This window comes from Triticum urartu, chromosome 5A (assembly GCF_056163025.1).
Source record: "Triticum urartu cultivar PI428250 chromosome 5A, HENAU_Tu73, whole genome shotgun sequence".
Classification (NCBI taxonomy): Eukaryota; Viridiplantae; Streptophyta; class Magnoliopsida; order Poales; family Poaceae; genus Triticum; species Triticum urartu.
Window position 1 is genome coordinate 281,419,222 of NC_141877.1, and position 72,089 is coordinate 281,491,310.

Consider the following 72,089-nt stretch of genomic DNA (forward strand, 5'->3'; position numbering starts at 1 on the left):
GTATGAATGCCTCTCGGAGGTGGTTGAGACTGACGTCTTGGTGAAGTTACAAACCTAACTCGGTTTAGACCTTTGGACATCGGGCCGATAGGCTACACGGGCCAGAGTCAGGACAGTAATTTCCTACCACCAAACATTAGTCTCACGCGGTTTCGGGTGACCAGAGGTCTATTTGGCGCTTCATTCAATATTTGGGAGCAGAAGCATTAACGTTTTCGGTTCTCTTGAATTCAACATTCAGGATTTGTCAAACTTCACAAATTTGTACTCTTGAAAATCCTAAAGCTACGATTATTTTGGAATGGAGGTGGTACATTTGAATATACATTGTACACAAGTATATATTAAAAAATATGCAACTTACCTCAGTTCATGCATGGTTCCACATATAATCTCCTTGGTTGCAAAAAAAAGTTAGACATGTGTATGGATATATATAGCATGTTCAAACGCACAACAAAGATTGATGCCCCTTTTACATCTGATTTACAAATGCCATTATCTCGGGTTCAAATAGATGAATGCACTTCCTATGAATTCGAATCTTCGAAACCCTCTTTATGTTGAATTCGACATGTATTCTATTCCGTAGCTAGCAATTTGGAATGTATCCATGCAAGTGACAAATGTATAAAGTGCTTCACACTAACAACATGGAGTGCACTAATTAATGTTTATATATGAATTACAAAATCATCCATTGCCTGTATTTCAAACCGCTCTCACTCTATGGATCGATAATATGAAATAAACACATGCACATGCTAGAATTCAATAGAGTATGGGTGTCTGATAGACCGATTTTCGTCCATACGCAATTTGCAAAATTCATGATCTCATCCAAAAATAATAATGCCATTTATATTTTAATTTAATGCGTAGAACCGCCTTTTACACGTAGATGCACTATGCCTCGGCCCGTTCTCACAAACGCGCTATATATCTCTCTATCTAGTGCATAAGTGCACACACTTTATATGCATTGGAATTTCTCTTTCACACATGCTCACAATCTCTCTTGGGGTGTCGGGGAGTCTCACACACATGCTCTCTCTCTCTCTCTCTCTCTCTCTCTCTCTCTTTCTGACTACTATGTACCACTCTTTTCACTAATCTCAGTTGGAAAACACTATTTCTCTCACATGCATATATACACACGCGCGGTCTCTACTAGCCCTCTACACACACACACACACACATATATATATATGTGTGTGTGTGTGTGTGTGTGTGTGTGTGTGCGTGCCTACGTGTCTCCCGCACACACATTATCTTTAGGCCTCTCTCGCACACATTGCCCCCCAGACACACCTCTCTCTTAGTAGTTGGCAGATATGATTTCATCATATCATTCGGCAGGATATCCCTGACTGTTAGGCTGGATGGTAATACGAGGCAAAGTTTTACCCTAGTTCGGACCCTTGCAATTGAGCAAAAAGCCAACTCCTGGTACTGTATATTAGTGATAGGGGTGTGTACAAAGTACACGCGAATACTAGGCATCGTGCGTGTGTGTATACTATCGACGAACTAGCCCCCAAGCTTCTATAACATACTAGGGGCCTAGGGTTACAAATCATATATAGTCGGCTTATCACCAGTGGGGATAGAGTCCTCCGCGACTCTGGTATCTAGCTTTGTGTTGTACGCTGAGTCCTCCACATGGGTCTTCGTATAACGCGTCTCGATCCAACCTATGTGGTGTAGGATGGAACCGACCCATGAGTCCTCATGTCGACCCACTGAGGGAGTTCTGGGCTAAGGGGTCCTCAGGTGTCCGGCCTGTTATCCTTTGGGCCGGACTAATGGGCTGTGAAGACATGAAGGCTGAAGGTTGCACCGTGTCTAGATTGGACTCTACTTGGCGTGGACGGCAAGCTTGGCGACCGAAGATTCCTTCTGATGTAACTGACTCCATGTAAACCCTAGATCCCCTCGTTGTCTATATAAACCAATGGGGATATTACGGAAAGGACACCACATATACTCATTACCATACCCACATAGGCTAGACTTCTAGGGTTTAGCCATTACGATCTCGTGGTAGATCAACTCTTGTAACACTCATATTCATCAATATCAATCAAGCAGGATGTAGGGTATTACCTCCATAGAGAGGGCCTGAACCTGGGTAAACATCGTGTCCCCCGTCTCCTGTTACCATCGATCCTAGACGCACAGTTCGGGACCCCCTACCCGAGATCCACCGGTTTTGACACCGACATTGGTGCTTTCATTGAGAGTTCCGCTGCACCGTCGACAAAAGGTTTGATGGCCCCTTCAATCATCAATAATGACGCTTTCCAAAGAGGAACCTTCCTCCTCGGACAGATCTTCCTGTTCGGTGGCTTCGCACTACGGGCCAACTCACTTGGCCATCTGGAGTAGATCGATAGCTACGCCCCTGGATATCCATAAAGACTTGATCTTCGAGGGATTTGAACCCACGACGATCGCATCCCCTCATCCCGATGAACCTGACTTAAATCTGTCATCGAATCACACCCAGGAGATGGCCACTGCGGCTGCAACGACCTTAGAGCCGAAGCAGATCGAGCCATCCGAGGCCGCAGAGTCCGCGGTGTTGGAGCCGCACATGGACTCGATGCCCGGCAATATTTTCTTTAATGGAACTTCGTACTCATATCCGGGTATAAGTTTCGGATTGTGTACGCCCGCGGACACCGAGCTAGATCGGTTATCGATCTTCGAGTTCAGCGCCGCTGACACTTTCCAGCACTTGCCTTTGGGTGACGTGCTAAAATATTTAAAGAATTTGTCCTTGGAGAAGGACTCACAGCCGAACTATGCCCGGTTCGAGCTAGAGACGGATGATGAGGAATCTTGCTTCCCACCCGCCACCCACTTCATAGCCACCGTCGATGACTTAACCGACGTGCTTGACTATGGCTCCGAAGACATCGACAGCATGGACGACGATGCCGACAAGGAGCAAAGCTAAGTCCCGCCATTCACTGGACGTTGGACGACTACCTCTTCGAACGACGTGTACATGGTTGATACACCTAAAGGATCAGGCAACGACAAAGAAGAGCGAGATGCGAATAAAACCTCTGAGACACGGTCCAAGTGCCGGCGGCCCAAGCGCCGCCCCAAGCCCCACCGCTCAAAGGATGGCAACACTGGCACCGGAGAAAATAGTACTCCGGGCGACGCTGAAAACAATGAAGACCCCATCAGGGCTACATCCGAACAGGAACACGACAGCAGGCAAGACAACCCCGACGAACAGGCCATAGAAGATGACTCGGAGGATGATAGTTACCGTCCACCCTCCGAGGAGGAGACAAGCCTTGGCAACGAAGACTTCATCGTGCCTGAGGATCCCCTCGAGCAGGAATGCTTTAAGCTTCAGCTCATAGCCACTTTAAGGAGCCTGAAAAAGAAACAACAACAGCTTCAAGCTGAACAAGACCTGCTCGTCGACAGATGGACTGATGTCCTGACAGCCGAGGAATACGGCCTCAACCGCCCAGCCAAGAGCTACCCGAAACGCAGACTGCTACCTCAATTTGATGAGGAGGCGCTAGAGCACATATCTCCCTTGCGTAATGCGGATCGACCACCACGTGGTCGGGACAGGGCGGTGGAACGGCCACCCCGCGGTCGGGATAAAGTGGAAACTCAGGCCGAACAGCAGACCGCCCCACCACCCCGTCAAAATAGGGACGGAAGAGTCCCGAGTCACATGTACGACCTCTGACAGACGCTGGATAGTAGAGCAGGAAACACAAGATCGATCTATTTATCACGAGGACGTGCCTCGAGGCACGACGATGGCTACCTATTCGGACGTGACAATCCTAACCATGCTTGGGCCGAATGCCGTAGACGGACTCCTCCAGAGCTCCGCCACGATGTGGCCTGATATAGAGGCGCCGCACACCCGCTCTGCTTCATAGATGAAGTACTGGATCATGAATTCCCCGAGGGGTTCAAGGCCATCAATATCGAATCAAAGGACGGCACAACCGATCCTGCAGTATGGATCGAGGATTTCATCCTCCACATCCACATGGCCAGAGGAGACGACCTCCACGCCATCAAATACCTCCCATTAAAGCTCAAAGGACCAGCTCCACACTAGTTAAATAGCCTGCCCGAGAACTCCATCAGCAGATGGGAGGACTTGGAAGAGGCTTTCGTCGACAACTTCCAAGGAACTTATGTCCGGCCACCAGATGTCGATGACCTAAGCCACATAGTTCAACAACCCGGAGAATCAGCCAGAAAATTCTGGACTAGGTTCCTAACCAAAAAGAACCAGATCATTGACTATTCGGACGCCGAGGCCCTAGCAGCCTTCAAGCACAACATCTGTGATGAATGGCTAGCACGTCACCTCGGGCAAGAAAAGCCGAAGTCAATGGCAGCCCTTACGGCACTCATGACCCGCTTTTGCGCAGGCGAGGACAGCTGGCTGGCTCGTAGCAAAAACACAGCTAGCGAGGCAGGCCCCACCGAGGCCAAGATCAGCACTGGCAAGCTCCGGCGCAATAGACACAAAGGTCGAAGCAACGGTGACAACACCGAGGACAACACAGTCAACGCCGGATTCAGTGGCTCCAAGTCCGGCCAATGGAAGAAATCCTACAAAAGAAACAACGAAGGACCTTCCAGCCTGGACCGCATACTCGACCGTCCATGCCAAATTCACGGCACCCCAGATAAGCAAGCCAATCATACCAACATGGATTGTTGGGTCCTCAAGCAGGCTGCCAAGTTGAATGCCGAAAACAAAGAAAAGGGATCACAAAGTGAGGACGAGGATGAAAAGCCCCGGCAGCCAAACACCGAGGGACAGAAGACCCCCCCCCTAAGTCAAAACGGTGAACATGGTATACGCCACGCACATCCCCAGAAAGGAGCGCAAACGAGCACTCAGGGACGTCTACGCTGTAGAGCCAGTCGCCCCAAAGTTCAATCCATGGTCGTCATTTCTGATCACCTTCGATCGACGAGATCATCTGACTACTATCCGCCACGGCAGTTCGGCCGCACTGGTCCTTGCCCAATCATCGACAGATTCCACCTAACACGAGTCCTAATGGATGGTGGAAGCAGCCTCAACCTGTTGTACCAGGATACAGCACGGAAGATGGGCATTAATCCCTCACGAATCAAACCAACAAAGACTACCTTTAAAGGAGTCATACCAGGTGTAGAGGCCCGCTGTACGGGGTCAATCACGCTAAAGGTGGTTTTTGGTTCTCTGGACAACTACTGAAGCGAAGAGTTAATCTTTGATATCGTCCCCTTCCGCAGCGGCTACCACGCACTACTCAGACGAACTGCGTTTGCTAGATTCAACGCAGTGCCACACTATGCGTATATTAAGTTCAAGATGCCCGGTCCACATGGCGTCATAATAGTCAATGGCAATACGGAACGCTCCCTCCAAACAGAGGAGCAAACCGCCCACTAGAAGTAGAAGTATAGAGCGGCCTTCTCAAGCAGCATTATAATCCAGCTGTCGAGCCCCTGGACACCATCAAGAGGGTCCGGACTACACTGCAACAGGACATCGCAGCTCGGCAAGAGCTCGACTAGCAATTCAGCCACCGTCCCAGCCTAATGAGGTAGTGGCATTCGTACCACGCGTACACAATTACACACTCAAAATTCCATGGACGTCGACGGAGGAACGAGATAACTCGAGGTCTACAATTCGGCAAAACCGATCTTGGACACACATACTTTCACTTCTTTTTCTTGTTTCAGGCACCTTCTTTCCGCGAGCCTGATATCAAGTCCTTTAGAAGGACTGGAATACAACGGAGGCAAGCAACACAAGTGTGTAGGGTAACCTGTATACGTTCTTCTTGATGTTATTCATACTTATTACTCAGGACCCGCACGCTGCGCCCTATTGATTCCGACATGTTAAATGACCGGATACTTCTCGCACCATCTATACAAGATACGCCTTGATGTATCCATCCAGTTATAATAAAAATGGTTCATGGCCCAGTTTCTGTGGTTTTCGCTTCTTACTTCGTTTTATTTCGATCTGCTTATTTGCTGCATCGACACTCTTTTACGCTTCATATTTGCCAGGGGCTACCTGTCGCCCCACAATACGGCAACACAGTCCGAACACTTCTTATATATAAGTTCGGCACCCCGAATTTAGCATTATATGCATTGGCTCCGAATCATGTCTTTGGTCAATAGTTGGGTTGCCCGGCTCTTGTGCTTGCTACCCTACATTTCGCTCCATCGGCTAGGGTAGTAAAGGGAGAACTACTACGATTGTGCCCTGGCTTTGACCAGACGAGCACCTCAGTAGAGAAAGCCGAAAACTGACTGTCATGATGTGGCGAGAGCCGGCCAGCTACTCGAGGGTTACAAATTGTTGGATATTTTTTCCGTGTTACACGAGAGATCGGCACTTCCCGATCATATGCTGACAGTACTCTGGCTTAAACCAGGGGCTGCGCCCATGCTTTATTATAAAACTCCTATGGCTAAGTGAGGGCGTCAAAGCCATAAAGTCTGATTGCCTTGTTCGTTGCGCTAAACAACTCCTTCAAGCACCATGTAATTGGATCAAGATTGTTTAGATTCCACCCCGAACACCTCTATACTATCTACGTGAGGGCAGAAGCCGATGACTGGCCAACCCTCAGATTACACACAACACAGCCGTACAGGAGGAAACAATTCAAAGCATAATAAAATTACTTTACAAAAACTGGCTTTGTTCCCTTAACACAAGACAAAGGCAACATGAATACATTTATTCAAATCCAATGTCTAATGTACATTGCACCGCTACAAGTCGAGACCCTTCTACGACATCCTCGAAATATCGCTCGGGTGTGCGGTGCACCTTGCCCTCCGGCGGCCCGCTGGCGACTTCGACAACGTTCATCTTCGCCCACCACATCTTGGAGCGAGCGAAGGCCATATAGGCACCTTCAATACAGACGGAGCGCTTGATAACATCCAGCTGAGGACAGGCATTCACCATCCACCTCACATGTCCGAAGTAGCTGCTAGGCATAGCTTCGGCTGGCCACAGCCGGATTATCAAATCCTTAAAGTCTAGTTCGGCCATCCTATGCAGCTCCACCAGCTGTTTCAGCTGATCGGTGAAGGACACGGGATGCTCTGGTGCCGCATACTGCGACCAGAAGAGCCTCTCCGAAGAACCCCCTCCTTCGTCTCGATAAAACTCCACGGCGTCTGATACACTGCGTGGCAAGTCCGCAAAAGCCCCTGGGGAACTCCGAACCCGGGTTAGTAAAAGGTACTGCTTCTCTGCATACTTGCTTTGCATCTGAAATGCCTTACCCGCTGTGATCTTCTTGGCCACCTGGATCTCCTGGAGGGAGGCCTAGGCCTCATTCCATGCGGTCTCCATGCTCTGACGAGCCTTGGCGAGTTCGGTCCCTCGAACCGACGCATCATGCTCCAAGGCTTCACATTTTTTCACTGCATCCTGGAGCTCCTGGTAGACTTCTTTGACCCGGGCCTTTAGCTTCTTACGGGCGGCTTGCTGCTGGACAGCCTGCTCCTTGGCCTCGCCCAAGGCCTTCCTCAGGGCCTCGACCTTGGTCGCGGCTCCTGCACATATCACAATACCACTGTCAATATTCAGTGCTTATCCTTTCCCGAACATATAGAAAGTCGTTCCTCACCTTGCTTCTCCTGGAGCCGAACCTTAACCTCGCCGAGCTCGTTCTCGGTCCGCTCCAGCCTCCGCTTCAGCTTGGAGACCTCGACAACATGCAAGGTCGCAGCCAACAGGGACGCCTGCTTATCGACAAATATTCAGTCAACCTCTTATAATTAAGGATTGATCCCCTGTCCGGTTCTCCTCGCTGAACACCGGACAACGTCTCAGGGGATACGGACTATACAGGGTTTTTCTCTTTCTTACCTCGAAACCTGTTAACAGGATGCTGCAGGCTTCATTCAGTTCGCTCCTGGTGGACTGAACCTTCTCGATCACCGCACCCATAAGGATACGGTGCTCGTCCATGACGGAGGTGCTTCGTAGCGCCCCCATCAGGTCATCTGGCGCTCCTGGATGGACTGGAGGCACCGGTGGAGGCGACGCACCCCCTCCTTCAAAGGGGGTTGCTCGCCCGACTCCGGAGCCATATTGGTCTCCGGAATCGTATTCGGCTGAGGGCCGAACTGGATACGGCCCTCTTTGCCAGTCTCCATGGGGATTGACTCCCCCATGTGTCCGGGAGTGGAGGTCCCGCCTTGTGGCGCCTCCCGGACAACGTCCTGGGCTCCTCCCCTTAGAGCGGTCCTCCGGGGTAACACTTCGGTGTCGTCCCTGGCCCCGGGGGACTAAGCAGGCGGTGGCGACATGCTCGCCATCTCCGACGGAGCCAACGAACCTCTAGATGAGGATCGCTGGATAAGGTCACGGGCCGGACTACAACAGTGTGGATTAACCATGTTAGAATAATAAAAAGAAAGGCTTGGATGTGCGCATGAATACGCCATGTCACTTACGATGCGGCCTGGGGCCTAGTATGGGGCGACAATCCGGGCTACTGTCAACGTCCCACGCGATGTCGACCACCGGGGCGCCCTTCCCCCTTTTGGGCGTTTTCGCCTCCAGATGTGCCGAGGCCACCTTCTTCTTATTCTCCTCAGGAGGAGGGTTGTTTTCCTCCTCCTCCTCCTCTTCCTCATCGTTGTCCTCAGGGACAGAGGAATGGGCCTCATCGTCTTCGGATGTCGCATCCGAAGTGCCCTTGCGACGGGGGCCACTCTTGGCCGCCTTAGCTTTCTTCTTGGCCTTCTTCTCTGGCGCCGTATAGGGCGTCGGTTCCAGCATCTTCGCCAAGTGTGGGATGACTGGTTCTTCGGGCAACGGAGCCGGACACAGGATCCGCTTCGCCTTCTCCACCCAGTCCTGAGAGAGCAATACTAAGATCTCAGACATCATCCTCGAAACATTTAAGTTTGGAGTACGTCAAAAGTAACATACCTCGCTGGCGGGGCGGTTACAATTGTGACCACGGTCTGAGTCCGTGGCCGGTGGCTTCTCATTGCCCTTAAAGAGCAACTTCCAGGCCCCTTCGTGAGAAGTATCGAAGAGCCTTTTTAGGGTCTGGTGCTTCTTCGATTTGAACTCCCATAAAAGGCGGATTCGGCGCTGACACGGAAGAATCTGGCAGATTAGCATCACCTGGTTAACGTCAACAAGATTGATGTCCTTAGTCACCATGCTTTCAACGCGCGTCTGTAGCGCTATCAGCTCGATAGGTGAACACCAGTCCGAACTCTTTTCGACCCAGGAGGTGAGTCGCTTGGGAGCACTGGAGCGGAATTCGGCAGCTGCGGCCGAGGTGGTGCCGCGAGGTTCTGTAATGTAGAACCACTGGTTCTGCCATTTGTTTACTGTCTCCACAAAGGTGCCTTTGTGTCAGGAGACATTGGATAGCTTGCTCACCATGGCCCCTCCACACTCCGCGTGCTGGCCATCCACCACCTTTGGCTTCACGTTGAAGACTTTGAGCCATAGCCCGAAGTGGGGATGGATGCGGAGGAAGGCCTCGCACACGACGATAAACACCGAGATGTTGAGGAAGGAATTCGGGGACAGATCATGGAAATCTATCCCGTAGTAGTACATCAGCCCGCGGACGAAAGGGTTGAGTGGAAACCCTAGCCCGCGGAAGAAATGGGGGATGAATACCACCCTCTCTATGGGCTCCGGCGTGGGGACGACTTGTCCCTCGGCTGGTAGACGATGGGCGATCTCCTTCGCTAAATATCCGGCCGCCCGGAGCTTAGTAATGTCCTCCTCCTTGACGGAGGAGACCATCCACTTGCCCTGACCACCAGATCCGGACATGGTTGCTTGAGTGGAAAGGAGATGAGAACTTGGCCGCTGGAGCTTGAGATCGGAAAGGCGGAGACAGAGAGAGTGTGAGGAGAGGAAGAGGGAATCCTTATCCCCTTATAAAGGCAGCAAATAATAAACGCCTCCTCACTCGCCTTAGGATTCGCCTGTTCCCTAGGGATGTATAAACGGCACAGTTGAGTTACCCATGCCCACATTGATGAGAATCCCGCAATAAGGGGAGCACGATCTCTGTTTTGACAAGACGTGCCAATAGCAACCGCGTCCTGAAGCATGGGATGGCAGAAGAAAAACGGTTTGAAATTATAACCGGACAGACGTGATGACGTGTTGGAAAAAAAGGCCGTCAACAGATTAGATTCGTACAAATATTATATTCTCTCTGCAGTTATGTATGGTGTGCGTAACAGGTCTGGATACTATCATTGCATCCGAAGACTATCTTGGAATTCGGAGAAAAGGGGAACCCGCCTTGCAATTTCAAAGACAATCCGCACGCCAGAATCCTCGTCATTGAAAGCCAGGTTCAGGGGCTACTGAGGGAGTCCTAGACTAAGGGGTCCTCGGGCGTCTGGCCTATTATCCTTTGGGCCGGACTAATGGGCTGTGAAGACATGAAGGCCGAAGACTGCAGCATGTCCGGATTGGACTCTACTTGGCGTGGACGGCAAGCTTGGCGACCGAAGATTCCTTCTTATGTAACCGAATCCACGTAAACCCTAGATCCCCTCGGTGTCTATATAAACCGAAGGGGATAGTCCAGAAAGGACACCACATATACTCATTACCATACCCACATAGGCTAGACTTCTAGGGTTTAGCCATTACGATCTCATGGTAGATCAACTCTTGTAACAGTCATATTCATCAATATCAATCAAGAAGGACGTAGGGTATTACCTCCATAGAGAGGGCTTGAACCTGGGTAAACATCGTGTCCCCCGTCTCCTGTTACCATCGATCCTCGACGCATAGTTCGGGACCCCCTACCTGAGATCCGCCGGTTTTGACACCGACATTGGTGCTTTCATTGAGAGTTCCGCTGTGCCGTCGACAAAAGGTTCGATGGACCCTTCAATCATCAATAATGACATCGTCCAAGGAGGAACCATCCTTCATGGACAGATCTTCGTGTTCGGCAGCTTCGCACTACGGGCCAACTCGCTTGGCCATCTAAAGCAGATCGACAGCTACGCCCCTGGATATCCATAAAGACTTGATCTTCGAGGGATTTGAACCCACGGTGATTGCTTCCCCTCATCCCGATGAACGTGACTTAAATCTGTCATCGGATCACACCCAGGAGATGTCTCCTGCTGCTGCAACGACCTTAGAGCCGAAGCAGATCGAGCCATCCGAGACCGCAGAGTCCGTGACGTTGGAGCCGCACATGGACTCGACACCCTGCAATATTCGCTTTTACGGAACTTCAGACTCGTATCTGAGTATAAGTTCCGGATTGTGTATGCCCGTGGACACCGAGCTAGATCGGTTATTGATCTTCGAGTTCAGCACCGCTGCCGTTTTCCAGCACTCGCCTTTGGGTGATGTGCTAAAATCTTTAAAGAATTTGTCCTTGGACAAGGACTGATAGCCGAACTATGTTTGGTTCGAGCTAGAGACGGATGATGAGGAATCTTGCTTCCCACCCGCCACCCACTTCATAGCCACCATCGATGACTTAACCGACGTGCTTGACTATGGCTCCGAAGACATCGACGGCATGGACGATGATGCCGACAAGGAGCAAAGCCAATACCCTCCATTCACTGGACATTGGACGGCTACCTCTTCGTACGACATGTACATGGTTGATACACCTAAAGGATCTGGCAATGAGAAAGAAGAGCCAGATGCGAATAAAACCTCCGAGACATAGTCCAAGCGCCGCCCCAAGCCTCGCCGCTCAAAGGACGGCAACACTGGCACTGGAGAAAATAGTACTTCGGGCGACGCCAAAAACAATGAAGACCCCATCGGGGCTACATTCGAATAGGAACACGACAGCAGACAAGACAACCCCGACGAACATGCCATAGAAGATGACTCGGAGGATGAGAGTTACCGTCCACCCTCCGAGGAGGAGACAAGCCTTGGCAACGAAGACTTCATCGTGCCTGAGGATCCTCTTGAGAAGGAGGGCTCTAAGCTTCAGCTCATAGCCACTTCAAGGAGCCTGAAAAAAAACAACAACAGCTTCAAGCTGATCAAGACCTTCTCGTCGACAGATGGACTGATGTCCTGACAGCCGAGGAATACGGCCTCAACCGCCCAGCCAAGAGCTACCCGAAACGCAGACTGCTACCTCAATTCAATGAGGAGGCGCCGGAGCACATATCTCCCTCGCGTAATGCGGATCGACCACCACATGGTCAGGACAGGGCGGCGGAACGGCCACCCCGCGGTCGGGATAAAGCGGCAACTCAAGCCGAACAGCAGGCCGCCCGGAGCTTAGAAATGTCCTCTTCCTTGATGGAGGAGACCATCCACTTGCCCTGACAACCAGATCCGGACATGGTTGCTTGAGTGGAAAGGAGATGAGAACTTGGGCGCTGGAGCTTGAGATCGGAAAGGCAGAGACAGAGAGAGAGCGTGAGGAGAGGAAGAGGGAATCCTTATCCCCTTATAAAGGCAGCAAATATTAAACGCCTCCTCACTCGCCTTAGGATTCTCCTGTTCCCTAGGGCTGTATAAACGGCATGGTTGAGTTACCCATTCCCACATTGATGAGAATCCCACAATAAGGGGGGCACGATCTCTGTTTCGACAAGACGTGCCAATAGCAACCGCGTCCTGAAGCATGGGATGGTAGAAGAAAAATCGTTCGAAATTATAATCGGACATACATGATGTCGTGTTGGAAAAAAAGGCTGTCAACAGATTAGATTCATGCAAATATTATATTCTCTCTGCAGTTGTGTATTGTGTGCGTAAAAGGTCAGGATACTACCATTGCATCCGAAGACTATCTTGGAGTTCAGAGAAAAGGGGAACCCGCCTTGCAATTCCGAAGACAATCCGCACGCCGGACTCCTCGTCATTGAAAGCCGGGTTCAGGGGCTACTGAGGGAGTCCTGGACTAAGGGGTCCTCGGGCGTCCGGCCTGTTATCCTTTGGGCCGGACTAATGGGCTGTGAAGACATGAAGGCCGAAGACTGCACCGTGTACGGATTGGACTCTACTTGGCGTGGACGGCAAGCTTGGCGATCGAAGATTCCTTCTTATGTAACTGACTCCATGTAAACCCTAGATCCCCTCGGTGTCTATATAAACCGAAGGGGATATTCCGGAAAGGACACCACATATACTCATTACCATACCCACATAGGCTAGACTTCTAGGGTTTAGCCATTACGATCTCGTGGCAGATCAACTCTTGTAACACTCATATTCATCAATATCAATCAAGCAGGATGTAGGGTATTACCTCCATAGAGAGGGCCCGAACCTGGGTAAACATCGTGTCCCTCGTCTCCTGTTACCATCAATCCTAGACACACAATTCGGGACCCTCTACCCGAGATCCGCCGGTTTTGACACCGACACCCACCACAACTAGAAACGATGTGCCCACCACACCACACACGCAATCGGCCACTAAGAAAATAAGCATATACAATAGTACAATGTTATACATGAAATTTAATTGCATGGTGCATCCAAAAATATTTGTTCTGCATTGTGAATGCTTATATATTCTCCTAAAATATTAGTCACGGGAAAGCGAAACGAAGGGCATATCTCTCCTTGTCTCCACCGGACATCCCCTCTTTCTACACTGCTTTCACGTACGCACACATACTATCTCTCGTCCCTCTAAAAGTATGCATGCCCACCACACATTCACGCATGACGGTCACTGTATTTCAAGCTAAAGCACTATACGGTCACTGGAGTTTAGAATATGCTCATTACGGTCACCATATACATTCTCGTGGTGATCATATGGTATCTAGCTCACGATACGTCTCCGTATTTTCTTGATGACACTGATGGACTTTGCATTTGATGCGTGCTCCGTATTTTGTTCACGACACTTACGGTCATTGTATTTGAAGCGAAAGAATGATATGGTCACTGGACTTCAGAATAAGCTCATCACGGTCACCACATACATTATGTCGTGCTAACCAACATGTGGTTGGATGGTTAGGAGGGTAGTGGTTTCTCGAGCCCACCAGGGTTAAAGTCCCGGTGCTCGCATTTATCCTGGGTTAATTTTAGTATTTTTCGGCGATGTGCGTTCAGTGGGAGGAGACGTTCCACTCGACTACGAGGCACCTATGGTGACTTCGTAAAATATCAAGATCATATGTTGGCTCACTCTCTCGAAGGTGCTCATAGGGGTAGGGTGTGCGTGTGTGCGCTTATAGCGGTGAGTGCTTGCGCGTATATATGAGCCCTTGCGTCTATACCGTGTTAAAAAAATACATGTCATGATTATACGGTCACTGGCTCACCCGTACAACTCTGTATTTTGTTGATGACACAATCAATTGACCAGTCAAACGTTCCATGTGGCGCAACTAGTGTTGCACCATCGGGGCGCGTAACCATGGTGCCCACCTGTCAGCCCATATATGAAAGAAAGAAATGGTAGTTTGAGTCTGTACTTTGTTAATAAAATACATTTTAGGGTGATCATACGGTCACTGGCTCAACATACAGCTCCGTAATTTGTTGACGACACGATCAATTGACCAGTCAAATGGTCCACATTCAGCAGCGCACATTACCATAGGGCCCAGCCATCAGCGCGTATATGAAGGACATAAATGGTAATAAATTAGTCGTCGGTGGGTACTCGAAGTCGTGAGACCTCTGGTTGGCAGTCGCCGTCGGTGGGGGCGCGTTGATTGGGCGGTGGGGTGGGGATCGCCGGAGAAAAAGCTCGGCGCGCGGGGGGGGGGGGGGAGGCTAGAGGGATGGCCGGCGCGGCGGCGGACCGGCGGTGGGGAGTGGTATCGGGGCGGACGGGGCGGCGTCGCGGCGGGGGCCGGCCGCGGGCGGCTCAGGGGGGTGGAGTTTGATGATAAACTGTAGGCCCTTGATTTCGTATCCAACGGCTGGAAAATCTAATGACCAGAGATGAAAAAGTCAGTTGACTGACGTGTAGCCTCACCCCGCACGTACACATGCATGCACGCAAGACAAGCTCGCATGCAGGCGTGCAACACTGACACGTACACATAACGAACACACGCACGCATGCAGTCGTGCAACACTGACACGTACACATGCACTCACGAACACACGCACGTACGCACACATGCATGCAACACTGAAACGCACCCTTGCACGCACGCAACACTCGCATGCCTGCATGCACACATCACACGATGCAAGACACACGCTCAACCTATACGTGCATGCACCCTTTGTTAAGGACATGGATTGTTACGGGTAGTAATCAATCTTATCTGTGATAAGCAGAACATTGATGTTTGCAGCGGTCTTTATGAATCACAACATATCAAATGGTTTATCAACATAGTAGGCTTATCTACATGAAAAGGATGATGTCACACTCAATGAACAATCATTGGTTTATGAAATGCCTGCTTTTGATCGCCCTGGCCCACCAAAGGTTCCTCTGCTCTGCGCCGCCTGCGTTGGGTCACTAACATGCAGGCCATGTACCCAAAGATCCCACATGTAAGTGGAAGAATGGCGCGGTGTCCTACGTCAGAGTCGAGGGCGCCACTCGGTGCATGCCCGACTGAACACGCCTCCTTGCCGCATTCAAACGCCACCATGAAACCCGCCCGTGTGGAAGTCGAGAAACCCACTCTGGACACACGTCCGTTCATGACCGGGCCAGCAATAAACACAATGCCGGCCAAGCTCCTCCCGTCCAACCTCTATTTAATTTCCTATTTAAACGAGGCCAAACACCGGCCAAGAATCGCACACCTCCGTCGCTCCCCTATCTCCTCATTCACCATTTTGTCCACTCTTACAATGGCTTACAAAGAGTAGTTATTCCGCACAAGACATTCGTCTAGGTTTGTATCTCTCACACACACCCACGTAGGTGGGGGACGTGCACGAAGAGAAGAGGTGCACACATGGCCCACATACTCCCGTCTCTTTCCCAACCACACCCACACGGGTACACGGTGGAGCTCATTTTTATACGAAAAGGCAGCCCACGTGGTAATTTGACACGTGTACTGGTTCTCCACTTGGTGGAGGGAGGATCATCTACCACGGGTGAACAAACAAATTGCGACCTGACGTGTTATGTTAAAAAGGAGGCAAACCATGTGGGGCCTACCTTAGAGGTAAGGTTCTATACTCTGGAGCACTTTTGATGTGTCCTGTCAACTCGCAGAACGAGGAGAATCTTGCTTAGTATGCCGTCTCCCCCGCCCACGGGCGTGGTGGCTCGCAGGATGAGGTGAAGCTTGCTTACTAGTAGTAGTATTGTACGCCTTACGCCCGCTCCCTCGCCCACGCGCGCGGTGGCTCACCGAACGAGGAGAAAATGTTACTACTCCCTCCGTTTACTCCTCGTCCCTACTACCTTGGTTAGAGAGATTATCATATTGTTTGGAATATATATGTTCTTTAGTACTCCCTCCATTTACTTATACAAGGCCACTATAAAAAATACATTTTCCATCTATACAAGGCCACAAATAGTAATCGAGCAAAAGTTACTACTCCCTCCTTTCCAGTTTATGGCTCAATTTCAAAATCTCTCCAACCGAGGTAGACGGTGAGTGGTCGAATTAATTTCGTACTCCTAGTTTGCACAAGTAATTAGTACGCTCGTTTTTCTCAAGAAGTTATGTTTACCAAGGCATTAATTAGAACGAATGCATGAATGACCACTAAATTTCCATGAACTTCTACATGCATTGGTGAGTTTTCTCTTGATACTATTTGCATCGGGTGATCTAACGCACCTCGAAATCCAACATGTGATGGTACTACTAGTAGTAGTAGAATTGAGACTTATAAAACGGAAAAACGAATGTTTTTTAGATGAGCCCTATAAACCCTAGTGGGTACGTACTCCGTAAAATCAGATTTTCCCAAGACTAAGTTGCTCAACCTTTATTTGCTTGTTTCCCTTCCTGCCTCCTTGCCTCGAACAGACTATGCCGAACTCCCGTGCCTGCCACGCAGGAAAAGACCCACCCTCGCCTTTTTAGTCTGGGTTTGTATCGATGGATCGCGCGAAGCAGCAAAAACACAAGCCATGTCTTGTACTCCTCCGTCGATGCTCGCTTTCATGAATTATGTACTTCCTTTCGCCAACATGTGGGACATATAGCAACCTGGTCGACGTGTCAAGCACCAAATAACAGTTGAAAATAGCAAGGGGGACGCACCCCAGTCGTACCGCCCCAGTAGTAGTAGTAATGAGCAATGAGATGTCAAATCACAATGCGCACCTTCCCACACGGACGAAGCAACCATTATTTCACACTTTGGTTCGCCATCATCTCAAACCACGTAGTATTGCTTCTGCCACAAGAGGGACACATGCACCGCCTTGGTACATCATGACACGTGGGACCGCATGACAGGCCATGCCCCCCCCGCCGATCGCTCGGTAAAATCACCTCATTTTTACTACTATACGTCCTCCGTATCGGTTTACTACATGGCATGCACGTCGTTCTAGGTTGAGAATTTAACTGGCTATATATGTGATGAACAATATATGTTTAGAAACTACATCCGCTTAATAATCCAATGATATACTTTTTGTGACATAGTAACTCAGATTTAGTTAGTCAAATGGATGACCTAGAACTACGTGCACGTCCTATAAACCGAGACGTCTAAAAAATGAGACGGAGAGGGTAGTTGAGTATATATCTTTTTAGATCAATATAGTCAGGATTCACCAAGGAGCAAAACCAAGTGGTAGGCTGCACCTGTCATGTTGGCGTAGCGACTCAAGCAGGGTCAGTCCGCACAAGAAATGGCGACACACTTAACAGGACCCCTTTGGCCGACATGTGGCTTGTCCACCATCTTGTTCCACGTGCGATGCACCAAATTACAGTTCTGAGCAGCGGTTGGAATTGGAGGCACCCCGGTCGTAGCGCCACAGTAGTAGAAAATGAGCGATGAGGGGTTAAATCACAAAGCCCCACCTTTCCCGCATTAAGCTGGACGGACGAAGCAACCATCATTTCACTCTAGGGCGCAAGAGCATAAAGAAAATAGAAAACCAATGATGTGTGCGGCAGCTACCTAGGGCACCCTAGGGTAGGGGTCTCCACTACAGATCTTTTTTTTGAAAACCGATGATGCGTGCGACGGTAGTGTTTGTAGGAGTACTACTAGGGCGTGCAGGGCCACGTCATAGTAAACGGGAGAGGGATTGAGTTTGAGTTGACGCCTTAAATATGTGTGGGTCGCTTGGTTTAGGGGAACGAGGCAACATTTTGGGTTAGGTGACCAGTGGAGATATAGTACGTACAAAAAATTGTGGACGTAGGTTCGACCGAAAGGCAATGATGCATGTGCCCTGCATTTTGATATACCCGGGGCCGCGTGAAATTTGCTACTCTACTCAAAACTAGTAAGGTACACATGCATTGAACGCGTGAGATTTTGAAACCAAATTATGAATAAATACACACTATAGCATATAAAGCTTTGAGTCATATATGCATGATGTAGATGTTCATTTAGTTCTTTTAGTTCATCTCATTCAAAATCAATTAGTTTTATAAAAATGTTAAGATTCATGGGGTTGTGCATTGTAAGGCATAAAGTAAAAAACAAATAATGGCAATTCATTTAGAAAAAAAATCAATTATGATACGGAAGATTCTAGAACAAAGGAGGAGTGCTTGTGTTTTGAGGTTTGTGCATTATGCTTAAGTTCAACATGGAGTCTTCTAAATTGTACATGTGGCAGATCTGGTGGAATGTTGATGATATCCAACGGCCAGTAGTGCTCGGATTTGCCATCTCTGCACTGTCGGATTAGCTTCATCCAGCGACCATCTTTCAAGTTATTCGCACACTATATAATTCTTGTGCCATAGTTGCATGTCTTGGAAAAAAGCTACTAGTGGGTTGTACTAGCTATTTAGGAATACAAGATGTATACATGGAAGTTGTAGGGAAAGCGATGACATGGATTATCTCAATTCCTATGAGTAGGGATTGGAAAAGAGATGTCTTGGTTGACATCATAGGAACTTTTCTATTGAATCTAGAGATGCCATGTATCTCAATTCCTATGAGGAGGGACTAGAAAAGAGATGTAATTTGGTTCATACCATATGAACTTTTCTATTGAATATACGGTAATGTTTATTTTCCTTTGAAATTATGGGAGTATAGGAATCCATTCATATGAACCAAGTGGCTCTAAGGCTATAGAAATGATATCATGTTTATTTCCTTTGAAATGTGGAGTATATGAATCTATTCCTATGAACCAATTGGCTCTAAAGGAAAGAATCCTATAAAAATCATATCATATAGAGTTCCTATGATATTCCTCCACACCAAAGGATGGTTGAAATTGCTGCATGTGATACAATGGTCTTTCTTTGTAGACTCCTCCCCCATCTTTATAGTTACCTCTCGAAGATGAATGAAATGATATATATATACAGGGTATTCTACATGTGCAATTTGGTACACGAAAACTCGGTAAAAGTTTGTGAGGTTCGAATTTTCAATAAAGCTATATGCACTGCATTTTGGAACGGAGGGAGCATACGTCAGTTGCTAACACTCACGTGGAAGATTTGTGTGTAGGAGGAGTGGCTGTTCTATTAAATGACATGGCAAAACTGACACTGTCGGATGCCGATCTAACGGTTCTTACGATGTTCGTTAGGAAAAGCCTTGTGGCGAACGTTTGTCGGATAATGGTTTACGGACACATGCATTGCATTGATACGTGACCCCCTCTCTCTCACATACGCACCCTCCCGAGTCCTCTCGCACCCACCGTCTATATGTAGGTAGATGTCACACACATATTTGCTCTTCACACCCTACCCTCAGAACTTCTAAAAAACAAAAGACGTCGCGCACATTTTATTTTAGCTCACACGTCACACACTTATACAATTACTCTTGTGGCGAACGTTCTTTGGGCATAGTATATTGTACTCTCACGAAGAGAAGCGGTGCACACATCCACCAGTTCTCTCACACCCACTCGTGGGTACACGTAGGAGCGCATTTTTTTTGAAGCTGGTACAACAAAATCACTCCACTATATATATAAGCAGGAGCCTTAGCGCTTGCTTTACTAGGGTTCCTCTCGTTCACTCTCTCATGCTCTCTAGATCTAAGCAAGACATAGGTGGCCATACTCGCTCTCAGCACACAGCTGGTCACAAATCCGGCCGGACAACCTTGACTGGGGCAGGGGTGTAGGTGCATCGTTCACGCTGTCGTCGGCGGCGAGGGAGGAGACCAACAGCTGCCCGCGCATCCCGATCAGCGGCCGTGCCGTTCTCTCTGAGAGAGCACCGGCTCCGGAGGGCCTCCGACCCCTTCTTCCTCCCTGCGGTATTGTGGCCAAGATACGGCCTCCCGACGCCGTCTTTGCCACATGCCGATGACCCTCAGGTATATATTCCTTCGAAACCTGCCTTGCTCTACTGCCCCAGCTCCCCACTTGGCTTCGTGTGGATCTTTTTCTACTTTCGTCCACTGTTCCAAAGCCACCTAGACTTTTACTATTATTAGAGGTAAAGCTAGTTCGTATAGTCGACTCTAAGAGTTGGTTCAAACAGGGAAGAAAGTGGGAAAGCTGTAGCATGAATCTAGGACTTGGTTCTAAGAGGAAACAGGGGAAAGTAGTAGATATTGACTACCCAACCAGTCTCTTGGTTGAAAAGATGAAGAAATCATGGTGGATGGCGAAGGGTGGGGGAAGTGGACCTATCTCTTGGTTGAAAAAGGAAAGAAAGTGATGTGTGTTGGGGGACAACGCAAATGAGAATGAGCAGGTCTAGATTTCCTGTGCTCACATAGGAAAATGTCGCCGAGGAGATAAAAAATGGAACAAATGCAGACATGCTGCCTGAGTGTTTGCTGCTCTCGACAACCACATCTGCCTCACCACTTTATGCCCCTGCTGTCCCTACGCCCATATCGCTACCGTTAATGTAAAATCACATCAAGCATTAAGCAATGCCACCTAATATGACTAATAAGTAATGGTCTAGTGCCGTCGATAAATTGAAGCAATGCCACCACCATTTTATGAAGTGCTTCTGTCTTGCTTTATTTCCCATGAATTGTGTTTTTGCAGTTACACTTAAATCTCACACTGCTAACATTGCTTCATCCCAGTGGAACTGCACAAATTTGATTGCACATTTACTGACCATGTGCTACTCTCATGACAGTAATGCTAATGCTATTGTTCTGCATGTTAATCTAGTGGCAGTGTTGATGTGATGTGATGCTACTTACTTAAGGACACTTTCATACTGTCAATCTAGTGCCAATTATGACACAATAGATGTTGTTGTTAATCATACGCCACTGCAAATATCTGTCACTGTTTAAACAACCGTATTTCTTATTTGCGCAAACAGGGATGTTTGTCTCCATATCGTTTCGGGATGTCTGTCTCCGTATCGTTTCTATCCGCGCAATCAAAAGCACACACCTCAGTTTTAGCAGAACTACACAAAATGAGATGGCTATCCCTCGTTGCCATCGTCTAACCACCCATCTTCCAGGTATTCCTACATTGGTAGTTACTAGGTAGAATGACCAACGCAATATAAAAGAAGTTGATTCGTACGTTTTACTTCCTGATTGCAGTGTAGGGACGAGCGAAAACAACTGCATCCTAGTCCGGAATGCACTTTCTACCAGTTCATCCATGGACCGAGGACTAGCTGGCACGGCTGCACGGAGGTTTTTTGGACAGGTGCGCGGACAAGAGGGATTGTGGTCTACTTATTTATGCAAATAGCGGTGCTTAAATTTAGTGGAACGCACAAGAATTTCAGCTGGTCAGTACACTACATGGTTCAGTTCAGCATTCCAGCTGAGAGCACAATTATAATTGGTTATTTTGGAATGAGAGAACCTTACCCTGGATGGTGGCAACAAGAAAAAACCAGAGTGAACTCTAGGAAATTTAAGCCTGCTGGGAGGCCCTTTGCTCAGAGAAGCCTTGCCTGTTTTTTTCCTGATTTGTAAACCTTCTCACAACTTTGTCTTTTGCTGTGAACTAGTATATGTTTGTTATGTTCTATGAATCATTGAGATGTATAAAATTGCTTAACGTATGCTTTTCAAGTTTTTTATGAAGCCGAGTTTAATGTTAGTGTTCCACATGAACGTTGGACTAGCGTGTGAACGTTTGGAATTTACATTGTGGCCTTAGTTAACTGCATGAACCATTGTAACAAGGTACATAGTTGCTTATATGTCAGACAACAGATTGTTGATTGTTAGCTGGTCGATAGCCTAGTGTTGAGGCGAGCCGAGCCAATGTGCCATGATTTGCACAATTGCTTACAAGTGGGGTAGCACCAGTAGTGTTTACAAGTACTTATGTATACGTCGGCGCACAGTTCTCAAATGAGTACTCTATTTCATCAAAACACACACTGCTCGTATGATAAAACTATTGAGAATGCATCTGTTTCGGCAACAATTACGATGATTCACAGGCACACAAAAGTAGCAGCAGTTCCCATAGACAGATTCAAACAGAGTACTAGCCCCAGAGGGCTCGATAACAAGCAAGGTTCGGATAATTAGACATAATCCAAACTACTATTAAACACTAGCTGGGGCAAGTATTTCATGCCTCGATCTAATTTGGGCTGGACACAAGACGGACCTTGCCATGAACATCATCGAGGACGTCCGGCAGCAGCTTAATCCTGTGAACCTTCATGAAGACAACCTTGTGGCCTTGCCACTCATAAACTTGTTTGTGGAGGCATGCCACGTCATCTTCATGCGTAAGCTTGACAAGAACTGTATGCCTCACAAACGAAGGAGTAGCTTTGAACTTCTTGTGCTTCAGTACACCCTGGACAAGACGCCTACCAACAGTGAGGCTGGAATACAACTCTTCATTGGTATAAGCGCAAATGGCTTCCAGGATCCAACAGCCTAAAAACTCTATTTTCCCAGTGCGTATATTCAGGCCATCCACCTCATAGTGAGTGACATGTATAACCACACAATCCTTGTCTGCATCAGGGCTCTAATTGAAACAGAAACAAATTCTGAATTACTTTCCAGTATAAGAAACACAAGTTATTTAAACCACTATGTATAGCATGGCATCGAAGCTAATAAATGTTTTCATTATTCATCACCACTGCTACCTCTTGAGCACTGCGTTGGTTTTCCCCGAAGAGGAAGGGATGATGCAGCAAAGTAGCCTAAGTATTTCCCTCAGTTTTTGAGAACCAAGGTATCAATCCAGTAGGAGGCTACGCGCGAGTCCCACGTACCTGCACAAAACAAATAAATCCTCGCAACCAACGCGAATAGGGGCTGTCAATCCCTACACGGCCACTTACGAGAGTGAGATCTGATAGATATGATAAGATAATATTTTTGGTATTTTTGTGATAAAGATGCAAAGTAAAATAAAGGTAAAGTAAAAAAGCAATGGAAATAACTAAGTAGTAGGAGATTAATATGATAAAGATAGACCCGGGGCCATAGGTTTCACTAGTGGCTTCTCTCAAGAGCATAAGTACTCTACGGTGGGTGAACAAATTACTGTTGAGCAATTGACAGAATTGAGCATAGTTATGAGAATATCTAGGTATGATCATGTATATAGGCATCACGTCCGAGACAAGTAGACCGACTCCTGCCTGCATCTACTACTATTACTCCACTCATCGACCGCTATCCAGCATGCATCTAGAGTATTAAGTTAAAAATAGAGTAACGCCTTAAGAAAGATGACATGATGTAGAGGGATAGACTCATGCAATATGATGAAAACCCCATCTTGTTATCCTCGATGGCAACAATACAATACGTGCCTTGCTGCCCCTACTGTCACTGGGAAAGGACACCGCAAGATTGAACACAAAGCTAAGCACTTCTCCCATTGCAAGAAAGATCAATCTAGTAGGCCAAACCAAACTGATAATTCGAAGAGGCTTGCAAAGATAACCAATCATACATAAAAGAATTCACAGAAGATTCAAATATTATTCATAGATAGACTTGATCATAAACCCACAATTCATCGGTCTCAACAAACAACCGCAAAAAGAAGATTACATCGAATAGTTCTTCACAGGAGAGGGGGAGAACATTGTATTGAGAACCAAAAAGAGAGAAGAATCCATCTAGCTAATAACTATGGACCCATAGGTCTGAGGTAAACTACTCACACTTCATCGGAAAGGCAATGGTGTTGATGTAGAAGCCCTCCGTGATCGATGCCCCCTCCGGTGGAGCTCTGGAATAGGCCCCAAGATGGGATCTCGTGGATACAAAAAGTTGCAGCGGTGGAATTAGGGTTTTGGATCCGTATCTGATCGTTTGGGGTACGTATGTATATATAGGAGGAAGGAGTATGTTGATGGAGCAACAGGGGGCCCACGAGGGTGGAGGGCGCGCCCCCCTACCTCGTGGCCTCCTATTTTGTGTCTTGACACAGGGTCGAAGTCTCCCGGGTCTTGTTTGTTGAGAAAATCACGTTCCCGAAGGTTTCATTCCGTTTGGACTCCGTTTGATATTGCTTTTCTTCAAAACCCTAAAACAGGCAAAAAACATCAATTCTGGGCTGGGCCTTCGGTTAATAGGTTAGTCCCAAAAATAATATAAAAGTGGATAATAAAGCCCAATAATGTCCAAAACTGTAGATAATATAGCATAGAGCAATCAAAAATTATAGATACGTTGGAGACGTATCAACCACATACTTAGATCGGCAAAGAAGAAAATCACCTTGGGCAGCTCAGCGGGGGGGGGGGGGCACATCCTCGAAGGGGGAAAACTGCTCCTGAAGTGCCACAGGGGTTGTAACCTCAAACAGGGCGTTGACCATCTCATTAGTGGCCGTGAGCGTATCTGGGGTTGGCTCGGTGGCTGCCTCCATCTTCTTGGAGCTCTTTGTCTTGTGGGAATCAGCCTCCTGCGTCTGCTCCAATATCGGCAGATCTTTGCCTGGTTCTCATTGGTCCATCATGAAACTGATGAATACTAGGAGACCACTGAAAGGAAAACAAAATCGCAATGACAATGAAACAAAAAAGAGAGTGAGGATCGGTTACTGCTTTGCAAAAGTTCTTTTTTTTGTCTGAACGAAAATATACCAACATCACAGATCCGCTTACCTTCCCTTTGTTGGGAGAGAAGAACAGTGGCAGATGCGAGTGTTGCCTTTCTTGAAGACGGTGAGGGTGAAGGGGATTCAGCGAAGAGTGAAATGATGTTGCTTCGTCCATCAAACTTAAACTGCGGGGAGGTGGGGTTTTGTGATACGATGGCTCGCTATTACCGCACTACGACCGGGGTGACTCTCCGCCTGCATACTGCCTTCTAATTTGGTGGATGGCATTTGGGCCCGCGCCCTGCATGGCCCGCATGTCGGTGAACAAAAGTATAACAGCATTCAGTAGAGGGAGACGTTTCGATGACCTAGGAGGAGCCAGAAGCGGGATTGTATCCACTGTACTAGTAGTAATTGTTTTTCTGGGTAGCTGTAGAGTGTCTCCACTGTACTAGTACTAATTGTTTCTCTGGGCCCAAGACAAAACAACCCATCCACCCTAGTAAATAGTAAAATCAATTCAAAAGTCCATATATTTACGGAATGAGAGGCGCTACCCACACCCAGCACACCCCCCCCCCAAAAAACCTGAGTATTCTTCTTCCTCCTCACTCCCACCCACCTCATGTCAGCTCGCTCCACTCGTACCCCGAAATTGCTCACCTCACTCCTACAGAAAACCCTAGCTCCCCTTCTTCCTCACTACTACAGAAAAACCCCAGCTCCCCTTCTTCTTCACTCGCATTACAACTAGGCTCGTCATTCATTACTCTGCTCAAAACCGTGAGCGTGACGCGACGCCCTCGAGGAAAATGGAGTCAGCTGACCCCAGTGCCTAGAAGATGAGGCTCCCGCCAGCGGCGACGCCTGTTGTAGATCCCGCACCCGGCAGCGCGGGGACAAGTGGCGACCCCGCCCCCACCGGATCCCAGGAACCCGTACAATCTCGGGTGGACCACATTAGCGATCTCCCGGACACCGTCCTTGGGGAGATCATCTCGCTTCTCCCCACCAAGGATTGCTGCCGCACCCAAGTCCTCTCAATTTGGTGGCGCCCTCTATGGCGCGCCGTGCCCCTTAACTCGACTGTCGTCAGCTATCTATCTTTAATGATTTTGAAATCCCCAGAGCCATCATATCCTCCCACCAAGGCTCCGTTCAAAGCCTCTGCATCCCGTCATGCTAGCTGAGCAAGCATACCATGCCCTGCACGGTGGACGCCTGGCTGAAATCCCCTGAATTCACAGAACTACAACTGCTTGAGTTCTACTATTCCCCTGGAAATCACCTACCAGATACCGAACGCCATCTACCTGTGCCCTCAGCACCGATGTCCATCTCGCGGTTTTCCTCCTCTCTCTACACTGCCACCTTTGCGTAGTGCGACCTACGAGACAATCTGGTACTAAACCTTCAACTCCCATTTCTCAAGAAACTTTCACTTGTGCGGCTTCATATTTTGGAGGCCTCATTGCACAACATCATCCACTCCAGTTGCACTGCCCTGGAGTGCTTGGTGCTTGTTTTCATAGTTAGAATCAGTTGTCTCCAAATAAAGTCGCCTAACCTTGTAAGAATTGGAATTTGTTTTGACGGAAGGCAGCTCATCATCCAAGATGCCCCTTCACTTAAAAGGTTGATCCTTGATTGTAGTTATTCACCGTTTCAAATAACCGTCCTCTCTGTGCCTAAACTGGAGACCTTGGGTGTAATACATGATCTATGTGCTCATTTCAATATGGTGTTTGGCTCCACAGTTCTTCAGGTAATTTACATTATCATCTACACTTGTAACCATAAGCTGCATTTTAAATTTCTGCTCATAAGTTATATATCATCTTGGAGTACACATTTTGTACTAATATTATGTTCTATGCTCAATGACGAGTTTCTCCATGGATGGCCTATCAATGGTGCTGGATTCTGTCAAGATCTTATATATCCAAATGAATAGTTTTGATCTGAACAAGATTATTGGCTTGCTGCAATGCTTTCCATGTCTGGAGAAGTTGTATATAAAGGTGATAATTTCACGCACATTGGAAGCCCGCATATAGTGTACCAGAATAACCGTTCAGCTATTGCTCTATCGACACTCTTTTTTTAGGCCTTAACTATTTTCAATCTTCATGTCTATTTAGGCAACAGGACAGGGTAAGAAAGTTATAACCAATCGGTGGATTCGTAAGCATCGGGATTTTCTCACTTCTCATGAGATTCGATTAAAGACAATAACGCTAGAACGATATGAAGCCAACCGTACAAACACTAGATTTTTCACATTCTTCCTGCTGAATGCGAGGTTACTATTGTCCATCAGGCTTAAGTTTATCAGCAACATGGTTTTGACGGATGGGTATGTGGAAGAGCAAAAAAAGGAGTTTCAAGTGGGCAAAAGAGCTTCTGACCATGCCGGGCTTCTATTTACAACACATTGTGGTCATAATCAAGTAAATTTTATGACCCAAGATGTTCATTCTATGGACCTGACCAATCCATTTGACTGTGACTGCCGAAAACAGTGATGGAGTTAGATGTTGTTGCCCTTTTCAACCTGTTTTTTTGTAAACCTGATGAACAATTAACCCTCATGCTTTTGTACAATTTGTAAGCAGGAGTTAGATGTTCTTGCCCTTTCCCACTCGGCTGTGACTGTCATATTTTCTTTGAAGCAAGGAAAATGGCTTGCCAGTCGTTTAATTTACAGTGAAATATTGTAACAACTAACAAATCCCAACCAAGGGAAATAAAATCACTCTTGCCGGCTGCTTGAGCTCACTGTGCATTACAGAAACCAAGTGATGAGCCCCCACCAGCACCCACAAACTTATTTCGAACTAGCACATCAAATGGGCTGTAAATTTTCATAGGAAAGGTTGCATGACCATGACAGATTTGGATTCTGACATTTGGGACCCGCGAGGAAATAGCATATCCAAGGTGGTGTCGACTTACTAGCCAGTCAACAAATGATTCTGCCTACCAGCCGTTGGATTGACATCCAACATCTATCATGTATCTTCTATCTCTTGTCTTCCTCCTCCTCCAGCCACCCAAGCCAAACCACCCCGTCGGCTCTGCCTGCTCCCGCCTCCCATGGCCGGCTGGGCCTCCGCCGCCCTACCATACGTACCCTCCAACGTTGGCCAGTCCCTCCCTATATTCCCCCACATGTCCTGTTATTCTCCGGCAACATCAGCCCAACACGCACCCGCACCCGAACCTGCGACTGGACCGGCACATCTTCCACGGCTCCTGTTCGTTCCATCCGAGGCCTCGCCGTTGCCCTCCTCCTTGCGGCCTTGGTTCGCTCACTGTGCGCGGTGCGCCGCCCTCTTGCATTGTCAAAGTCGTCAACAACCGAGAGGAACAATGAGATGACTGTACGTGGAGAGGATGATAGTAGGGACCCACCAGCGTCATGGCAGTACGCAAGCAAGTCCCTCTATATTACAAGCCCAAAAATATGGTTCCTCCTAATGGTTGGACATCTGGGGCTCACGCCATTCTCAATGTAGTCAATAAACGAGAGAATTACACTACGAGCGGCTGACACCAGGGACCCAGCAGGTCGCGCAGTTTATTTGTTTTTGAGGAACAAGCAGTTGTTATTTATACTAGTTTTAGCGACGAATCAGGGTAACAACGGGGCTGTGCGGGGGGTGTGGCCCGTCTAGCCAGGGTTTTATTTATGTTTACCACATCATGAGCCCAGTTGTGTTTTCTTCTTGCTGAAAATGGCTAGCCCAGTTCTATTTTTAAAAGAAATACCCAAACGAGGCCTACTTTCTTTATCAGCCCTACTGGGCTGCAAATCTTTCAAGACGATGAGAGTTTCATTCGGTTTGCCCAGAAATGGGCTGTACATTTTTAAAACACATCAAACCGGGAATTATGTTGGCGTTCTGGGAACGGGGGTCCCCAGACTTGCCTGCCTGCGGCCTGCGGCGTGGCTCGGGTGGGGGCCCAGCGCGGCCCATCTTCATCAGCCCAAGCTCAAGACCCTCGCGAGGGGCCAAGCCTTGCGGGGCGGACGACAGGAAGCTTCCTCGAGAGCGGCCTCATCAGGTAGGCTCGCGAGGAGGCAGAGAGATCAATGCAAGGGTACCTCGCAAGGATCCCATGACGCAAGCCATGACGATCAAGGCCAGGTGGGCGCCAGGCGGGCGCCGGCCTGCGCAGGGTCCTTGTTTCCCCTTTGGTGCAAAAGGGGCAAGCACAGGCCAAGGCATCAGGCAAAGGTTGCCATTCCGGTGCAACGAGACCAAGACCAGCAGAGCGGAATGATGGAGGTCACCGTGGAGCCCAAGACGGCGTCATCACCAGTACTTTTGGCAGCCGAAGACCACCTTTGGTCAGGATAACTTGTACTACATGTTCCCCTTCAAAATGGCCAATTGTTGGCGCCCTTCCCGCTCATTATTTGGGGAGAGGCCCAGGGCCTCTATAAATAGAGCTAGCCACAACAGAGTAGAGGGACGGCTGGAAATCTGGTAGAACCCTAGCAGAGAGAGAGGAAGAGGCGACTGAACTCACCCTAGCAGTTCATCGCACCAGCTCAAGAACACCTCTCACGAGGCTCTTCTTCCTTTGTACTGATCTTCATCTACCCCAGAGGCAATCCACCATACCACACAGTGGAGTAGGGTATTACACCACAACGCTGGCCCGAACAAGTATAAACCTCGTGTCTCTTGTGTTGTTCATCATTTTCATCTTAGTTCGCACGAGAGGATCGGACGTAGATTGGTAGGGGAGAGATCTCCGCACGCACCCCAGTGTTCGAACCTCAAGGGTCTGTCGGAACCCGAAATCTGACATTTGGCACGCCAGGTAGGGGATCACCGGAATCTTTCTTCCGCTGTTCGCGTGTGATCTTCCGTCGTGTCCATGGCTGACGCTTGTCGGGCTCGCGCCGAGCGCAGGGCTACTCGCGCCACTTGCGTCGCCCAGACGGCGCCCGTCGGCGGCCCCCCTCGTCGTTCCCCATCGCCCGCCGCCAACGCCGCCACCGGCCCGGCGGGGAACGAGTAGCAGGCCTCGTCCCAGCATCCTTCGGTGCGGCGGGATGGCCGCACCGCCACCCCGTCGCTGACTCCAGGTGGCTCGTCGTCCCACGCTCGTCGCGCACCCATGGATGCGCACGCCTCACTGCTCTTGGCGCGGGAGCTCCTGCACTATCGCCCCGTCGATGACCTCTACGAGGACTGGCTTGCCCGCATCACCAAGCTCGTCGGTGCCGCAGGGGGCTCCCCCTTGCGGTCCCTCTTGCTGCTTTGCCCTCCGTCCCGTGCAGGGGGGAGGATGAGGAGGCGCCTCCGCCGCCTCCTCCCCAAGAAGGTGCCTTGGCTCCAAGGCGTGCAGCCCCAGGGCGGGACACTCCATGTCCGGCGCCTGTGCAGCAGGAAGGGAGCTGCCAAGAGATCCCATGTCCTCGAGAAGGTGCTCGCGCGCTCCCAGCGCCGGCACGCCAAGATCGCGCCCCAGCGCCTCCACGACGAGACCCCGCGCTGCTCCTAGTGGCGGCGCGTGGTGACCCGCAAGAACAAGTCCAGCACCAGCAAAGGGCGCCGGTGGCCACGGCGGGCTGCCTCACCTTCACCCCCAAGCTGCGCGGCGTCACATGGCCAAGCAAGTTCAAGCCTGACCTCCCTCCCCGCTACGATGGCACAGCGGACCCCGTGGAGTTCCTGTAGCTCTATGAGCTGGGTATCGTAGCCGCCAACGGAGACAAAAACGTCATGGTGAATTGGTTCCCCATGGCGCTCAAGGAAGGCGCCCACACCTGGCTCCTGAACCTGGCTCCCGGCACGATCTCCTCCTGGAGTGAGATGCGCACCCGCTTCATCGCCAACTTCCAGGGCACTCGCGACCGGCCCCCGGCCGTGAGCGACCTGCGCTGCATCAAGCAACAGCCAGGAAAAACCCTGCAGAAGTACATCCAGCGCTTCAACTACGCTCGCCTTAAGATCCCCAAGGTAACTGAAGAAGCTATCATCTCAGGCTTCTCCGACGGCGTGCGCGACGTCAAGATGAAGGAAGAGCTAGCAATCCATGAAGACTTGTGCACATCCCTGGAGCTGTTCAACTTGGCGACCAAGTGCGCCAGGGATGAGAAAGGGCGTCTCTCCCTCCTCGAGCTCCCGGCAGCCGACCCGGAAGAAAAGAAGCTCAAGGCCAAAGACGTGAAGCGCAAGGGGGCTGCCGTGCTAGCAGCGGAACCGGACACCAAGCGAGGTAGGGATCAGCCTGAGTCATCCAAGGGCGGACGGTACTGCGTGTACCACGACCTCCACACCCACAACACCAATGAATGTCAAGAGCTCAGAGCCATGCGAGATGGGCGAATCGGCCGACGCCTAGAGCGCAACAACAGGGGCTATGGCCGAGGAGGAGGAAGAGGTGGCGGACGATGGGAAGACCGTGGCCTTCGCCAGGGATGGCGTGACCGCCCTCGCGAGGACCGCTGGCAGGACCAACCTTGCGAGGGAGGCTGGAGGGACCAGCCTCGTGAGGGCCACCAGCACGGCAACGCAGGCCTCCCTCCTCTGCCGCCTCCACCAAGGAGGAACGAAGACCAACACCAAGACGAGGGGGCTGGGGGCTTCCAAGAGCCGCGTGCAATTGCTTGCATCTTGGGTGGTACCCAGGCCCCAGCCTCATAGCGCATCTTCAAGCAGTTTGCTCGCGAGGTGAATGCAGTCCTTCCCAAGCTTGAGGCCACGCGCCCTCTCAGGTGGTCTTCGTGCGCGATCACGTTCAGTTCCGCAGACCAGCTCAAGTGTGCGGCAACGGCCGGAGTCCTCCCGATGCTTTGCTCCCCAGTCATCAGCAACGTGCAGGTCACCAGGACCCTCATCGATGGCGGGGCAGGACTCAACGTCCTGTCCGTCGAGACGTTCGACAATCTCCAAGTGCCGTACGACCAGCTTCAACCGACCAAGCCTTTCTCAGGAGTCACCGATGGTTCCACTATTCCAATTGGGCAGGTTCGCCTTCCGGTCACCTTCGAGCAACGCAACAACTACCGCACCGAGCTCATCGACTTCGATGTCTCTCACATCCGCCTGCCGTACAACGCCATCCTTGGGTACCCAGCCCTAGCCAAGTTTATGGCAGTGACTCACCATGGTTACAATGTCCTCAAGATGCCAGGAAGTGGTGGAGTCATCACCGTACCCTGTGAGGAAAGGGACGCAGTGTGCTTGCTTGAGCATGCGTTCCAAGCCGCAGCAATCGAAGACACAGATCACAGGAGCGGGAGGCCTCCCGAGGCGACCCTCAAGAAGAAGAAGACCTCACCTGGCCCGAGACACAAGGAGGCAGGCACCTCCAGAGGTATTGCGTCAGGATTCACGCCCGATCAGGGAGCGCCGCCCTCTCACGCATAGGAAGGCGCGCCCGGCGCCCTCCTCAGGCAGGGCTCGGGGGCTCTCTCTTGGAGAGCCGCCGACCTTGCCAAGGTCGCGGGGGAGGCGCTCAGGCACCACTTGGAGGGGTGCTTTCAAGCATGCTTCCCTCAGGAAGGAACAAGTTAGAGGAGACCAAACCCTCAGGAGTTCATCGCAAGGAACACCCATGAGCTACAAGAGTCTAGAGTCACAAGCGGCAGCCGCCGCTTACTTGCCGTGGCCCCACATCTAGGCGAGGATGGAGGACTACGCGTCTGCGTCGACGTACCAGGGCTCAACCGAGCCGCGTCCTAGGAGCGCCTATGGCCTTCGGGCGTAGGGCGCTGCGAGGGACCACCTCACAGCTACGTTGGCATGCCCTTCGGCCTGCCGAGCACGGTCGCCGCACATCAGCGCCTGTTGAGAAGCATTCTGGAGGCTCAGGAGGTCAGGCATCGCGCGGTCCTGGCGGAGGTGGCGATGGTCCCTGAAGACCTGCACGCGCCACTGGAGCCTCCCAAGGCCCCTGGGCCTGGGGGCTCATGAGGGTCGACGTTTTCACCGCACATCGCTCACTTCCTTAGCATCACTTCATCTTCAACAGCACCAGGTGACATCTTTCAGAGTTCTACTTTCAGCTGGGAGCGCCCACAGGGTTGCACCATTCCCAGGCCGTGTGGGTCCGTCCCCGCGACATGTATCCATTTTGGTTATGCTCTTTATTTACCTTGTTGTGGGCGCCCCTCAGGCTGCATCATCCCCACGCCGCTCGGGCCCGACCCAGCGGCAGTTGCTTTTCCAGCATTTACCTTAGGATGAAGTTGTTCTTTCACGCTTAATCTGATTCCCATAATTATCACCTACTGCTTGTCGTCATGCAAAGCGCTTGCACGTTAAAAGGGGGGTGCCTGAGCATCGCGACTCATGGGCTCTCACTGGCTCTCCAGTCCTCACACCCTGGCCTTGACCCACTGCATCGCGACCTGTCATACCAGCGGCGGCTGAGCTCGCTCGAGGGCCGGGACTTGAGGACGTAGATCATTTGCATTCTAACAACCCTGCAGGAACACACCAATTGATAAAGGCCCAGAGCCAGGCGCAACCCGCCTCGAGGTAGGGCCTCGTGAGTCCCGCGTTGGCTCACGGGTGCCCAGATACACCTCTCCTAGCCCTACCGTGCCGGCCATGTGTCAGGGCGGGGCTGTACACCCCCCGGGGCTCCTCCCGGAGGGGAGCCCCCTCCCAGGCACCAGTGGAAGCACCATGCTCCGCATTGGCAGACGACCCTGCCGAGGAGCGTCTATGCCCGTACACATACGGAAGCGCTATGCTCCGCGTTGGTGATAAACAACTGAGGGCGGCCCGCGGTCGTACCAACCACAGGGAGCCCAGAGCTCAGTGTCCGGCACCATCGCAACGCCTCCCCTCAGGAGTGCCGCACGAGGGGGCTGGACACAGGGACTACGCCCGGGCCTCGCCCGAGCGCACGCCACCCAGCCAGGTCCCTTGGACCTGGTCGTTGCGCGCCACTCCCCAAGCGGAGCCAAGGTACGAAACCCGTTTGAGCGTCTAGGGGGACTCCTGAGCATCGTGACTCAGGAGCCTAACTTGCCACGTAGCCCCTTACTCCTTAGTCCCGTCCTTGGTTTCCGGTCGGGGCTAACGCTGGGTGAGGTACGCGCGGGGCCGGGCCCTGTCGACGTAGAACGATCAATCCACTCCTCGCTCCCCCCTTCCCTACTTGTTGCTCGCGCGTCAAGGGGGACTCCTGAGCATAGCAACTCAGGAGCCTAACTTGCCATGTAGCCCCTCACTCCTTAGTCTCATCCTTGGTTTTCGGTGAGGGCTAACAATGGGTGAGGTACGCGCAGGGCCGGGCCCTGCCGACGTAGAGCGTAAGCAAGTAGGAGAGGAAAATGCAAATTCCAGGAAATTCAAAGCAAATATTACAAGCCATAAGATTGTTCCACAACGCCAAACACAAGTTTAAACGCCTCCGCGAGGCATGGTGCATGTGCAGGAATAAAACAGGATGGAAGTCACGAAGGGATCACTCCCCAGTAACTCCGTCACCGGTGGTGTAGTCATGCTGGACGGCTTCGCCCCTCGAGGTCGCGAGGCCGGCGGCACCGCGCCCGGGTAGGACGCTGGGGGAGCGGAACATCCCCAGCAAAACCCCAGCTCGGCCTCTCACGGCCTCAGCGGCGGCAGCGGCACGGTCGCTGCTCACGGGCTCCAGCAGGCTGTCGAAGTCGACATTCGGATCGCACAGGTAGACATGGCTGAGGACACGCATCAGCGCCGCAGAAGATAGGGCACGCGCCTCGGCTTCGACCGTGGGTCCAAGGCCGTCTGTGATGTCCTCAAGCGCATCAACCAGGAAGGGGAGCAGCTTAGCGGGGCCGTCCTCCGCACTAGCCAATGGCTCCTCCAGGCCGCTCTCATACAGCGTCTTCAGTATGCCACGGGCCTTCTTCTCCAGCTTCGCGAAGGCCACCTGGTCCTCCGTCAGGACCTTCGCCTTGGCGTCCAGCTCAGTCCTCTCCGCCTTCAGCGACCGCTCCAGCGTCTCTAGTCGGCTGTGGCGGTCATCGAGCTTGGCGTCCCGGTCCTTGGCGGCGGCCTCCCTAGCCTTCATCTCCTTCTCGTTCTCCTCGCGGCTGTGCACCTCCTTGGAGAGTTCATCGCGCAGGCCTTGCAGCTCAGCCTCAAGAGTCTTGCAGCAGCCCTGGGCAGTTGCAGCGTCGCCCAGGGCAGCGTCACGAGCGGCCTTGGCTTGGTTAGCGGCCCGCTTCTCCTTGTCGGGGGACGACACGGCCTGGCTCAGCACCGCTCGGACGGAAGCAGCAGAACGGGCCCAGCCAGAGGCCAACTCTAGGTGCCCAGCCACCATACGAGGGTCCGCGCTCAGGAGGTCCTCCCGCAGTTGGCTCAGCTCATTGGCAACCTGGTCCAGGACAACGGCAGAGGGAGCAGAAGAGACGAGAACCTATGGAGCAGGCAGAGAAGATGGCAGCGTGACCACGGCTGGGCAGGAAGGGACCTCCTAAGCCTTGGCCGCCACGGCCGCAGCGTCGGGCACAGTCGACTCCAGGTCCAGCGGGGCCACGGGGGCTGACTCCTCGCCGGGGTGCCCCAGTTGGCCTTGCGAGGGCGGTAAGGTCAGAGAGGTGCGAGCCTCGCCGTCCTCTCCCCCAACAGCCGAAGGCGTCGCCCCGGCAGACGGATTCGCCCCAAGCGGGGCCGCAGAAGCCTCTTTCAACCTCTTGGCAGCAGGTGCCGGCCTGGTAAAAGAGTGCAAACGTCACGCCTCAACGGCAGAAACCAAGCAGAGCACGAATCGAGCACTTACTGGACGTCGTCCGTGGACTCAAGCAACCTCCGGCCAAACTTGAAGCCCGAGAGCCTGCAGCGGGGGTCAGCCTTGGGGGGCCCGGAAGCAGAAGGCGCGTCAGGAGGGATGGAGCTGGCCTTGGACCCCCCCCCCCCCCCCAGTGACCAGAGCAGACCCTGAGAGAACCAGGCTCGACCTGCCCTTCCTCATGACCGAGGAAGAGCCCTCCCTTCCTCGCCTGGCACTGGCCTGGTCGTCGTCCGACATGGAGCGGAGGGCCTGGGACCTGCGCCGAGGGAAGGACTCCCCCCAATCCTCACCAGTCTCCTCTGAGTCGGACGCTTCCTCCTCCGCCTCTTCTTCCCCCTTTTCCTCGTTGCCAGGTCCGCTAGATCTTCGAGAGCTGCCGCGGGCACCAGCCCCTCACCGTGGAAGGTGGGCATGGTGTTCACTACCTGCTCCCAGTCGTCACAAAGGAACAGGGGGATGGGGGCACCCACCGGGCTCGCCATGTCTCCCCCGACCAAGGAATGGAGGGCCGCAGTCAAATCCTCGTCGGTCAGGACCTTGGAGCTCAGGTGTAGGGCGACGTCTGCTCCTCCGAGCCTCCACAGTGCGAGCGAGTTCTCCTGGAGCGGAGCCACCCGGTGCTCCAAGAACTCCCTCAGGAGCGTGGCCCCGGTCAGCTTCGCCGCCCCCAAGTTGCTTGACCTCAGGTCCGTGTTCATCCTCCTCAACACCGCCTTCGCGCGAGGGTCGACGAGCTCCGCGCGGGACCATGCATCAACGGACTTACGTTGCCCCATGGGCAATACCAGACGAGGGTGGAGGCGCCCGACATCCATCATGACCCACTTGCTCCGGTAGCCTTCAATCCTCTTCCCAGGCTTCGAGATGGCGTTGGAGCTGGAATATGCAATGAAGCTCGCGCATGCGGAGACCTGAGCGCCAGAAACCCGGAGGGAGAAAAAGTGGCATAGCAAGGCCACCGAGGGCTTCACACCAACATGAGCCTTGCAATAATAGGTGAAAATCGCCAGGAGAAGGATAGAGTTGGGGTGGAGTTGCAGGGCCTGCAAGTTGTATTGGCGGAGAACGGCAAGGAAGAACTCAGAGAAAGGAGGCACCAGACCGGCGACAATGGTGCTCACGAAGAACGGGTAGAAGGTGCTCCCCGTGCCCTCAAGCTGGTCAGAGCCGACCTTGAGCACGGTCGCCCCCTCGCTGCCCTACGCCACCGTCATCAGGCGTGCGAGGGCGAGGTTCTTCTCCGACAAATTCGGGGAATCCAGGGCCGGCGAGTACCAAGTATCAGCCAGGGACTTGCGAGTCGCCATGGCATGCCGGATGCGAAGGATTGAGACGGATCTGGAGGATTTCGGGAGCAAGAGGGAGGAAAGCGAGAAAGGGGATCTAGGGCAAGACAGACGAGAGCAGGGCAGGTAAGCCTGGCCCGGGCACCCCCTTTTTTGTCAGTCGTGCAGTTGCCAAGGCATCGTGGGAAGTGCAGACGCCCACGTCCAATCAACCACCACGTGGTGCCCAAGGCCGCAGGCTGTTAGGGCCCGCGGCGCTTCGCGCTTGCCCATTCGCTTCTCTGCTAAGCCAAGCCAGCGCGCGCCTTGGGCCCGGGGGCTACTGTCGGTGTTCTAGGAACGGGGGTCCCCAGACTTGCCTGCCTGCGGCCTGCAGCGTGGCTCAGGTGGGGGCCCAGCGCGGCCCATCTTCATCAGCCCAAGCTCAAGACCCTCGCGAGGGGCCAAGCCTCGCGGGGCGGACGATAGGAAGCTTCCTCGAGAGCGGCCTCATCAGGCAGGCTCGCGAGGAGGCGGAGAGATCAATGCAAGGGTACCTCACGAGGATCCCATGACGCAAGACATGACGATCAAGGCCAAGTGGGCGCCAGGCGGGCGCCGGCCTGTGCAGGGTCCTTGTTTCCCCTTTGGTGCAAAGGGGGCAAGCATAGGCCAAGGCATCAGGCAAAGGTTGCCATTCCGGTGCAACGAGACCAAGACCAGCAGAGCGGCAGGATGGAGGTCACCGTGGAGCCCAAGACGGCGTCATCACCAGTACTTTTGGCAGCCGAAGACCACCTTTGGTCAGGATAACTTGTACTACATGTTCCCCTTCAAAATGGCCAATTGTTGGCGCCCTTCCCGCTCATTATTTGGGGAGAGGCCAGGGCCTCTATAAATAGAGCTAGCCACCACAGAGTAGAGGGACGGCTGGAAATCTGGTAGAACTCTAGCAGAGAGAGAGGAAGAGGCGACTAAACTCACCCTAGCAGTTCATCGCACCACCTCAAGAACACCTCTCGCGAGGCTGTTCTTCCTTTGTATTGATCCTCATCTGCCCCAGAGGCAATCCGCCATACCACACAATGGAGTAGGGTATTACACCACAACGGTGGCCTGAACTAGCATAAACCTCGTGTCTCTTGTGTTGTTCATCATTTTCATCTTAGTTCGCACGAGAGGATTGGATGTAGATCGGTAGGGGAGAGATCTTCGCGTGCACCCCAGTGTTCGAACCTCAAGGGTCTGCCGAAACCCGAAATCCGACAAATTAGTTTCAATTTTTTTTTCATTACAAGATTTTAAATTCCATTGATTTTTATGCATGGACAATTATTTGGATATTCTATTTATCTAAATTATTTTTCAAAATAGTTTGAATGTGAATCGATATTTCAAGATTAAAAACAGTTGACCGCACCGAAATATGCAAAAATTCATATACTTTTTAACCGTGGCCACAATATGGGGTGTAATGCTAACAAAAATAAGATGGGCTCCAAAAAAAAACTTTAGAATTAGCAAATGGGTTGTACATTATTAGAAATAATGCACACGAGAGCAGTGACTGTTGGATGTCCGTCCAACGGCTGTCGTGCTTCTTCAATCTCTGCTTTTCCTGCTCTAGCCGCTCAAACAAACGCTGGCGGGACCGCCTGCTCCCTCCTCCCGCGGCCGGCTATGCTGCCACGCAGGCCTCACCGCCCCACCGTACTCCCATCGCTGGCCTAGCCATCCCTCTACTCACCCACACCTGCTGTTATTCTCGGGGGACGGCAGACGAACCAGTAAACCCTCGTACTCCTCCGCATGGGAAACAACTGCGAGTCTTCCCTAGCTTCGTGTCATTCCCTTTCTAGGCCTTGCCGTCGTCCACCGCCCTGGTGCTCTCAGCGTGGCCTGGTCAACGTGGTCAATGAATGACATCCATCAGAAGTGGACTGTACGTGGAGAGGCTGACAGCTGGGTCCACGGCCGCACGCAAGGAAATGCCTCCTTATTACGCGCAAAATAATGATTCCTCCACCTGATAGCTAGGACCCATGGGAAGGACTTCTGTATTTTGCGAAAAAACGTTCCCCTCGCTGACAGGTCAGACCCACTAGCTATATCTTCGCACACAAGGAAGTGCCTCCTTATTGCGCACAAAAAATGAATACCCCCTGCCAGCTGGGACCCACCACAGTGGGAGGCTGACTTGTGGGCCTACTAAGTTGACGGGGACGGAGGGCTTTGTCAACTTAGTCAATATGAACGATTCTAGCTCCATTGACCGTATGATGTCCATCCAACGGCCTTAGTGCTTCTTAAACCTCTAGTCTTCTTGCTCCAGCCACCCAAAGCAGCGCCGGTCATGCCGCCTGCTCCTGCCTCCCCTGGCCGGATGTGCTGCCGCGGAGGCCTCACCGCCCCCATACTACTCCCACCGCTGGCCAGGCCATCCCTCCACTCACCCACACCCCCTGTTATTCTGTGGCAACGGCAGCCTCACACCGCAGCCGAACCAGTGAACCCTCGTACTCCTCTCCGCGTGGGCATCCACTGCCGCATCTTCCCCGGCTTCGCGTCGTCCCCTTCCTAGGCCTCGCCGTCGTCCACCGCCTTGGTGCTCTCGGCGCGGCGTGGTCAATGTGGTCAACGACCGACTTCCATCGGAAGAGTATTATACATGGAGAGGCTGACAGCTGGGTCCACGGCCACAGCCCAGTTTTTTTGTGATTTCCAAGTAAGTCGCTTTGTCAGGCCTGTTGGGCTGCAAATCTTTCAAGACGAGGAGAGCTTCATTTGGCTGGCCGAGAACATGGCCTATCAGTAATGAGAAATGGGTTGTACATTTTTAAAACACATCAAACCGACAATTAGTTTCAAATTTCTTTTTTTCATTTCGAGATTTTAAATTGCATTGATTTTTATGCGTGAACAATTTGTTGGATTTTATATTGATATACATTTATTTTTAAAATCAGTTTGAATGTGACTCGAAATTTCGGGATTAAAAACAGTTCGGACCGCACCGAAATAAGCAAAATTTTGTATAATTTTTTAACCGTGGCCACAATATGGGTTGTAATGCTAACAAAAAGAATATGGGCTCCAAAAAAACCTTAAGAATTAGCAAATGGGCTGTAAATTATTAGAAATAATGGCAGATGGGATGTATGCTGTTTTCCACAGATTTGAGGCTTTCCTAAAAAAGGTTGACGCACAAGCAGTGACTGTTGGATTTCCATCCAACGGCCATCGTGCTTCTTCAATCTCTGCTCTTCCTGCTCCAGCCGCTCAAACAAGCGCCGACGGGACTGCCTGCTCCCTCCTCCCCGCGGCCTGCTGTGCTACCGCGCAGGCCTCACCGCCCCACCGTACTCCCATTGCTGGCCCAGCCATCCCTCTACTCACCCACACATGTTGTTATTCTTTGGTGACAGCAGACGAACCAGTAAACCCTCGTACAGTCGTACTCCCCTCCACGCGGGAAACAACTCCCGAGTCTTCCCTGCGTCTGTGTCGTTCCCTTCCAAGGCCTCGCCGTCGTCCATCGCCCTGGTGCTCTCGGCGCGGCCTGGTCGACATGGTCAACGACCAACATGCATCTGAAGTGGACTGTACGTGGAGAGGCTGACAGTTGGGTCCACGGCCGCACGCAAGGAAATGCCTCCTTATTACGCGCAAAATAATGATTCCTCCACCTGACATCTGGGACCCACCGGAAGGGCCTCTGTATTTCATGAAAAAAACGTTACCGCCACTGACAGCTCGGACCCACCAGCTATATCTTCACACGCAATGAAGTGCCTCCTTATTACGCACAAAAAATGAATACCCCCTGCTAGCTGGGACCCAGTATAGTGGCAGGCTGACTTGTGGGCCTACTAAGTTGACGGGGATGGAGGGCTTTGTCAAATTAGTCAATATGCACGACTCTAGCTCTAGTGACCGTACGATGTCCGTCCAACAGCCGTAGTGCTTCTTCAACCTCTGGTCTTCTTGCTCTAGCCGCCCAAACCAGCGCTGGTCGTGCCTCGTGATCCTACCTCCCATGGCCGGCTGCGATGCGGCAGAGGCCTCACCGCACCCTACTACTCCCACCGCTGTCCAGGCCATCCCTCTACTCACCCACACCCCCTGTTATTCTGCGGCGACGACAGCCACACACCGCAGCGAACCAGTGAACCCTCATACTCCTCTACGCGTGGGCATCCACTTCCACGTCTTCCCTGGCTCCGTGTCATCCCCTTCCTAGGCCTCACCGTCGTCCACCGCCTTGGTGCTCTTGGCACAGCGTGGTCAATGTGGTCAACGACTGACTTCCATCGGAAGAGTAATGTACGTGGAGAGGCTGACAACTGGGTCCACGGCAGCCGCAAGGAAGTGCCTCCTTATTACATGCAAAATAACTATTCATGTACCTGACAGCGGGGACCCACTAGATGGGCCACCGTATTTCACGAAAAAACGTTTGCCCCCTGACTGCTGGGACCGACCAGCTACATCTTCGCAGGCAAGGAAGTGCGTCCCGGCAAAAAAAATGATTCTCCCCCCTGACTGCTGGGACCCACCAGCTATATCTTCGCACGCAAGGAAGTTCCTGACAGTCGGGACCCACCTGGTCGAAGCGTACGTGGCGTTGTCATTCTGGTCATGAACATGTATGTACATACTAGTCGATGTAGAGCGTGCACGTGTCGTAGTTGAGGCGCACATGTAGCATGTACATGTACGTACAACGGCGAGTGTGCAAGAAAGAAAATACGGCCACGTACGTACATATGGGCGGGGTCTCGAACGCCTACTCGCGCATACGTACGGCCAGGGCTCGTGTACATGGCTGGGTGGGAATGGAGAAACTGTGTCGTCATCATGTTCATGGGGAGGCAACGGAATGCGTCGTGTTCATTGGGAGGCAACAGAACGCGTGGGAGCCAACCGGCTTGGACGGAACAGCCGATGAAAGCGAGGCCTGGTGTACCGCTGAACAGAGGAAATGGCCTTGTGTTCGACCGGCCACGTTCGAAACGGGATCCTGTTCATAGGGAGGAGTCTGGCGTACAGCAAAACGGAGGAAGCGGACCTCCTATAGTCGAAACGGGGGTCCTGTTGATCGGGAGGGGTGTGGTGTATCGCAAAACAGAGGAAACGGACTTGTGTTGGAGTGCTACGGTCGAAACGGGGGTCCTGTTCATTGGGAGGGGTGTGCCGTACCGCAAAACAGGACTCCACGGGATGTTGTTCATCTCCACCGTCGACCCCCTCCAGCCTTCACGGGCTACTGTTTATCCACCGTCGACCTCCTTCAGCCTCCACCTGTGACTGTTCATCCACGGGCTCCTGTTCATCCAGCCTCCACTGCGCGCTACTCCACCGGCTACTGTTCAACCAGCCCTCTCCATGGGCTCCTATTCAACCACCCCTCCACGGGCTACTGTTCATCCAACCCTCCACCGTCTACTATTCATCCTGCCCTCCACGGGGTGGTCCTGTTCATCCAGCCCTCCACAGGGTCTTGTTCATCCAGCCCCAACCGGCTCGATCGATCGGGGTCCTGTTCATCCAGAGGAAACACCACGGGGTCCTGTTCATCCACCCCCACCGGGAACTGTTCATCATAACCCCCCCAGCAATGCTCACTGTTCATCCAGAGGCAACACCACGGGGTCCTGTTCATCCACCCCCACCAGGAACTGTTCATCCAAACCCCCCCAGCAACACTCACTGTTCATCCAGAGGTAGCATCAATCGGCTTCAGTTAGCAGCAGTAGGGATGTAGGGTGGAATCCTAATCGGCCGATCTTTCACGAAAGGAGTGGATCCCACGATGAACACAAAGAACATGAGGGGGAAAATGAGGGGAACCGCGAGGGGAAATGAGGGAGTCTTGGATTAGGGGGTCTCCGGACAGCCGGACTATATCCTTTGGCCGGACTGTTGGACTATGAAGATACAAGATTGAAGACTTCGTCCCATGTCCGGATGGGACTCTCCTTGGCGTGGAAGGCAATCTTGGCAATAAGGATATGTAGTTCTCCTTCCTTGTAACCGACTCTGTGTAACCCTAGCCCCCTCCGGTGTCTATATAAACCGGAGGGTTTACTCCGTAGAACAACAATCGTACCATAGACTAGCTTCTAGGGTTTAGCCTCTATGATCTCGTGGTAGATAAACTCTTGTAATACTCATATCATCAAGATCAATCAAGCGGGAAGTAGGGTATTACCTCCATCGAGAGGGCCCGAACCTGGGTAAACATCGTGTCCCCCGCCTCCTGCTACCATCCGCCTTAGACGCACAGTTCGGGACCCCCTACCCGAGATCCGCTAATTTTGACACCGACATTGGTGCTTTCATTGAGACTTCCACTGTGCTGTCACCGTAGGGCTTGATGGCTCCTTCGATCATCGGTAACGATGCAGTCCAGGGTGAGGTTTTTCTCCCCGGACAGATCTTCATATTCGGCGGCTTCGCATTGCGGGCCAACTTGCTTGGCCATCTGGAGCAGATCGAGACCTATGCCCCTGGCCATTAGGTCAGGTTCAGAAACTTAAACTACACTGCCGACATCCGCGGAGGTTTGATCTTCGAGGGATTTGAGCCCATGTCAGGTGCGCCGCACAATTACAGCGAGCATGACGTAACTCTACTGTCGGACAGTGTTAAGGGGATCACACCTGCAACTACTCCGGCCCTCAATCCAGAGCAAATTGTGCCATCCTCTCAGTGGCCACACTCTCAGTGGCGATGGAGCCGGATACTGACTTCACCCCTCACGAGAGCCGTGTTGCCGAACCACTGGATTCGTCTCCGTCCATGGACTCCGAGCCGCCTGCGTCCGTGCCTATCGAATCCGATTGGGCGCCGATCATGGAGTTCACCTCCACGGATATCTTTCAGCACCCACCTTTTGGCGACGTGCTAAATTCATTAAAGTCTCTCTCCTTGTGAGGAGATCCTTGGCCGAACTATGTTCGGCTAGAATGGGATGCGGACGACGAAGAAATTCGCTGCCCACCCACCACCCACTTAGTAGCCTCTATCGACGATTTAACCGACATGCTCGATTTCGACTCCGAAGACATCGACGGCATGGACGAAAATGCAGGAGAGGAATAGGAACCAGTGCCCACAGGGCACTGGATAGACACTTCACCACATGACATATACATGGTGGATACACCCAAAGAAAACAATGACGAAGAACGGCAGGATGCAGCGAAGAATAGCTCCCTCGAGAAGCAAGCAAAGCATCGACATAGGCACCGCTCAAAATCCTGCCTCGGCAAAAACGGCGATAACAGCACAAGAGAAAATAACACTCCAGTCGACTCCAGAGGAAACGGCCACCACATTGACCCAGCGGCAGAGCACGATGAAACTGCAAACGGCAAACATAGTACGGATCCGATGTCCGAACACGGCGACACCCAGGATAAACCTCATCAACCCCCCTCTGTGGAGGAAAACAGTCCGGACGAAGATGCACACATCCTCCCGGAAAGGCACTTGGAACAAGAGAACCTCCGCAGAAGGCTTATTGCCACAGCGTGGAGTCTGAAGAAGCAGAAGCAAAGGCTTAAGGCCGCACAAAATATGCTCAACAGTAGGTGGAACAAAGTGCTCGACAACGAAGAAAAGTATGGTGGAAGTTACCACACAAAGAGCTATCCAAAGTGCAAGCTATTACCTGAATTCGACGATGAGGCCGTAGAGCCCACATAGCCGAAAAATAAAACGGCCAACCGGCTGGATCAACCACCTTGTGACCGCGATAGAGCGGCTAACAAGGACACACATAAGTGAACACACGATCTACGTGAGGACTTGCGCCAAAAATCCAGTATGACCAGATTCATCTATGGATCTAGGAAGCGCGCTCCAGCCCAAAATCAAAACCGAATACTACAACCGTCCGAATGCCATGATACATCCAAATACAGGGGTCCGATGAGGTGCTGGATCACGGATTTCTAGAAGGATTCAATCCAGTGAACATAGAGGTGTACGACGGGACCACAGACCTTGGGGTCTGGATCGAGGACTTTATCCTCCGTATCCATATGGCTCGCGGAGATGATCTCCACGCCATCAAGTACTTGCCCCTCAAGCTTAAAGGACCAGCTTGGCACTGGCTGAAAAGCCTCCCCGAAAACTCAATTGGAAGTTGGGAGGAGCTCGAGGATGCTTTTCGGGCTAATTTTCAAGGGACCTATGTCCAACCTCCGGATGCAGACGATTTAAGTCATATTATTCAACAGCCTGGAGAGTCAGCCCGAAAGCTTTGGAACAGGTTTCTCACTAAGAAGAACCAAATCGTCGACTGCCCGGACGCCGAAGCCTTAGCAGCTTTTAAGCATAGCGTCTGAGACGAATGGCTCGCCAGACACCTCGGCCAAGAAAAACCGAGAACAATGGCAGCCCTGACAAGCTGATGACCCGCTTTTGTGTGGGCGAAGAGAGCTGGTTAGCCCGCAGTAGCACCAGCGACCCAAGCACATCCGAAGTTAGGGATGGCAATGGGAAACCATGACGCAGTAAAAGCAAGTGTCGAAATAAAGAAGACATCCCAGATAATACGGCGGTAAACGCCGGATTCAGGGGCTCCCAACCAGGTCAGCGGAAAAAGCCTTTCAAAGGCAGCAGAGATGGATCGTCCAGCCTAAACAAGATTCCAGACAAACTATGTCAGATTCATGGCACCCCCGATAAACCTGCAATTCACACCCACAGAGAATGCTGGGTCTTCAAGTAGGCTGGTAGGCTAAACGCCGAACACAAGGGGGGGAGACACCAAGCGAAGACGAGGACGAACCTCGACAGCAAAGCACTGGAGAACAGAAAAAATTCCCACCAGTGGTTAAAATAGTAAACATGATCCACGTGACGAAGAGGAGAAGCAAACATGCATTCTGAGACATACGCGCTGTAGAGCCCGTCACCCCTAAGTTCAACCCCTAGTTGGCCTTCCCGATCACTTTTGATCGCAGGGATCACCCGACAAGCATCCGACATGAAGGATTGGACACCTTGGTGTTAGACCCAATAATAAACGGATATCATCTCACACGAGTCCTTATGGACGGCGGTAGTGGTCTAAATCTGATATATCATGACACAGTCCGCAAAATGGGGATAGACCCGACAAAAATCAGCCATAGTAATACTACCTTCAAGGGAGTAATACCAGGCCCAGAGGCCCGCTCCAGGGGCTCTCTAATACTAGAGGTTGTATTCGGTTCATCCGACAACTACAGAAGTGAGAAGTTAGACTTCGAGATTGCTCCATTCCGAAGCGGCTATCAAGCACTACTCGGAAGAACAGCTTTCGCTCGTCTTAATGCGGTGCCACATTACGCTTCTCTTAAGCTTAAGATGCCTGTCCATGTGGCACCATCACAGTTAGTGGAAATATTGAGCGTTCTCTACGCGCAGAAGAACGTGCGGCGGCTGTAACAGCCAAGCACTAGATGGCCTCACCAATGAGAATAAATGACAGGTCGTCAAGACCGCAGACACGGTTAGACGAGTCCGGCGCATCACTAGATATACCTGAGATTGTTTTGATGGTTAAACTCTCATAGATGGTACCAGGGGCTTCCCACGTGTAATCAGGGCTAGTTCGGCTCAACTTGACTTATCTTGAATTTTAATGGTTTCTCGAGAATAACCAATTTTTTGGCACGGCAACTTTCACCTAAGTTCTTCTCTTTTACAAATGACAATCGTGCTACACCCGTCCAGGACACGGCACAACGGAGACACAGGTGCAGACGTGCAGCAGGGACCCGCTCAAAGGTTTCTTTTCAGATTAAGACCCTGCGTAAACCTTTTTTACTATCTCTTGTTGTTCACATCCTCCGGATACTCAATACAACCGAGAAGGATGCTGGCGTTATTGGCATTTCGCCACGTCAGAATATTGCATGTACCTGGACACTAGGGGTTTATTATTAAGGGCACTGTTCAGCCCGGAATATGTTATAAAGAACGAATACCTTAGGGAGTGTTCGGCGTCGCGAGTTTGGCCTTATATGCATCAGCTCCGAATCATGTCTTTGGTCAAATGTTGGGTTTGCCCGGCTCCCGTGTTTTGCTACCTAACGTTCCGCTCTATCGGCTAAGGCGGCACCGGGAGAACTACTGCGATTGTGCCCTGGTTCATCCAGATGAGCACCTCAGTAGAGAAAGGCGAAAACTGACTGTCATGATAAAGCACGAGACTGGTCAACCACTCGATGACTTAACGGAATCTTCGGGATTCCTCCGCATTAACGAAGGGCCGTTTCCCAGTCATGTGCGTACGTGCACCATATTCGGACGAGCGCGGAGGTACCAGGGGCTATATAGTAGTCCCACCGTCAAACTCCTATGGCTAAGTGAAAGTGTTGAAGCAATATAGTCTGGTTGCCTCGTTCGCTGCGCTACCACCTCCTTAATGGACCAAGATCAAGTGTGAATACGCGTTTTTTGCGAACACCCCCGCATTATATGCATGGGGGCTGAAGCCGACGACTGCAAACTTTCATGTTATATACATATATACATAAACGGCCGCACAGGACACATCATAATACTTTCAGGAAAAAGTATAAACATAGCCTTTACAATTCAATAAAACATTGTTTTTACAATGGGAATACATGTCACTAGAACATAATATTCTTCGAGCACTGAGCCTTTATTGAACGAGCGCCTTCAAGGACTTCTTCAAAGTAGTGCTCGGCAGATACTCAGCCTACGGCCGAACTCTGGGTTGCAATAGCAGTGGCCTCAATCTCTGCCCAGTATGTCTTGAAACGGGCAAGTGACATGCGCGCACCCTCTATGCATGCCGACCTCTTCATAGCGTTGATGTGCGGCACAACACCAAGGAAATGTTGCACTAAACTAAAATAACTATTCGGCCTTGGCCCTTCCGGCCATAGATGATCCACAACAGACCTCATGGCAAGCTCGGACAACCTATGGATCTCGGCCCACTCGGCCATTCGCTCATTCAGCAACAGCGGACACACGGGGACATGGAACTGTGCCCAGAATAGCCTTTCCACTTCACGATCTTTTTGATCCTTGAAGTACTCGGCCGCATCAGCAGCGCTGGCTGCCAAATCCACGTATGCGTCTGCAGAACTCCATAGTTGATCAAGAGGGGCATACTTTGGATCTCTGAACTTCTTCCGCAACAAAAAGGGCTTCCCAGCCGCAATATCTCCAGCTTGATGCAGCTCCTCCTTCGCCGCTCTTATTTTAGAGCGGGCTTCCTTGGCTGCTACCATGGCCTTCTCGAGGTCCGTCGCCTTCGCTCGGCTTTCTCTTTCAAGAAGCTGGTAACCGTCAGCGGCATCTTTCAACTCAACGGCCATCTTGGCTATTTTTTCCTTGCTTTGGCAATGCGCAGCCTGTTCGGCCCTCAGCTCTTCGACCGCCTTTAGAGCGGCCGCATCACTATTCCTGGCTTGTTCCTTGGCTCGGGCAAGTTCCGCCGAAGGGTCTCCATGGCGGTAGCTCCATATACAGTCACATCATATTAAAGATACTAGCATCATGCTCCTCTTACTATGTGTCGATCGCAGGAGAAATCACATACCCTGTGCCTCGTCGAGCCGCTTGTTGACAAGCACGATGTCGGCATCTGCCGCATCAAGTTGCCGCTTTAGCTTGGCAAACTCACCAGTCCGGCTAGCCATCGGACCTTCAGCCACCTGCACATGAAGGCGGCCTGATTATGACCTGGGACTATGATACTCTGTTTGTCGCCATTCTCGACAGCAACCAGAGTCTCAGGGGCTACTATCTGCATAGGGCACACCTAACGTGTGCGATACTGTAAAAAACATACACTATTTCACGTACCTTAAAGCCTTTCAGCAGACTCATAAAAGCTTCACGCAACCCTCTTTCGGTGGATGAAATCCTCTCAATCACCGTACCCATTAGCGTACGATGCACTTCTTAGATGGCCACTTGCTCCAGAAGATCCTTCAGTGCGTCCGATCGCACACTGTACGGTTCCGGACTCTTTCTGTTGCTCTCTTTAGGAGCCGAATACTGAGGACTTCGGGTGGCCGAAGGATTACCCTCTGGCCTTGGCGGATCAGGAGAAACCCTCCGCGATGACACTTCAGGGTCGCCCGCCTGATGAGGCGGGGTGGCATGGGGAGGTGTTTCGCTCTCCATGGCTATGATCCGAACTACAAGATATATTCTTCGGTTATTGTCTTCAGAAGTAATGTAGGATATTCTTACTATTAAGTACTTTTTGTTTACTTACAGCTTGGTAGAGGGCTGATCCCCTTGCGGGCCCTGTGCGGCAAGAGTACCCTCTGAGGCAGGACCCTCTAGCGAAGATTTCTTCCCCCGTTTGGAAACCTTTGTTTCCGGGTCTTCAGAGGTGGTCCTCTTCCTTCCTTGGGGAGAGGGAATTTTAAATTCTTCTCCCTGGTTATCCTCCTTCACGGAGGCGCTAATTCCCCCGGTTTGGATGAATAATGAGTGAGGCCTGCTTTCAGCCTCTTTATTCCCCCCTTTATCTTCCCCTGAGGGCGCCTGATAAGGCGTCGTCTCGAGCATTTTGGCTAGTACTGGATTGGCCGAGCCTTCGGGAAGGGGGGCCGAACACCTGATCATCTTCGCCTTTGTTACCCAGTCTTGGTCAAGGAGCAACTTTTCAGAATGATGTTATGATAAATAAAAAGATAGCGTGTTCGGCCACGGGATTACTTACTTGGGTATCTGGGCGATTACAACTCAGACCCGCATCCTGGGTGGTGTCCAGACACTTTATTTGTGGTCTGAAGAACAATTTGTATATCTCTTCGAGCGTCATGCCGAGGAAGTGCTGAATAGTTCGCAGTCCTTCCGGGTTGAATTCCCACATATGGAGGGGTTGACATTTGCAAGGCGGGACTCGACGAACCAGCATGACTTGCATTACCGTGACCAGGCTGACATCTCTCTCAAGGAGATCTCGGATGCGACTCTGCAATATTGTCACATCATTTACTGGCCCCCAGTCCAGCCCCTTGTTGATCCATGATGTCAGTTGTGGTGGGGGGCCTGAGCGAAAGGCGGGGGCGGCCACCCACTTGGTACTCCGGGGAGCTATGATATAAAACCACTCCCGTTGCCATAAACTGGACACCTCCGGGAAGGAACCTTTTGGCCATGGAACATCGGTGCCTTTGCTTATTACGGCACCTCCGCACTCTGCGTGTCGCCCCTCGATCATCTTCGGCTTCACATTGAAAGTCTTGAGCCACATGCCGAAGTGGGGGGTAATGCGGAGGAAGGCCTCACACACGATGATGAATGACGAGATGTGAAGGAGGGAATCCGGGGCCAGGTCATGGAAATCCAGCCCATAATAGAAAATGAGCCCCCTAACAAAGGGATCCAGAGCGAGGCCTAGCCCTCGGAGGAAGTGAGAGATGAATACAACGCTCTCGCCGGATTCGGGAATGGGAATGACCTGCCCTCGAGTAGGCATCCTGTGCGAGATTTCGCCGGTCAAATACCTGGCCTCTCTTAGCTTCTTGATGTCTTCCTCTGTGACACAGGAAGGCATCCACCGACCTTGAAGGTTGGATCCAGACATGGTTGAAGGTCCGAAGCACTTGACCTGAGCCTTGGGTGTTGGAACTCTAGGCGTGGGAAGGATTCGATTGAGTACGAGAGGGAAAAAGGACAGGCCTTGGCCTCTTTATAAAGAGGGTGAATATTAAGTGTCCTCCTTGTGGACGTTTGGGACTTGCCTAAAATTGAGGAGTCATAACAATGGGCACGATTGGGCTACCTGCATCCGTATTGATGAGAATCCCGTAATAAGGGGGACACGGTCTCTGCTTCGACAAGACGTGTCAAGAAAACCGCCTCGCGATATGTGTAGTGCTGGTTGAGAAAAACGGTTCGAATAATGACCGGGCCATGACATGATGTCATGTTGCTGAACGTGTCAGCAGATTAGATTTGTGGAAATATTATTCTCTCTACGGTGGTATGTGGAATTTGTTTTGCAGAGCCAGACACTATCCTTGTGTTCAAAATCTTCTATGGAGTATTCGGAAGAAAAACCCGTCTTGCAATGCCGAAGACAAATCTGTGTGCTGGACTCATCGTCATTGAAGCCTGGATTAGGGGCTACTAAGGGAGTCCTGGATTAGGGGGTCTCCGGACAGCCGGACAATATCCTTTGGCTAGACTGTTGGAATATGAAGATACAAGATTGAAGACTTCGTCCCGTGTCCGGATGGGACACTCCTTGGCGTGGAAGGCAAGCTTGGCAATACGGATATGTAGATCTCCTTCCTTGTAACCGACTCTATGTAACCCTAGCCCCCTCCGGTGTCTATATAAACCGGAGGGTTTAGTCCGTAGAACAACAATCATACCATAGGCTAGCTTCTAGGGTTTAGCCTCTACGATCTCGTGGTAGATCAACTCTTGTAATACTCATATCATCAAGATCAATCAAGCAGGAAGTAGGGTATTACCTCCATCGAGATGGCCCGAACCTATTTAAACATCATGTCCCCCGCCTCCTGTTACCATCTGCCTTAGACACACAGTTCGGGACCCCCAACCCGAGATCCTCCGGTTTTGACACCGACAGGAAACACGAGAGAAACACTAAAACCAACAAGAATGATCAGACATGTGCTAGATCCTCGAAACACAAAGAGAGATACAAGATCTGAATCCAACAAAGGACAATACATAGGGTAACCAGTTCTTCTCCGTGAGGAGGTCTTGATGTCTTCTCCGTGAGGTGGTCTTGAATCCAAGGTGGATCTTCTCCGTAGAGGGGCCACGGTCTCTCTCGTGGAGTAGATCCAATATTGATGAGCGAAGCTCTATCTCTAACATGAGCTATCACAATGCTAACTGAAAGTGCAACTATCCCTAGGTGGTTTTGGTAATTCCTAACAACATATAGCTCATTGAGCTAACACTATTCCAAGATGAATATTTCAGGAAAAGCTCAATGAATGGCATGGCATGGATGAGGAAAGTGGACCCCTCAAAATATTAAGGACAAAAAGATTGGCTCAATCTCAAAGCTCAAGACTCTACATTTTATATTTTAGTGATCCAAGATCAAATTGAGTCTATAAGAAAAGCCAATACTATCAAGGAGGGATGAGGTGTTGCTTAATGGGTTGCTTGCTTCATAGTGCTTAGTGATATGCTCCAAAACCCTCAACTACCTTTCCACATCCACATATGACGTAAACACAAAGTCAAACTCGGCCCCACCGATTCTTTCTATCTGGCGCCACCGAGTTCAGATGTCATAGCCACTGCCACAAACCCTAGGCAAATTGGTCTCACCGATAGGGATCTCGGTCACACCGAGATGGGATTGTAATCTCTCTGTTTCCCTTCGTAATGTTTCGGTCCTACCGAGATGAGCGATCGGTCCCACCGAGATTGCAATGTAAACTCTCTGTTTTCCCTTCGTAACGTTTCGGTCTCACCGAAATGAGCGATCGGTCCCACCGAGTTTACCTGACCAACTCTCTGGTTAGCTTATTACCAAAATCGTTCCCACCGAGTTTTTGTAATCGGTCACATCGAGATTACGTTATGCCCTAACCCTAACCATATCATTCCTACCGAGTTGCATCTCAGTCCCACCGAAAATCCTAACGGTCACTAGGTTTGCTAAATTGGTCCGACCGAGTTTCTCACTTCGGTCTCATCGAGATTGGTAAATTGTGTGTAATGGTTAGTTTTTGTGTGGAGGCTATATATACCCCTCCACCCACTATTCATTCGTGGAGAGAGCCATCAGAACATACCTACACTTCCAATACACATTTTCTGAGAGAGAACCACCTACTCATGTGTTGAGGCCAAGATATTCCATTCCTACCATATGAATCTTGATCTCTAGCCTTCCCCAAGTTGCTTTCCACTCAAATCTTCTTTCCACCAAATCCATATCCTGTGAGAGAGAGTTGAGTGTTGGGGAGACTATCATTTGAAGCACAAGAGCAAGGAGTTCATCATCAACACACCATTTGTTACTTCTTGGAGAGTGGTGTCTCCTAGATTGGCTAGGTGTCACTTGGGAGCCTCCGACAAGATTGTGGAGTTGAACTAAGGAGTTTGTAAGGGCAAGGAGATCGCCTACTTCGTGAAGATGTACCGCTAGTGAGGAAAGTCCTTCGTGGGCGATGGCCATGATGGGATAGACAAGGTTGCTTATTCGTGGACCCTTCGTTGGTGGAGCCCTCCATGGACTCGCGCAACCATTACCCTCCGTGGGTTGAAGTCTCCATCAACATGGATGTACGATAGCACCACCTATCGGAACCACGACAAAAACATCTGTGTCTCCAATTGCGTTTGAATTCTCCAAACACTTCCCTTTACATTCTTGGAAGTTGCATGCTTTACTTTCTGCTGCTCATAGACTCTTTGCATGCTTGCTTGAATTGTGTTAAGATTGCTTGACTTGAGCTAAGATAGCTAAAATCTGCCAAAGACTAAAATTGTGAAAAGGATAGATTTTTAATTGGTCAAGTAGTATAATCACCCCCCCTCTCTAGACATACTTTCGATCCTACAAGTGGTATCAGAGCTTTGGTCTCCATTTGCTTTGATTTCCATAGCTTTTGGTGGTCATAGCCTTGGTTTCACAACCTAGGAGAGTATGGCGTCTAGCAAGGGAAATTATCACCGTAGAGGTCCTTACTTTGATGGTACTAATTTTGCTAGTTGGAAGCAGAAGATGAAAATGCATATTCTTGGACATAACCCCGCTGTTTGGGCTATTGTGTGTATTGGCTTGCAAGGTAAATTCTTTAATGGGAGAGAACCTAATCGTGAAGCCACTGCGGAAGAGTTGAAAATGCTGCAATACAACGCTCAAGCTTGTGATATCCTCTTCAACGGATTGTGCCCCGAAGAATTCAAAAAAATCAGCCGTCTTGAGAATGCAAAGGAAATTTGGGATACTTTGATTGACATGCATGAAGGTACTGACTCCGTCAAGGAATCCAAGTTGGATGTGCTTCAAAGTCAACTTGACAAGTTCAAAATGAAGGATGGTGAAAGTGTCGCTGAAATGTACTCCAGGCTTGCTCTTATCAGAAATGAGATTGCCGGCTTAGGAAGTGAAGAGATGACCGACAAGTTCATCATCAAGTGAAATGATGCCAAATTACAAATATCTCAAGCCAACGGAAGTCATTGGAAGAATTGTTTCTCATGAGATGTAACTCAGGGATAAGGAGGAGCTCCATAACAAGTCAAGTGGTGCTTACAAAGCCTCATGTGCAGCCCCCACATCATCAAGTGAGAAACAAACCTTCAATGAAGAATTGAGCTTAATGGTGAAGAACTTCAACAAGTTCTACAAGAATAGAAGCAAAGAGAGAAGTTCCAAGTCAAGGTCCTACAATGACAAAAGATCTTCTAGTCGAGAGCGAAACTGTTACAATTGTGGAAGACCCGGACACTATTCCAATGAGTGTACGACACCCCACAAGAGAAGAGAAGATTCTCCCAAAAGAAGAAGTAGAAGAGAAGAATCACCATCAAGGGAAAGGAGTAGGGATGATCGTTATGAACGAAGACCCTCAAGGAGAAGCAAGGATTCGGAAAGGAAGGACAAGTCATCAAGGAGCCACACAAAACGAAGACATCAAGCTCACATTGGTGAATGGGTATCCGGCTCCGACTCTGACAACGACTCCGAGATAAGCTATCACTCCGACTCCGAATATACTCAAGATGAAGGTGTTGCTGGTCTAGCACTTATGTCAACCAACTCCTACGACATATTTGATTCACCAAATGAAGGAATTGGAAGATGCTTCATGGCCAAAGGTCCAAAGGTATCACACCCCGAGTATGTTGATTTCAATAGTGATGAAGATGACTTGTTAGGTGATGATGATTTACTTGTTGACAACTATAGTGATGAATACTATGATGAAACGAATAACAATGATAAGGAGAAGATTGAGTCTCTAACTAAAGGACTAAACACTCTTAAGTTAGCTCATGAAACTATCTTAGGAGATCATCGAGAACTTTTAAGGACTCATGAGAAATTACGTTTTGAAAAGCTCAACCTTGAGCAAGAGCATGAGTTCTTAAAGGCAGTCAATGATGATCTTCGCAAGAAAAGTTCTTCTTACATGGCCAAGCGTTTACTCTTATCCACTTACATGCCTCAAGTCAAGTCTAGTAACAAGAACAAGAAAGATTCTTCTTCTAGTAGTAATAATAATCATGCTAAATCCAATGTTGTTGCTTCTAGTAGTTCTCTTGATTCCACTAATGATTCTCTTAGCCAAGTTACACTTGAGCAAGAAAATAGCTTATTGAAGGGAATTATAGAGAAAGGTGTTTACAAGAGCCTTGCCGGGAGTAAGAAATTCGAGGAAATTGTACGCAAGCAAGGAAGGCACCGGAAGAATCAAGGTATTGGTTTTGAACGAAAGTTCAATGCCAATGGAGTTGAGTGGGAAGAAGATCAATACCCCAAGACGAAGTTTGTTCCCCAACAAGAGAAGTATGATCCTACTTCTTTCAAAGGGACACAAGCTCAAGATGATCTTCCACCACAAGACCACAATCAAAAAGGCAAGGACAAGCTTCAAGAGGAAATTGATGCATTTGAAGAAGCTCCTAAGGCCTTGGTCAAGTGGGTTCCCAAGACTACATCAATTTCCACTTCATCAAGTACAACTACAACTCCGAGGATTCCCATCAAGATGGTATGGATCCCGAAGAAGAACTAGAGAGTTCTTGAGGGTGACTCCGCCAACATACTTCACTCTTATCATTTTGGCAAGAACGAGTGCAATCAACTTCCACATCTTGCACTAGTTCAAGGAGTCACAAACCCTCTTGTTGGTAAGACAAGGGACAAGGCTGTCGGATTTCGGGTTCCGGCAGACCCTTGAGGTTCGAACACTGGGGTGCGCGCAGAGATTTCGCCTTCTACCTACCTGCACCCCTCCGCCCCGCTAAGATCTAAGCTATGGAAAGAACAGCACAAGAGACACAGGGTTTATACTGGTTCGGGCCACCATTGTGGTGCAATACCCCTCTCCAGTGTGTGGTGTGGTGGATTGCCTCTTGGGCTGATGATGATGAGCAATACAAGGAAGAACAGCCTCGCGAGGGTCTGTTCCTGGCTGGGGCGACGAACTGCTAGGAGGAGTTCAGTCACTCTTCACTCTCTCTCTCTTCTCTGATTTTCCCCTTGATTTTCCCCCTTGATTTTCCCCCTTGCTACCCTGGGGGTGGCTAGTCCTATTTATAGGCAAAGGCCCTGGGCCTCTTCCCCAAATATTGAGCGGGAAGGGCGCCAACAATTGGCCATTTTGAAGGGTAACATCTGGTACACTTATCCTGACTAAAGTTGGTCCTCGCCTGCCAAAGGCTCTGGTGGTGACGCTGGCTTGGGCTCCACAATGACTTCCTCCCTGCCGTTGGACTGGTTTTGGTCTCGTTGCACCGAAACGGGTGCCTTTGCTTGATGCTCTCGCCTGCGCTTGCTCCCTTTGCACCAAAGAGGAAAGGAGGACACTGCGCGGGCTGGCGCCCGCCTGGCGCCCTTGGTCGTCATGGCTTGCGTCATGGGCACCTCGTGAGGTACCCCGCCTTGATATCTCCGCCTCCTCGCGAGTCAGCCTGATGAGGCCGTGCCTGAGGAAGCTCCGTGTCTTCCTCCCCGCGAGGCTTGGCCCCTCGCGAGGGTCTTGGGTCTGTGATGATGAAGACGGGCCATGCTGGCCCCCCTTTGAGCCACGCCGCAGGCCGCAGGCAGGCAAGTCTGGGGACCCCTGTTCCCAGAACGCCGACAGTAGCCCCCGGGCCCAAGGCGCGCCCGGACTTGGCCGTGCCGGGAGGCGAAATGGCAAGGGCGAAGCGCCGCGGGCCCTAACAACCTGCGGCCTTTGGCGCCACAAGGCGGTTGACTGGACATGGGCGTCTCCACATCTGCGTGAGTTGATAAAGGAGCGGCATCTGCCTAGGCTTTGCTTTTTTGCTTTCTCCGGTTGCTGCTCAGATCCCCTTTCTTGTGCCTCTCCTTCCTTCCTCCAAAATTTCCAGATCTACTCCGACCATGTGACCTAGGAAGCCATGGCGCCTCGTCAGTTCCCGGCCGGAGCTTGGTACTCGTCTTCCCTGGACTCGCCGAACGTGTCGGAGGCGAGCCTCACCCGGTTGCGCCGGATGGCGGCGACGCAGGGCATCGACGGGGCAAAGGTGTTCAAGGCCGGCTCCACCACCCTTGAGGGCCAAGGGAGCACCTTCTATCCGTTCTTTGTAAGCGCCATTGCTGATGGCCTGGTGCCTCCCTTCTCCGAGTTCTTCCTCTCTGTCCTCCACCATTATAAGCTACAGGCTCTGCATCTCCACCCCAACTCCATCCTTCTAATAGCAATCTTCGCCTATTACTGTGAGGCTCACGTAGGGGTGCAGCCCTCGGTGGCCTTGCTGCACCACTACTTCTACCTCCGGACCTCTCGCGGTCCTGCTTCCGTGTGCGCGAGCTTCATCGCGTACGATGGCGCCATTGCCATTTCGAACCCCGGGAAAAGGATTGAGGGCTTCAGGAGCGAGGGGGTCTTGGCAGATGCTGGGTGCATCCACCCTCGGCTGATCTTTCCCACGGAGCAACCCACGAGCTCCAGTGATTAGGGTCGAGCGGAGCTCACGGACCCCCGCGCGAAGCTGGTGTTGGAGAAGATGGACGCGGATCTGAGGCTGGCCAACATGGCGGTGGCGAAGCTGATCGGCGCGTCGCTGCTGAGGGAATTCCTGGAGCACCAGCTGGCTCCGCTTCGGCAGTACTCACTTCCAATGTGGAGGCCCCATCCGAGCCCCGCGGCCTTGGCCGACGGAGATCTAGCTGCGGTCCTCCAATCTCTAGTCGGGGGCGATGTGGCGAGGTTGGAGGGCGCTCCTACACCCTTGTTCCTCCGCGACGACTGGGAGCGGGTAGTGGAGTCCATGCCCGTCTTCAACGGGGACGGGCCCGTGCCCATGGAGACTCCCGGGGAATCCATGGACGTGTCCTCCGACGACTCCAGCGAAGAGGAGGAAGGAGGGGAGCGGGAGAAAGGGCCTGACTCTGAGGCGACTGACGGAGAGTCGACGGCTCCCCTCCCCCGGTGCAGGTCCCGCGTTCTCCGCCTCTTTCCGAGCAATGACGACGAGCAGGACGGCGGTAGCTTGCCCCCGATCCCGAAGAAAGACAGGACCGGGCTGATCTCCCGCGGGTCTGCCCCGGCCCCGAGGCGGACCGCAGACGCGCCTTCCGCTTCCAAGCTTCCCGAGGTTGACCCTTCCAGCCGGCTTTCAGGCTTCAAATTTGGTCGGAGGCCGCTTGAGCTTACTGGCGACAACCCGTAAGCGCTTGATTCTTGTCTTTATTTCTTGTTCTGCTTCTGAGGCTTGACGTCCGCATCTCTTGGATAGGCTGGTGCCCGCAGCAAAGAAGCCGAAGGGAGCTCCTGAGGTTCCATCCGTGGCAGCGCCTCTGCCCGCGAAGGAAGGTGATCGCGACGCGCGGGCTTCTCCTGCCCGGTCGTCCTCGTGAGGCTTGGCTGAGCCGGCTGGGGCGAGCTCAGCCCCCATGGCCCAAGTGATTCCCGAGGTGCCTTTGCCTGCTGCCGCCACTACAGCCGCTGGGGCGCAGCAGGCTTCGCCTCAGGATGCTGTGGTCGCGCTGCCGCCTTCTCCTCCTACTCCACCGACCGCTGTCTCTCTGAGTCCTCCTGCCGTTCTGGATCGTGCTGCTGCTGAGCTGGACCGGCTGCGGTAGGATCTTCTTGGCACCGACCCTCGCTTGGTGGCTGGGCGCTTGGAGCTGGCTTCAGGATGGATTCGCTCCGACGCTTCGATTCGGGCGGCGTTGGTCCAGGCCTAGACGACTTGCGATGAGGAAAGGCAGGCCGTCCTTGAGGCGAAGACTGCTCGTGACGCAGCCCTGGGGGAGGTGGTCGACGTCCGTGGTCGCTGCAAGGCACTGGAGGACGAGCTGCAAAGCCTGCGGGACCAGCTCGCGAAAGAGGTCCGCCTTCGCCAAGAGCAGGAAGAAGGCATGAAGGCTCGCGACGCGGCCGTCGAGGGCCGGGAGGCCAAGCTCAGGAAGCGCCGTGACCGCCTAGGCACGTTGGAGTAGGAGCTGGGGGTGAGGAAGGGCGTGCTGGACGACAAGGCCCAGGTTCTTGCCGAGGACCGCATGGCCTTCCCGGAGATGGAGGCGAAGGCTCGCTCCTCGCTGAGGACGCTTTACCACAGCGGCCTGGAGAGCCCGCTGGCTGGCGCCGAGGACGGCCCCGCTAAGCTGCTTCCCTTCCTGGTTCGCGCTCTTGAAGATGTCGCCCTTGGCCTTGGCCCCACGGCCGAGGCCGAGGCGCGTGTCCTGTCTTCTGCAGTGCTGACGCGGGTCCTCACCCACATTTACCTTCACGATCCCGGTGTCGACCTCGACAGCCTGCTGGAGCCAGTAAGCGGCGAGCGTGCCGCTGCCGCTGCCGAGGCCGTGAAGGGTCGCGCGGAGGCTCTGCTGGGGAAGTTCCGGGCCTTCAGCACCAAGCCAAAGCAAGGTGCTGCCGACCCCGCTGCTCCATGAGGCGAACCCACTCCGCGCTGCTCCACCACCGACAAGTGACTCCGTTGTGGCTCCTGTCCTGCCTTTAATTCCTGCACATGTATCATGCCTCGGGGAGGCGTTTAAACTTGCGTTCGGCATTGAGATAACAGTGTGGACTGTAATATTTGCTTTTGAATTCCTTGAAATTTACGCTTTTCCTTCCTACTTGCTTATGTTCTACGCCGACAGAGCCTGGCCCCGCGCATACCTCAGCCGCCGTTAGCCCCGACCGGAAACCAGGATGGGACCAAGGAGTGAGGGGCTACGTGACAAGTTAGGCTCCTGAGTCGCGATGCTCAGGAGTCCCCCTTGGCGCACGAACAACAAGTAGGGAGGTGCGATGTGGGTGGATCTACCGTTCTACGTCTGCAGAGCCCGGCCGCGCGCATACCTCAACCGCCGTTAGCCTTTCGAAACTAAGGAGTCCCCCTTGACGCTCAAACGGCCTTCGTACCTTGGCTCCGCTCGGGGAGAGACGCGCGACGAACCAGGCCCAGGGGGCCTGGCTGGGTGGCGTGCGTCTGGGCATGACCTAGGCGCAGCCCCCGTGCCCAGCCCCCTCGCGTGGCACTCCTGAGGGGAGGCGTTACGATGAGGCTAGACACTGAGCTCTGGGCTCCCTGAGGTTGATGCGGCCCAGGGGCCGCCCTTAGTTGTTTATCACCAGTGCGGAGCATAGCGCTTCCGTATGTGTACGGGCATAGCCGCTCCTCGGTAGTGTCGTCAGCCAGCGCGGAGCATGGTGCTTCCACTGGTACGTGGGAGGGGGCTCCCCTCCGGGAGGAGCCCCCGGGGCGTGTACAACCCCGCCCTGACACGTGGCTGGCACGGTAGGGCCTGGCGAGGTGTATCTGGGCACCCGTGAGCCAGCGCGGGACTCACGGGGCCCTACCTCTAGGCGGGTTGCGCCTGGCACTGGGCCTTATCTTGTGATGTGTCCCTGCAAATTTGGTTAGATGCCGGCACTCTACGTCCTCGGGTCCCGGCCCTCGAGCTGGTCTCAGCCGTCGCTGGTATGCCAGGTCGCGATGCCGTGGACAAGGCCAGAGGGTGAGGGCTGGAGAGCCAGTAAGAGCCCTGAGTCGCGATGCTCAGGTACCCCCCCCCTTTAACGTGCAAGTGGTCGGCATGGAGAAGAAGAGGTGCCATGGACAGGCATCAAATAATCAAGCAAGGTGGGTCGAACGCATAGCCGGAAATAAACGCAAAAGGGATACATGCCGCTGGGTCTGTCCCGAGCGACTTGGGGATGATGCAGCCCGTGGGGCGCCCCCAACAAGGTAAGCTAACAACATGAAATAAAAGGGATACATGCTGCAGGGACGGACCCACGCGGCCTGGGAATAATGCAGCCCTGGGGGGGCGCTCCCAGCTGGAAATGAAACTTGAAAGATGTCACCTGATGATGTTGAGGACGAAGGAGTGTTGGTGTAGCTGATTCGGTGGGCTGCGGAAGCCGATCCTCACGAGCCCCCAGGCCCAGGGGCCTCGGGAGGCTCCGGAGGCGCTGGTGGCTCCTCGCGGACCATCTCCATCTCCGCCAGGGCTGCGGAACGCCTGGCCTCTTGAGCGTCCATGATGCCCCTCATGAGGCACTGGTACGTGGCAGCCGCATTTGGCAAGCCGTAAGGCATGCGAACGTAGCTGTGGGGTGGACCTTCGCAGCACCCCACTCGCGAGGGCCAGAGGCGCTCCAGAGAGGTGACTCGATTGAGCCCTGGTATGTCGATGCAGACGCGCAGCCCACCATACTCGCCTGGATGGGGAGCCACAGCTGGTAGGCGGCGGCCGCCTCTCATGACTCTTGACTCATGTAGCTCCTGAATGGCCTTGCTGACGAACTCCTGAGGGTCTGGCCCTCCTTGCCTTAATCCTTCTTGAGGGAAACATGCTTCGAAACACGCCTCCATGTGGTGCCCAAGCACCTCCCTCGTGACCTTAGCCAGGTCGGTGGCCCTCCAGGGGAGAGCCCCCGAGCCCTGCCTCAGGAGGGTGCCGGGCGCGCTTTCCTATGCGATGGAAGGAGGTTCCCCCTGGGTAGGCGCGGGCCCTGGGGGGCCTGCCTCCTGAGGGGCTGGGCCGGACGATGTCTTCTTCTTCTTGGGGGCGGTCTCGGGAAGCCTCCTACTTCCGCAATCCGGGTCTTCCAGTGATGCGGCCTGAACGGCTTGTTCCAGTGAACACACTGCGTCCTTCTCTTCACAGGGCACCGTGATGACTCCGCCACTTCCTGGCATCTTGAGGACGTTGTAGCCGTGGTGAGTTACGGTCATGAACTCGGCCAGCGCTGGGTACCCAAGGATGGCGTTGTACGGCAGGTGAATGTGGGCGATGTCGAAGTCGATGAGCTCGGTGCGGTAGTTGTCGCGTGCCCCGAAGGTGACAGGGAGGCGGACCTGCCCAATCGGGACCGTGGAGCCGTGGGTGACTCCGGAGAAAGGCTTGGTTGGCTGAAGCTGGGTGTAGAGCACTTGGAGATTGTTGAATGTGTCCACGGACAGGACGTTGAGCCCTGCCCCGCCATCGATGAGGGTCCTGGTGACCACCATGTTGCTAATGATTGGGGAACAAAGCATCGGGAGGACTCCGGCTGTGGCCGCACACTTGAGCTGATCTGCTGAGCTGAACGTGATGGCGCACGCCGACCACCTGAGAGGGCGCGTGGCTTCGAGCTTGGGGAGGACTGCATTCACTTCGCGGGCGAACTACTTGAAGATGCGTTGAGAGGCTGGGGCTTGAGCCCCGCCCAGGATGCAGGCGATCGCGCGCGGCTCCTGGAAGCCCCCAGCCCCCTCGTCTTGATGGCGGTCCTCGTTTCTCCTTAGCTGCGGCGGCAGCGGAGGGAGGCCTGCATTGCCTTGCGGGCGATCCTCGTGAGGCTGATCCCTCCAGTCTCCCTCGTGAGGCGGGTCTTGCCAACGATCCTCCCGAGGTTGATCGCGCCACCCTTGGCGCGGGCAGCGGTCTTCCCAGCATCCTGCGTTCCTTACTCCTCCTTGACCGTAGCCCCAGTCACCGTGGTCGGGGCGACGGCCGATCCTTCCTTCTCGCACGGCTCGGAGCTCTTGACATTCGTTGGTGTTGTGGGTGTGGAGGTCGTGGTACACACAGTATCGACTGCCCTTGGGAGGTTCAGACTGATCTCTGCCCCGCTTGGTGTCTGGTTCTGCCGCGAGCATGGCAGCCCCCTTGCGCTTCACATCCTTGGCCTTGGGCTTCTTCTCTTCTGGGTCTGCGGCAGGCAGCTCGAGGAGGGAGAGACGCCCTTCCTCAGCCCTGGCGCACTTGGTTGCCAAGTTGAACAACTCCAAGGAAGTGCACAGGTCTTCATGCATCGCCAGCTCCTCCTTCATCGTGACATCGCGCACGCTGTTGGAGAAGGCTGAGATGATGGCCTCCTCGGTCACCTTGGGAATCTTGAGGCGTGCGTTGTTGAAGCGCTGGATGTACTTCTGCATGGTCTCTCCGGGTTGTTGCTTGATGCGGCGCATGTCGCTCACGGCGGGTGGCCGGTCGCGAGTACCTTGGAAGTTGGCGATGAAGCGGGTGCGCATCTCGTCCCAGGAGGAGATTGTGCCTGGAGCCAGGTTCAAGAGCCAGGTGCGGGCCCCGTCCTTGAGCGCCATGGGAAACCAGTTCGCCATGACCTTCTCATCTCCGTTGGCAGCTTCGATGCCCAGCTCATAGAGCTGGAGGAACTCCGTAGGGTGGGCCGTGCCGTCGTAACGAGGAGGCAGGTCTGGCTTGAACTTGCCGGGCCACGCGACGCTGCGTAGCTCGATGGTGAAGGCGCGGCAGCCTGCTGTGGCCACGGGAGGCCTTGGGTGACGGAGAGCTTGGTCTTGCATGTCCCCACGCGCTGCAGCTGGGAGCAGCGCGGGGTCTTGACATGCGGGAGCAGGAGCATGGTCGCGACGTGCTGGAGCAGGGAGCGCCCGGGCAGCTTCTTGCGGGTGAGGGACTTCTTGGCAGCTCTGCTCTTGCCGCGCTGGCACCTGACGGAGTGGGTTCCGCCCAGGGGCCACGCGCCTTGGAGCCATGGCGCCTTCTTGGGGAGGAGGCGGTCGGGGCGCCGCCGGAGCTTCGTCGTCCGCGCGGGGCGGGGTGCGGTGCAGCGGAACGGACGGCGCAGGAGAGCCCCCTGCGGCACGGACGAGCTCGGCGACGCGGTCGAACCATTCTTCGTAGACGTCCTCGATGGAACGGTAGCGCAGGAGCTCGTTTGCCGCAATGAGCGCAGCTCGAGCCTCCATGGGCGCGCGGAGCGCGCGGGACGAAGAACCAGCTGGGGTGAGCGAGGGAGTAGCGGTGCGGCCGTCTTGCCGCACGGACAGATGCTGAGACGACGCTTGCTGCTCGTCCCCCGCCGGGCCGGTGGCGGCGTTGACGGCAGGTGACGGGGAACGGCAAGGACGCCCGCCGACAGGAGCCGTCTGGGCGACGCGGGAAGCGAGAGCGGCCCGGCGCTCGGCGCGGGCCCGACGAGCGTCAGACGTGGACGCGATGGTCGGAGGAGAACGGGGTGGTGGAAGACGAATTCCGGCGAACCCATACCTGGCGCGCCAAAAGTCGGATTTTGGGTTCCGGCAGACCCTTGAGGTTCGAACACTGGGGTGCGCGCGGAGATTTCGCCTTCTACCTACCTGCACCCCTCCGCCTCGCTAAGATCTAAGCTATGGAAAGAACAGCACAAGAGACACAGGGTTTATACTGGTCCGGGCCACCGTTGTGGTGTAATACCCTACTCCAGTGTGTGGTGTGGTGGATTGCCTCTTGGGCTAATGATGATGAGCAATACAAGGAAGAACAGCCTCGCGAGGGTCTGTTCCTGGCTGGGGCGACGAACTTCTAGGAGGAGTTCAGTCACTCTTCACTCTCTCTCTCTCTCTCTTCTCTGATTTTCCCCTTGATTTTCCCCCTTGATTTTCCCCCTTGCTACCCTGGGGGTGGCTAGTCCTATTTATAGGCAAAGGCCCTGGGCCTCTTCCCCAAATATTGAGTGGGAAGGGCGCCAACAATTGGCCATTTTGAAGGGGAACATTTGGTACACTTATCCTGACTAAAGTTGGTCCTCGCCTGCCAAAGGCTCTGGTGGTGACGCTGGCTTGGGCTCCACAATGACTTCCTCCCTGCCATTGGACTGGTCTTGGTCTCGTTGCACCGAAACAGGTGCCTTTGCTTGATGCTCTCGCCTGCGCTTGCTCCCTTTGCACCAAAGAGGAAAGGAAGACACTGCGCGGGCTGGCGCCCGCCTGGCGCCCTTGGTCGTCATGGCTTGCGTCACGGGCACCTTGTGAGGTACCCCGCCTTGATATCTCCGCCTCCTCGTGAGTCAGCCCGATGAGGCCCTGCCTGAGGAAGCTCCGTGTCGTCCGCCCCGCGAGGCTTGGCCCCTCGCGAGGGTCTTGGGTCTATGATGATGAAGACGGGTCATGCTGGGCCCCCTTTGAGCCATGCCGCAGGCCGCAGGCAGGCAAGTCTGGGGACCCCCATTCCCAGAACGCCGACAAAGGTAACCTAAAGCTTTCATAGACATCAACTTGTGTGCGCATCACTCTATGTCTATGGATATCCTTGTTTGTTCCTTGTGGGACTAACCCGTGTAGGTATTGAAAGTGCAATTCACTCCAAAGGATAGCTCCAAATGATCTACATCAACTTAGAGCATCCACATCTTCAACATCTACATGAAGTCATCATCGACAAAACCCAAGGTTAGTTCATCCCTCTTAGGGAGGATCTCACATCTAGGGGGAGCTTTACTCTAACAATTGAGTTAAAGCAACTCTAATGGTGTGAACACAACAACACTTTATGTAAAAGTGGTAACCCCACTTGTGCTTAAACGATGAGTATGACCTATGATCAAATGTTCTCATTTGACTCCCAAGTCAATATACTCCTATATAGATGACCTAGTCATCGCCAATTTCTTGATAGATGCTAGAATTGTTTGTGCATGCTTTGCCACATATTTCATTTGTCATTTTATTGTGTGAGCATGTTGGTTGCATAATTTACTCATTCGAGGACATCCACTTGTTGTTTTGATTGTTTCGTTTCCTTTTCTTTTTGGCCAAGTGGATGAACAAGAATCCCTAAGAACCTTCTCTAGCTATCTATGCTTTTCTTGTCTCAAACTCTATTCATGCTGCATCACAAAATTTGATCAAGTCAGATTCGAACCACTCTATGTGAGGAGCACTCAGAGTCCCCGATTCGTCATAGACTTAAACTTCCAAAACTTCTTTGTGCGTTTCGGTCTGACCGATTCACCCATTTCGGTCATACCGAGATCACTAAGTCGATCTAGGTTTTCAATCTTGGTGCAACCGATTTGAACTTTTCGGTCACACCGAGTTTCAATAACTGCTTGCAGTTATGAATCTCGGTGCCGCCGAGTTGTTCCACTCGGTCACACCGACAGGGTCGGGCTATATATATCCACAGGTCAAATTTTTGAAAACTTTCCGAACCTCCTCGACCCGCGCTTAGCCTGCTCTGCCTCTCTGGGTCTCCGGGTCGTCTTCCTCGTCGCCAGCCGCCTCCTGCCGCTGGTCTCTGCCGCCATCAACGGGAATCAACCCCGCCGTTGCCGCCGTAGCGAGTTCATCACCGAATTAGGGTATGAACTCGATCACTGTGCTGTTCCATCTCCGATTCCCTAGCACATTGCTTTTCCATGTATCTTGCCACGATTGAAATCATTCTATCCATCGAAGACACTCCGTAGTTTAGTCATGAATTGAGAATTTAGGGTTAGGTTTCCGCCGAAACCATCTCGGACCCATCGAGTTGTGGAACTCGGTACCACCGATTTGGCTCAGGCCATTGCACATGTGATTCTCGGTCTGGCCAAGAATTGCAAATCGGTGTGACCGAGTTCAGGACTTTGTGAAACCCTAGCAGTCTCGGTGCCACCGAACTATGACTCGGTCTGACCGAGTTCACTAGTTTAGGTTCCAAAAGCTGCTTCGGTATCACCGAGTTTACAAATCAGTTGATCCGAAATGCTTTCTGTGGAAAACTAAAACTAAGTTTTTGACTCATTCTTTCGCAAAAACCTCTGCATTTTGTGATGCTCATCCACTCTACCTCATCTATAATCTATTCACAGGGTCAGCTGTCAGTGTTTGCACTATGTCTGATCAAAGTGACAATTAGAACAAGTCAGAGGAGCAGGTTCACTTGAGTGAGGGCACTAGTCCCTCTAGCAGCTCTAATGAGGGCAGCAGGAGCACACCAAGCAATCTGCCAAAAGCTGCCACCAGGGCCAGCAAGAAAAGAACTTTAGAGTCAGAGGATGAGGACTATGTGGCTGAGGAAGAAGAAACCACCTCAAAGAGAAAAGTCTTGAAGAAGGAATATGGCATAGCTGCTGCCACCCAGCCAGGCATGAAGCAAAAGGTTCCTGCCAAGAGAGCTCCAATGTCTAAGGCCAGAGCATCTACTCAAGAGACTTTCGGATCTGCACCCAAAGAGCAGGTTGTGGCAGAGACGAAGAGGAAAGAGAGGGTAAAAAAGACCACTGCTAGAGTGCTTGGAAGATCTTCAATCATGAGAGATTCTGAAGAGGAAGAGGAAGAAGATGCTACACCAGCACCCAAAGCTCAGAAGCTTATGGGTGATGCCATCAGGGCAGGGGCTGTTCCATCTAAGCCTAAGACTGCTCCTAAGGCTGCTGCTCCAGCTCCAAAGCCAAAACCAAAGAGGAGCACCAGGAACATCCCTGCTGAGGAGAAGAACAAGGCCCCAGTGCCTGAAGCTGAAATGGAAGAAGAAGATGATGAGTCACATGTCTTGAGGAAGCTGAAGCCAAAAATCCCAGATCACAATGATGCTCATCCAGTTGCTGAGAACATGAAGATCGGGAAGGACTCAGGTTTGAGGCTATGGAGAGAGTCTGATCCATATGCCACCAAGAGAAGGACTGCTCTGGACTACATGTTCCATACAAAGGAACGGCAGGACTTCTATGAGACAGTGTTGCTTGACAAGAAGCCCATAGTGTGTGACATGAGATGGGTCGACTGGGACTACATCAAGGAGAATGATAAACACTATCCAGGTGTATATGACAGTTTCAAGGCTTGTGGAGTTGATAAGTTTGTGGCTCAGAAGCTCACAAAGTGGAATGATGAGCTCATCATGCAATTCTACTCCACAGCTCACTTCTACCCAGATGGAAGGATTGTCTGGATGTCTGAAGGTACGAGGTACCAGTCAACAGTTGCAGAATGGGCAAAATTGATCAATGCTCCAAAAGAGAGTGAAGATGACTTGGATGTCTATGCCAACAAGAAGAAGGATCACAACACCATGGCACACATGTACAAGGAGATCCCAGATGCTGCTCTTGAGACACACAAGTTTGGATCTGTACATTACCTTTTGTCAAGCTTGCCAACTATCAACTGGATCCTCAGGCACACTCTCTTGCCAAAGTCGGGCGATCACAAGATGATCAGAGTTCACTCCATCAACTTGCTGCACATTTTTGATGTTCCACAAAAGTTCAAGGTCATGAGTCTTATAGTTGAAACTATAAAGAGGACAACTGCTGATCAGAAGAGGAGTTGTGGGTATGCCCCACAGATCCAGGAGCTGATCAATTCCAAGATGGGCACTGACACATATCTGTTGGACAAGGAGCACCTGCCCATCCACCTAGACTTTGAGGACAACACTGTAGTGATGGATGAAGATGAACCATCTTCTGTGCACGCACAAGCCAAAAAGGAGAAGGCAAAGGCTGAAAAGGCTGCAAGGATGCCAACTACTGAAGAAGCATCTCAGTATCTTCTGAAGAGCAAGCAAGATCAGCTTGTCTACCTGATTGCATCCACTCTGAGGATTGAGAAGGGACTGGCCACCCGGACTCAAAACTAGGAGAGCTTGGAAAGGATCGTCGAGCAGAAGTTCTATGACTTGGATGTGAAGGTCACTAAGATCCAGTCTGTTGTGGAGCAACTTCAGGATGATATGTAGGAGAGGAAGGGAAAGACAACCACTAATGCATTTGCCAGAGTGCCTAGAGCTCAGAGGTCAGCTGCAGTGCCAGTTCCAGACACCAGAGCCACTTCATCTGCACCAACTACAGCTTCAGTGCCACCAGCTCCAGCACCTACTCCATCAGCTCCATCTACTTCAACTGAAGCTTCCGTTCTTGGAGTTATCCGGACACCACCACCTGAAGACCAAGCCTGAGAGACGATTTAGTGCTATGCATTTTCTAGGAACTTTTTGGTAACTTGTTGCCAAAGGGGGAGACAAATGTATAGATCATAGGCTTCGAGAGAGAGTGTTGCTTTTTATTCTCTCTTGCTTTGGTGGTTGAACTTTATTCGCTTGTTTGAGATACTTTTTGTCTGTGTGATACTTGGATGATCATGTGTTTGATCATATGCTACATTAATGCTTGTTGGATGACATTATCATTTTATCCCTATATGATCATTCACTTTGCTTGGTGATGAGTGCATGTATTTAATTATTATCATTTTGAGCGCTCCACCAAGATGTATGTGACATGGAAGAGTAACCCATGAGCCTAACTCTCTATGCATTTGCAGTCCAAAGCAAATCATAAACTATGCACAAATTTAGGGGGAGCTCTTGCTTTTCACACACTTCTCAAAGCAACAATGTTTTTCACTCTTATTATCATTTGTCGAAGCTTTGATCTATATGTTGTCATCAATTACCAAAAAGGGGAGATTGAAAGTGCAACTATCCTAGGTGGTTTTGGTAATTCCTAACAACATATAGCTCATTGAGCTAACACTATTCCAAGATTAATATTTCAGGAAAAGCTCAATGAATGGCATGGCATGGATGAGGAAAGTGGACCCCTCAAAATATTAAGGACAAAAAGATTGGCTCAAGCTCAAAGCTCAAGACTCTACATTTTATATTTTAGTGATCCAAGATCACATTGAGTCTAGGAAAAGCCAATACTATCAAGGAGGGATGAGGTGTTGCTTAATGGCTTGCTTGCTTCATAGTGCTTAGTGATATGCTCCAAAACCCTCAACTACCTTCCCACATCCACATATGACCTAAACCCAAAGTCAAACTCAGCCCCACCGATTCTTTCTATCTGGCGCCACCGAGTTCAGATGTCATAGCCACTGCCGCAAACCCTAGGCAAATCGGTCTCACCGATAGGGATCTCGGTCACACCGAGATGGGATTGTAATCTCTCTGTTTTCCTTCGTAACGTTTTGGTCCTACCGAGATGAGCGATCGGTCCCACCGAGATTGCAATGTAAACTCTCTGTTTTCCCTTCGTAACGTTTCGGTCTCACCGAAATGAGTGATCGGTCCCACCGAGTTTACCTGACCAACTCTCTGGTTAGCTTATTACCAAAATCGTTCCCACCGAGTTTTTGTAATCGGTCACACCGAGATTACGTTATGCCCTAACCCTAACCATATCATTCCTACCGAGTTGCATCTCAGTCCCACCGAAAATCCTGACGGTCACTAGGTTTGCTAAATCGGTCCGACCGAGTTTCTCACTTCGGTCTCACAGAGATTGGTAAATTGTTTGTAACGGTTAGTTTTTGTGTGGAGGCTATATATACCCCTCCACCCACTCTTCATTCGTGGAGAGAGCCATCAGAACATACCTACAATTCCAATACACATTTTCTGAGAGAGAACCACCTACTCATGTGTTGAGGCCAAGATATTCCATTCCTACCATATGAATCTTGATCTCTAGCCTTCCCCAAGTTACTTTCCACTCAAATCTTCTTTCCACCAAATCCATATCTTGTGAGAGAGAGTTGAGTGTTGGGGAGACTATCATTTGAAGCACAAGAGCAAGGAGTTCATCATCAACACACCATTTGTTACTTCTTGGAGAGTGGTGTCTCCTAGATTGGCTAGGTGTCACTTGGGAGCCTCCGACAAGATTGTGGAGTTGAACCAAGGAGTTTGTAAGGGCAAGGAGATCGCCTACATCGTGAAGATCTACTGCTAGTGAGGCAAGTCCTTCGTGGGCGATGGCCATGATGGGATAGACAAGGTTGCTTCTTCGCGGACCCTTCGTGGGTGGAGCCCTCCGTGGACTCGCGCAACCGTTACCCTCCGTGGGTTGAAGTCTCCATCAACGTGGATGTACAATAGCACCACCTATCGGAACCACGACAAAAACATCCGTGTCTCCAATTGCGTTTGAATTCTCCAAACCCTTCCCTTTACATTCTTGCAAGTTGCATGCTTTACTTTCCGCTGCTCATAGACTCTTTGCATGCTTGCTTGAATTGTGTTAAGATTGCTTGACTTGTGCTAAGATAGCTAAAATCTTCCAAAGACTAAAATTGGGAAAATGATAGGTTTTTAATTGGTCAAGTAGTCTAATCACCCCCCTCTAGACATACTTTCGATCCTACACCAACCCTAACTAGGAGGAGGGGGAGTAGTATATATAGTCTAAGCCACGAAGGGGTAAGTGGGAAAGAGGGATACATAGGCCTTTGGCCCGACTCTGCGCGCATGCAGGCGCCGGATGTCTGGGATGGGGGCTGGATGTCCGGCTATTCGCGAGACGCCAGATGTCCGGGGCACTGGCTGAATGTCCGGCCTGGCGGTGGCCAAATCTGTTCTTCTCTGGATAGGCGTTGCCGGATTTTCGGGGTTGGTCGCCGGATGTCCGGGCGTTGCTGAGGCACCGGATGTCCGACCGCTGAAGCTCTTGGCCTTCTGTTGGTGCAGATCCTGGGTGGCTGCACAGGCGTTGAATGTCCGGCCCTTGGCCCAGATGTCCGGCCGCTGTAGCTTCAGCAGCTCCGTCTTCTTCCGTCATCGTTTCCATGCTTCCCTCGCGGATGGTGTAGTTGTTCCTTGGCGCTTGCAATCCTCCTTGTCGTCCATAGTGTTCCGACAATACCTATGCATGCACACGAGAGGGGTGTCAAGTAGTATACCATCCTCGAAGGGCTCAAGTTAGCATGTGTAAAGGAGATGATTCACCTTTGGGTATGCCAAGTAGATGTCGCACGTGTCACTCACCAAACGGACTCTTGACATGGTGATGTCCATAGGATGCTCCGCATCATCTCCCCTCCCTTGGATCAAAAACCGAATCACCATGGGAAAGAGACGGCTTCGCCGTGTAGAAGTGGACGTTCACCAAGTACTTGTCATCTTGAAGCTCGAAATGGGCACTCTCCAATGTCGCACCATCTTGGGATTCCTTCAAAAGGAGTAAGGACAACAAACACTTGGAAAAACAAATGTGGTTAGCGTTAGTGCAAAACCAAGCATCCAAGAGGTTATTCACCAAACAAGTGTCGTCATCATGCAAAGCATATGGTGTGACAAAGGATTGTGACATGGCATGTAAGCAAATCAATCGAGTACAAGCAAAGAAAT